The sequence below is a fragment of the Caloenas nicobarica genome, chromosome 4, assembly GCF_036013445.1.
Source record: "Caloenas nicobarica isolate bCalNic1 chromosome 4, bCalNic1.hap1, whole genome shotgun sequence".
NCBI classification, from domain to species: Eukaryota; Metazoa; Chordata; class Aves; order Columbiformes; family Columbidae; genus Caloenas; species Caloenas nicobarica.
Window position 1 is genome coordinate 18790692 of NC_088248.1, and position 72089 is coordinate 18862780.

Genomic DNA, 72089 nt, shown 5'->3' on the forward strand with positions numbered 1-72089 from the left:
ACCGCATTCTCCTCAAAAGCTGAATTCAGAATTCTCTGGTGATGTACCTGAGGAGGAAAAACAAACTGAACCCGAATAGCACTTCCATTTGCCTACAGTGCTACTTCAGAAACGACAGCTGCATAGCAGATTAATTAATCTTTGATTTAGCTGAAAGTAGGTTTATTTCTGCGGTCGATGTACTTTAAAGTCCATCTTGTTTCTCTGGGGAGTTTTACAGAGCTCTCAAGCATATATTTTCTTCTAAAAGTTACTGATCCCATAGATGCACAGTATATATGCAAAACTTAGGTGACAGAAAATTTTACTTTGAAGAGCTGTTTTGAGAAATAGTCCCTCTGCAGGGACAGGGGAGAAAGAAAATAAATTTCTTAACAATGACTGAAGCACAGTGAAATTAACACAGTGCCATTTGGTTCATTCCCCTTCCTGCACACACACGAAAATGAGGTTTTGTTCACTTTCAGTGTGATTTATTGCCTTATGTTGCATCATGTTACAAAATGTCATATACACCATGCTCCAGTGCACAAGACATAGCAAGACAAAATTTGATTTGACACCTATGTAATGAATGTGAAAGACCAGTCTTCCTAAGTCAGAAGTGTATTTTAAAACACCATTTCCATCACAATGAATGACAAAATTGGGGGGCTTCCTCTCTCCCTCCTCTTCTCTTTCTTCCGCCCTCTTTTTGTCTCTCCCTCTACCTCTCCATCCATCCCTCTTCAACAAGCCTGTTTCCCAGAGTAAAACTAAGGACAAAGCTTTCCCCAGTCTTTGTACTTAACATTTCCATCTGTTGCAGCACAAGTGCAACTTGAGTGAAGAGTATCCTTGTAGGCAAAGGAGTGTTACCATTTCATACTCACTTTTGGACCCACAAAAGAGCTGATCGAAGGTCAATATGCTGTTCAGTGGAGTGGGTGAAAGGAGGCTGACATTTCAGTCTGATTTTTTGCACAGACAAGCATATTATAGAGCTCATCACAAATTAATGCTGTATTTGTCCAGCCTACTAACTCTCTTATCAGTCATGTTTATACCCGATAGCTTTTTCAGAACTGAGGTGCATCAGAGGCTGGGTTACTTTGAGAGATGTAAAAGGCAGAATGGGCTACTGGATTATCAAATGTGACCCCTTCATCACAGTCTTCTTAATTAAGCCCAAATGCATTAGGTAGGGCATATATTTTAGTCGGTAGAATACTAAACAGCGTACCTCAATTGAGTATCAGTTATATGGTTCATCCGAAAAGGCAGTGAATTAATGATCTAAAATGGGGTCAGAGGACAGGAAAATCAGAAAAGCAAAAAATCCACTTGATAATATCAATCCTGACCTCCACAAAATCTATATCTTAACTATGTACACATATACCTATACCTTAAAGCAGTCCTGCTGAAGATACCTCACCTAACAAGTCTCTGTTCCCAGTCACTACCCCTTCTATGCAACATCCAACACAAACAGTCTCAAAGGCCAATCTCTGTCACCTCTGAGACACTTGGGAATCATTCGGTAAAGGTAATAGCTGTATCAGGAAAAAACTATCTTCCTGCCCCAACAAACAGCCAGTTGAAGCCCTGGAATAAAAGGCTACGTGTCCAGAAGTAGGAATAAACAGAAGGATTTAGTTTACACCCCAATCTATAATTTTAGCTTTTTCATGTTGCTTAAAAAAAAAAAAAATCTGATCATTCATTAAAATACATCAAACCACAAAATTCTATACACCTGCTGATGGGTGAGAAATTTTTTTTGATGAGTTCAAAATTAGATTTTACATTATCATCAATCATAGTGGCAAAGGGCAGGGGAGCAGATTTTCTGCTACGTGAGTAAATTTCCGTGGCAGTTTTGCAATGCAGCATTGTGTATATAAATAGCAAGTTGAACTCGTACATGTTCCATGCATGGTAAGTACTGTACATAGATATTCAGTCTCTGAGCCAATATAACATTTATCTCTCAAAGTTTTACCAAGTGCAAGAGAGAAAAATACTTGAGACTTATGGTTTACTAAATCTCTGTTAAAAACAAATGCCTGTAATATATCACCGGATGCTTTTGAGTTATTTTGAGACTTAGTTAATATGGCACAGTATATAATGGAAATTCCATTGTTTGATCACACTAATGCATTTCTAATTTTGTTTAGCTATTTCCTTGTAAAGCATGAAGTAGAATATCTCTATTTGATAGCTGTTTACCCAAAATTGCCTTTAAGAGCAATATATGCACCCCAGTAAAATGAGGTTTTGAATACTATGTATACACGGGATAAAAGGCACCTGGTCAGAACTATGGCACACTTCTTTCTCACCACCCCCTGAGGAAACAATGGTAACATTGTGTATCCCTGCTCCAGTTTTTCACAAGCCAACTGTGGATCCTGTTATGCACAACAGACATAACTGCCCATTTCGTAATACATCATTTTTCCCTCCTGTCCATTCCTATCACTGTGAATACAAATAATCAGGGAAGCCAGATGCTTCAGAGGACAGTGGCTATAACCTTCAGTGCATGCAAAGTGGAGCTCAAGGAACAGAGGTGCTCTGTCACCGCCTGTCTCCTGATGATGCAGCCACCATGGGGCTGGAGTGGTCACCAGGATGGAGACCCAAGACCTCTTCCTCCTGCCAGGGAAAGCACTGTCAGCACCTGTGCTGTTTGCCTGAGGAATGCTTACCGGTTTTCAGCCTGGCACACTGATGTGCTTGCATTGGATTTCCCATATCTGTTTTTATTCCAGAGGTTAATGCATTAATGTACTGAATGCACTACAATTTGAAATACTTTACATCCATGCATCTGAAAGGCTTTCTGTCTCTTACACTACTGCTATTCTGCTTTGACAAATGCCTTGCTCTTGTACCCTGCAACACACTAACTAGTCTGTGGTGATATTCCCAAGGCCACTCTTACTTTATACAGAGCAGAAGGAGCAGCTGCATTTATGCTACTACTTTTCTTCACAGGAGTGGGGTTTCTATAAAGCAAAGGTTTGAAGTTTGGTGCAGATGTGAATTTAGTCAGGGCTGCAATACATACTTGTCAAATTACCAGCTCAACTCAAGCTTTTTGAGGAGCTATAACTTTCTTTGTTGCCCTTGGGAGTTTAAAAAAGGAGCATAATTGCTGCTTCAAGTGTCTTCAGACCAGACAAAGCATGTGGTCAATCTTCCACTGACAGCCGAAGCCAAATGATCCAGATCTACCTACTGCCAGCAGCTGTTTGTGACCAACAGACTCTAAGGACACTGGACACTTATGATGAAGGGAAAGGGTCCATGACCTTCAGCAGAGCCAGAGCTTGGCTGCGTGCAGCCACGGTGGAGCCAGAGACCGCTTCAGCGTTTTTAGGACAACTTTATCTTCTTCTGACCCTGGGACTGGTGAGAACCAACCCAGTCCACCAAAAGATTTCGAACAGCTTCAGGGTCAGTTTAAATTGTCTTGAAGAGCGTGAGCCTCGCAGGAGTGCAAAGCTAGACACAAAGTCTTGTGGTGAGACAGGACACTTGACCAGACTTCTCCAGAAATAGATGTTCTTGGGGCAAATGTTTCCTGGAAGGATCTGAACCTCTCTCTACTGCAGCATTTAACAAGTTTGTGTTACAAAGGACTGTCATTAAGGGACCCTTAATGGCCTTCCTCTCTTCAAAACCTCAGGCACAATTCACCACCCAGCTTGCTTTGTGAATAAGGACCAAATATGTTGTTTAATTTATTCTACAGTAAATATTTATACAGCACTCCACATGCTATCTGCATTTTTTTATTCTTGATTTTTCTGGGAAAAAAGGGAAAAAAATGCTCTCTGCTTCAATGTCATGGGAAAACATGTGGAAATGTAAACCCGCTGTAGGAAGCAGGCACAGTGGGAGCTGTAATGGGAAAAAGGCAGGCATGGTTTATCAGCAGAATATGTATTATAACACATATTGAACATCCGGCTTCCCAAGTAAGTTGTTAACAGTGCTCAATACAAATGTTTCTCTTTAAAGAATCAGATGTTTCTCTTTTTTTTTTTTTTCAATAGCTGCAGTATCTTAAAACTGGTGCCATAAAGTCATTGCAAGAGACAGCAAACAACTTTGTTATCATAATAGGCTTTTTTTTTTCCTCCTCCTTTTTTTAAACAATGGCTTTAGCAGGTGGCATGTGGCTGAGCCCCGGTCTATCGCCATCTCCAGGGTGCCAAGACATCCCTCAAAGTTTCTGTGGGAGGAATTTGTTGGTGGGATTTGGATTGTAAAGGCACGTGAGCATCTGCTGCCTGCTCAGTCTCATTACCATTGACACAATTAGCTCCTGCAGCTCTTGGCCCCGGCAGCCAGAGCAAGGACTCAATTTTCTTGCCTCTCTGACAATGCTCATTACCATTCATCTGAACGTACGGGTTCCTCTGCCTCCGAGTCCAGGCCGAGGGGCTGTGAAAACAGATCACATGGAGAAACACTCAGGGAAGGAAGAGCAAATTGACATAATAGCTACTAACAGGCTAAAATCAACTGCCTTACATCCAGCACCGCCAAGAAACTTTCAGTATTCATAGTAATGGCTCTTTTTCCTTCTGTATACGTCATGTTATTCCTGAAAATCATATTCTTTGGTTTTATGCTTCCTGTAAGTAGCTGATAACCTTTTTCGGTGATTCAGGAGCTATTACACGGCAGTACCACTGTTCTTCTGTACCTCCAACCACTCTCAAAGTTCTGACAAACTTTCCAATTTTTTTTTATTATTTGCAGAAAAAGCCCATTTTCTACCTTCGAGTTAATTTGGAAACCAGACTAAAAAGTGAGATTTTTGCTCTTAGCAGGAACTAATTGACATCTTCCTCTGGCAGCCACAGCCTAAACAAAATGTTAACACTTATCTGCAGATAAAGATTTCACATTCCTCTATGTGTCCTCATCCCACATATAACTGCAAATATTTTACATTTTCTTACAAGAGATGCTGCATAATTCCTCCTTGCTGGCCTTATGTCCTTTTATTGCTACAAAGAACCCCTAGCCCCTAAATGTAAAATTAGAGATGTCACACATTTTTCAAATAAATCACTCAGCTAAAAGCAGAGAGGAGGGGAAGGAGAGAGAGAGAATTTAAACCAATCTGTCTCCTGAATATATGTCAAGGATCTTTGCCTTTGAACAAAGAAAACAGAAGGGCTTCAAGGCCTCAATCTGTGATAATCTTGCAGTTTTTGTATGTTGCATAGATAGTGATTTGTGACCTTACTGAAGAATATTAAAGTAGAAATACGTTTACCACAACATGTCTTTCCCAAGATTCAGCCTTTACGGGGGCTTTGTAACACAGGAGGATGGAAAATATCACATAGAGCTGGGGATGAGGCAGGGGCATGACATTTGCTTTCAGATGTTTTTAAAACTCAAGGAAGTGTTATTGTTTCCATAACTCATTACTACAGGTTTATTTTCATCAACCCTCTCACTGCCTTGTTAGTCAAAACATAAGCTGGGTATAGTCATCGCTCAGAGCTAAAAAGAAAGAAATGCTGGTGTTTTAGCGAGCTTCCCAAAACGATGACTGTCAGGGTTTTAATCTCAGATTGCAGGCAGCATGGTTGTTGTGCAAGCCCAGAGCAGAGGAGAGGAGGCATGAGAGCCATCTCCTGCTCTGATGTCCAGGGCCCACGCTTGTTTGCAGAACTGCCCCAGTTCCACTGGCTTTGTCATGGAAATGTGAACCCTGAAAGAGGAGTCTATTATGTCAAATTACAAATTATATTATAGGGTTTTAAGTAATTGTTTGACGACTGTTGTCATGCACATGTGGTTTGTTGAAAGTTGATGTAATCATTTTGGCAAATTTCCACCAGCAAGAATCAGCCAGGGTGAACTCTCTAAATCAGCTGCTGTAGGGGTTCACATCGTACAATTAATGGGTGGAAGACCAGCACAGACACCCTTCAAAGTTAATTTGCGTAGACCCATTTTAGAAGTAGTGCATTATGTCTTAACTGTATGGAATGTATTGTGTACATATTAGTATTCATAAAATTCATTAGAAACCTATTAGTTCAAATGAAAGTGTTCTGTTGCTATCATACCATAAACTACAACATTTTTACAGCCGACAAAAAGGTATAAACTGTATAGGAAATATATTTTAAAAAAATATGTGCTCTGGTTTTTATGAAGCCATTTAAGTAAAGTTTTCATCCATCAGAAAAATATTTGTTTTGATCAAATATCAATTAAAATAAATATGCAAGACTATTCCAAAACAACCTTAACTTACTGGAATGCATTCTCTCACCAGGCTACATAAATATGGGTACACCCACATTTTTTCCCTAATCCTGTGGTCCAAAACAGCTATGTCAGACCCTGGAACACTTCAACATGATGTAATGAGGCAGCTGGCATTTCTTTTTCATAAATTCACTAAAGCAGTAAATAGTAATACTACATTGACTGGAACTTAGAGCATAAACTGAAATACTTTCAAAATACAGCTGTGTCGACTTCTCATTGAAATAAGTTGTAGGGTTTACACAAAGACATGTGTATATATGTATTTGCATGTATATAAAATGTTTTTAGAGCAACAAAAAGTTCAATAAAAAGAACTTTGTAATGAATCTCTATAATCTACTTTTGCAGTTTTCAAATACTTAAAATTGTTGTTTGTGGGTGCCTTTTCTTAGGGCATCCGTGCTACTAAGATATTGGTCTTTTGCTTTGTTCTTCCACAGACTTCTGTCACAAAATGAATCTATTAAGTAAATGCAGGATAAATCAAGCACACACAGGATGGCATATAGATAATTTCCATTAAAACTTCAATATATAGATCAAAAGGAAAACTTGATACAAATAAGTGGCAGAGTCTATTTGAATTTGGTATATTGCTATCAGGATTCAGTGTTACACAAGTTAAGCGCCATGACAATGTTTAGTATTATTACTAGGAATTATCCTAGCCATCCTGCATTGTTTAAATGCTATTTTTTTATATAGCTTCTATAACATGTTCTATGGCATAGTTCAAATGTTTTTTCTGAGTACCTTGGTAAAGAAATGGTTCAACAGCTAGCAATAAAAATCCTTCACAATTTGTCACTTGAATTCTAAAAGCTATAAAAAACCAGTGATAAATCTACAAAGTGGTATTAAAAAAACCTCAGTGTTTTGACAAGTTTGATGGTTTTTTGTTGTTAGCTTTGTTTTATGATCGCTTTAGACAAAATACCTGCACTGGTTTTAAACCAGTTAAGTAATATGTAATCTGTCTTATGTGCTATGAAAGCTAACAGCATGTATTTCCCCAGGCCTATGGTGACTTGAAAATAAAACAGGGTGCTTTCTTTTTCAGTTGTAGAAGACTTTTTCTTAAGTTATTATTATTTTCATTAGGGATCACATCAGCTCATTTAGGGATGTTGAAGAACCTCTTCCTTAACAACTTTAACACCAGCTTTTGTTTACAGCTAATGAAGACTGACTCCAATTTGTTTGTTGATCTGAGCGTAAGAAGGATGAATGAAGTCTGTTGACCTGGATATCTACGTGCACGATTGAGTTCATGGTTTAATTTCAGCCAAAGTGTGTACCACTGAATCTAGATGAAGTTGAAAGGAAACTCCTAGATTGTATGGATGTCTCATATCTGCAGCCAACAACAGTTTAAGAATTTAATTTTGGAAGTTATATATCCTCTTAACTAAGTTCTGTTCATATTCTCTTTCTGATATCCACCCAGGTCAAACAGCACTCAATCATGAAAAGCAGATGATCCATTAGTAATTCAACATGGTTATGATCCAAAACTAGTACTTCAAGCAGATGTTATTCTCATAACTGTTCCTTAAGCTGCCTTTCTTTACACTACTATCTGATGGCTCAGGAAGGTTTGATTTGCTTGCACCATTAGGGAACTCTCTGGACTCCCTCTGGCTTTGGTGGATATAAAGGACCATCTCAGCATTCAGTTAACTGGAATAAGATGAAAACCCAGAGGCTGCAGAAGGAAGTACTGTGCTTCTGGGTTTACCTGGATTGTATATGTTAACTGACTTCATTGCCTCTGTAAAGCCCACCTTCCAAACTATCTGCTACTGGGCCAAATTCTGTGGTCACCAGTGAGTGCCCAGGCAGCACAAGTCCCTTATTTTAACAGGATTAAATGAATGAGAGAAACTCTCAGTGTATGACTCCTGATGTGGACCACATTCATGTCTCATTTGCCATAAAAGAGTGTAACTGAAGGGAACTCCATTTTTTATAAATTCATTTATTTCCTTTAAACACAAAATAGGTGTTTGCACTGTAACAGCAATAACTCACCTGAAAGAATATGTCTTTTTACAGAGAGATAAAAGGAAAAAAAAAAAGGAAAAAACCCTGAACCTATACAAGCTCCATTCAGGTGGAAATGAGCCCAAAACGATTGACTTCTGTTCTCAGCTGAGGTATAGTCTTATGATTCACACATTTATGAAATGAGAAGGACGCTTCAGAGATATTCCCCTTCAAAAACCACTAGGCCTGATCTCTGTTACTAGGTTTAATTTATGGTGCCCCAAAATCACAAGAGAGAAATGGTTACCTTTTTTTTAATAGATCTCCCACAACTGAAGAATTATGAAATTAGTTTCACGGAGCTGAGCACCTGGAGGGTTTGTCACTGTATGTACACACAAACAGCGAGAGAGAGAGGGAGAGAGAAGAGGGAAAGAGACAGAAGATGGAAAGAGAGAATTTCTCTGACATCTCATCATTAGAATTTTGCAGGGCAACCAATCTACTGTAAAATCTATTTGGAAAATACAATAATCTTACCATTTATGGATTTTATTATATGTGCTTTCTTCCTAGCATTGTTAAACCATTAAAGCCTGGCGTATTTTAAATCAAATGCATACACTGAGTATTTAAAGTAAGAATCATAACTACTGCAAGAGGAAAAAATATAATAAAAGGAAAGTCAGACTTGAATTAAAGACCTACATAGATTTTCATATGAATTCTATAAAGCCAGCCTGACTTTGCTAACAGAGAAGTGCTTTGTCCCATCCTTCCTAACAGGAATTCCCCCAGTAAGTTACCTGTTTAAAACTGAAAGCTCCTGACCATTCCCTTAGCTGACCTCATTTGCTAAATTACTTCATTGAATCACAGACTGTTGTGTGGCTTGTAGGGTTGTTATGGCACACAAATGCTACAAGCAATTAGTAAAAAGAATATCTACACAGCTCGGTACAAACATCTACCTTGATATGGAAAATCCTTATGAAAAAAATTACATACCAGTCTTGTCTTTGACATTTGAGGAACTTTTTTTCCCTTCTACCATGGTTGTCACTGTATTTGATCTAAATGCCTTACTCTATTGCTTTCTTTATCAAATATGAGTTGCTTTTGCTGCTTCGCCACTGTTCATTGTGATTTGTTTTCTGAGACAGCTTAAAAGTAGTTTATATATGTGTATACATAGATATATGCATGTAGACCTTTAAATAGATTCTTGATTGTTCCACGGAACCACTTCCATTCAGAATGGGTGTCACTCTTGGGGCTTTCTCCCTTGTGATTTTGTTAGGGCAAGGGAGAGACATTGTTTGGTAAAATGGGTAATTTCTGTGGGGGGCTTCATCAATTCTAAAACTTTGATCTCAGTATCGTATTTCATAGGAAGTGAAGAGAGAATGGAGTGCTGCGATGCTATTTTGTCTGCTGTCTTTCTAGCTACACAGGAAAGTTGCTGTGTTCTAAATTCAGTTACCTTTTTTAGGGCCACTTGACAGGCAAATACAATCCTCAGAGTATAAACAAGGAAAAAAAAAAAAAAAGACTTGCAGAGGTACTGAGAAATAATGCCATTTTTCATGACCCTGCATTGAGGAGCAGGGTGGTTCAGCTGACGCAGAGGAGCTTGTGCTGGGAGGCAAGACATGTGGGAATCATTAACTTCCAAACAAGTTATGAAAGTTTAAAACTGGAAAGAGCGAGACTTGAGGGGTGAAACATTTGGGAAGAGCCTACAAGTCAAGAGAATATTTTGTTCTAAAACTTTGTGTTTTGTCACTTTGTATTGCAATGAAAGGAAAAGCAAGTCAGGAAGTAAGTTTATGTAGTCTAAATGCGTTTTGGTAACAGCATGAAATTTGTCTTTGGAAGGCTAAAGAATCTGTGCTACTTGGAGGTGAAATCTATTAGAGCATGTGAATCGTGTCATATTTCTTCTACAGGGGTCTGCCCATGACAAAAAATTGTTGTAGAATGTATCAAGGTTCATCTCCCATTTGCATGGGAAAACATTTGTGTATAAGTATGTATGTATATGTTTGTATATATATACATATGTATTATTAATACATCCATAGACACAAATAAAATTTGTCTTTCAAGTGGAAGACACACATTTCAGGTCCTCGTCGCAGGAATGATAAGTAATGAAATTAAGATATTAATGGAAATACAGCTGCTTAAATGCTTTAGTATGGAGTCGAGTTTTGATAAGAAAACGTTTTCAGAACCAACACATGGGCACAAAACCAAAATCAGGCTTGATAAATCAGGTTTTTTTTAAAATATCATTTAACTATTTCTGAATCACTGCAGAAACCAGGGAACAAGCTTTAATTCGGGCAAGTTTAGATCTGAATGGAAACAAATGCCACAGTGTGGAAATAGGCTCAGTTCCAAAATGCCTCCCAGGCTGGTTACAGGCAAACAAGTACAAGTGACCAGGAGAAATGAAAGACAGTGAATGCTTTAGCAGCACTAGCCAGTTCCCATCTCTTCAGTCCACATAACAGTCAAATTTGGCTATGGACAGTTGTTTTATAAAGCTTATACTGCACAGGGAAAAATATCCTCAAGGTGGCCCAATGCCTTCTTGGCCAGCCTGATGTTTGTCTTTAGAGTGATCTGCTTCTGAAAACTCTCATTACTTAAATACCAGGTCAGCCTTAGCAGCTCAATTATGATAATTGACGCCTTATAAAGTTAAAACTGGAGTTTGGTTGGTTGGTTGGTTGGTTTCGTTTGTTTGTTTTTTCCTGCCATTTATAAAAGCTTTACTTTTGAAAAATCAATTACTTATAGTCCAGGTCAATTCCAAAAAAAACATTTTCATTGTCGTGATTCAAAACTAACTCCCACAACACAGCTGAATCTTGTTGATGCTGCCCATGTACTCCAAGTGACACTTTTATAGCCTTTTAGAAAGTCTACTTTTTGCTAATTATATTTATGTCAAAGCTAGTATTGTATGAACCAATTTATCTACATATGTAAGTGTATTTAACCTCAAAGAAAAAGTTGCCTGGAAGAAAAACACCCTGCACACCTCCTTGACAACAATGTGAATTCAGTATGACTTCATTTCCATCACTTGTACAGGAACGTACTTCGGTTCCAGTGGTGGCAAGAGAGTCAAGCATCTCTCAATATTGTACAGATTTAAGTACCTCATTTACATGGGAGTCACATACATATATTTTTACTATACTTTTCAAACTCAACTTCTCAACGACACCTTATTGATTTGTAAGAGAGGTATCTGACCTGAAAATCCACTTTGTTCCTGTGTGGATGAGATGAATGGCAGATTAAAAAGCAATAATTTCCTTGGAGAAAAACACAGTGAGTGGAGAACTTCTTGTAGGTTTGAAGAACTTTATTTTACTTCCTAGAAGAAAAAGATAGAATTTTTGAGCAAATAAAAAGATACAATAGATATGAACAAAAACTAGGACTTGAAATATATTTCTGGAATTGTTTGCATTTGAAGTTGTTACATTTGGTTGGAGCCACTCCGGAAAATCTGTTAGTAAACGTGATCTTAACTCTTTATGTTGTATTATAAAACATCTTCTTAGTGAAACCTTGATAGCTCAAATTTCATGATGAATTATATTCATTATTGTGGAAAATCAAAACAAATGCCAGTGATGATGATAACGATAATATATTTCAGTGGTTGCATTATATCAAAAAAATGTGATATTGAGTGACTTGAGAATTTCTGTTATACCCATGAAAAATTCAGACATAGTCATTTGATTGAACATAAACGTTATTTCTGAACATTGCATGTTCTCCCTCACCTAAACCACACTTATTTTTTGGTTCTGTGATTTTGCAAGTTTGGGAACAAAAAGTAATTGTAATTACCCTTTTTGTAGGTATGAATATATGTATACACATACACACATATAATCAGCACTATATTTAAATTAATCTAAAAAAATTACATTTATAAGTTACAATGAAGCCAATGAAATTACATTTGTTTTGCAAGCCATTTTTCACAGCTCTTTATGGAACTCCAGTTTTGTCATTGGCAAACAAAAGAAACTGTCATCTTTCTTTTCAAATACTTATGCCCAAATTTTGCTCAAAAATCTTATAATTTTCTTATAGCGGTCCCCAGCAATGGATACAGTTTCCAAACAATGATGAAAGGATGTGACCTCAACTGCAGATCAGATCCAAGGGCTATTATATTTTCTTAGTCATTATTGTGCCTATATTTGTACACGGAAAGGCTACGTTCATTCATGCAGACAGGTGCATGTTTGTGACAAAATCTGTCCTGAATGTAACCATTTTGACTATGTCAGGATCTTCTGCATATAGATATACATGTATATGTATATCTACATATATACACATACCCCACATATATGCATACCTATACATATGTATACATATATGTAGAAAATGTGGGTTTTGCACATTGAACTGTATTAGGGCCTTCTGGAAGGAGCCATTTTATATTCAGTTTGGACTCACTTTTATACAGGTAGATGAATATTGTGACATCTTACAGAATTTTTTTTCTTGTTATTTCTTTGCTGTTTACCAAAAGTTAAAAAAAAAAAAAAAAAAAAAAAGAGACTAGAAAGGTATACACTGCTCATGGGATTTGAAATTTTATAAAAGTATGAAAGAAATTACCTTTTTACATTCTGGACACAGTGGAAGAGCGAGGTAAAATGTTTCAGTGGTAGGGACATGTTTAGTATCCTAAGCCACAGAGGATGTGCTTCTTGTATACAGGTACAATTAGGTAGGAAAGGAATATTATCTTAAATCTACAAATCAAATCGAATACATGGCTTACTGCTATTAAACAGTATCTCTGAAATTTCATTAAATATAATCATGAAAATGGCATATAAAGTCTAGTTTGCAAATGGCCTTACCTCAGCCTAGAAAACTCGTGTTAGATTTATAAAAGCACATGTATATTTCAGTAATGAAACAATCTTTGAAACAGCAGTTTAGGACACTTAAGTATTGGAGCTCTCCTGGAAATTTCAGAAGTAAAAGCAAGATTGGGTATAAATTCAAAGCTTCTACAGCCTGTTCATACTGCTTTAGGGTGAAATTTGGATAAGATATGGAACCACCAAGCTGCAAAGCAGTGCAAGCTGTTGGTGCCGCTGGGCTTGGCTCCATTCAGCTCGCCAGTTGATGTGACATTTTTAATCATGAGCCATGAAGCGGCAGGATCTGGTGTGAGACTTTTGCCCCTTCCCCTTGGTCCTCCAGCTCGCAGAGCAGTTCCACGGTTGCAATGAGAGGAGGCAAAAGGACAAGTGGAAAAGGGAAGGAAGGAAGGAGGGAAGGAAGGAGGGAAGGAAGGAAGGAAATAAGAAAATAAGAGAGTGGGCAGGAGGTCCTTTCCAAGTACGTACAGCTCTCCTACAGCATTGAGCTTATCTCAGTGGAGTGTGCACTGTAGGAAAAAAAAGACATGTCACTGCTCTAAAACTGTCTTTTCTAATTCAGTACATCCATGTATTGTTATAAATCAGTTTCCCAGTCACTGAAAGATATGGAGACAAGACAACAGCTTTGACTGTTAGCTATCAAGTCAGATAATGAAAACTTACTTTCAGCATCAAGCCCCCAGCATATGAAAAAAAGACTAAAAATATAAATGAATGTCTGCATGTTTTGCCTGGGAAAGGCTTCCTTCTCATGTGTCTACATGTTCATAGGAGTCAGGTGTTTGCTTTCATCCCAGACCGGGGTTTTAAAGGGAGTTTTAAAACCATCAGGAATTCTGCGTTACAAATTGCAGCCACTTAACGTTTCCGTATTCTTAAATCCTAACTATAGTGTTGCTGAGTGGCAAAACTGTTCGACAGTCAAGGACCCAAGTTGCCCTGCTTAAGCATTAGTTAGGTTAATTCATTATGAATTTGTTAGAGGCTAACATAGAAGCATAATGGTAACACTGTATACCTTCCACTTGAGCTTCGTATTTCACAACCAAGTTCTTTAAAATATATGTGTACACAGATGCATTTCTGCAGGTATATTCGTAATTTTACTATAAACCTATGTTATGATGGACTAAAGATTGAGAACATATATAAGAAGTAGAAATAAAATAATACTTCAATCACAATATTGGAACGCTGTACTTATCCCAAGGTCAAACATATAAACCAAGGAAATTTTGATTGAGTAGTGTGGGTGTTTATTGACTGAGAAATGCTCCCTTCTTACATGTACCTCATCACTGTAGGTAGCCTGCTGTAAATTCTTGATCTTTCTGGATAAAGAGTTAGGAGCACTGAGAAGATATATGATGAACTAGCCTCACTTTGTTGTAATAAAGAAATCCTGCAATCCATGAGCACTGCATGAAAACAATAGATACTGTCCTCATATTAGCATCTCTGCATTTGACAGCAAAGATATATTTTGCCACATGACTAAGTCTCAGGGCAGACAGCTTATTTATATAGCTTTGGTTTACCAGTTTCCTTCATAAAGAATGAAACTTTTCTCTAAATGATAATCTTTTGACCTCTAACAGGCTAGTGATTTACAGAGCCACAAAGGCAACACACTATATTTGAAAAGCTTTAAGACACCATTTAAAGCTTTTATGGTGAAATTGTGTTTAATAATACACTGGCTGCTCTAAGTTCAGACAGTTTTCTGAATAAAGAAATACCTTCTATATGTTTTTAAATGAAGAATTTACTCATGCTATATATTTTACTCCAACCTGTGAAAAACAGCTCAGAAAAAAAAGCGCTACAATTTCATAGTATCTGGTAGTAAAACAATGAGCAGTGAGGGCAAAGCAGGAGGAGAGAGAGGCTGCACAAGAAGCCCCTGGATGTCTGATGGAAGAGAAAATGACATCTTTGATGTAAAAGCACTCTAACAATGTAAACTAGAAGGATGATGTACATAACCATTCTAGTGTAATGGACATGATTTTCACTTGGACAGATAAGATCTTATTTAGATTCTGTCATGAAATATAAGTCTTCATTTTCTTTATACATTCAAGTAACTAGATTTTCCACTCAGCAAAGCAGCAGAGTTAAGTAAGTTAAAGACATAGCGTCAGATGCTCAAAGTTTAAACATCCTCTCTAGTGGGTCGGTGTTATATTTACTCTACTTAGACAGCTGGTTGTAGTAAATTTATTTGTAGGTATGTCTTGAATGCATAACTTCTTTTTCTCGAGATCATTGCTGGGTTAAAACTGGTGTATGCTCCTATTCAATTGCCTTTTGTATTGGAATAGGGAGAAGAAAGCAGGACCTGATACAGACCAACCTCTTTATGAAGGCACTTTTTGTGGGTGTCTGTAAGGGAAGTTGTTTAAGAGTGGAACAGCATAAAGTCAAGAGTGGGTAAATTACTGCATGCAAATGTCAAGCTATCTTTTCTATATGGTTAAAAGCCTCACCCAAAGACCCTTAAAGACAGGGGAGGTCTTGTCTGGCATGAGTGTTATTCAGATCAGTCTAACAGAGAGACTATCAGAGTGTTTGTCATTACATAATGATCATCTAGAAAAGATTTCTTTCACTTGCCTTTTTTCCCTTCCAAGGGAAGATGTTATTTAGATTCTGTCAGGAAATGCAAGGTTTATATATTAAAGTAACTAGATTTTCTACTCGTTGTATCACGTTATGAATAACAGTCCTGGACATTTCCAGGACATGTTTTCCTCTCCAGCTGTCAAAATATTTAATGCTTTGAATGTTCACAATTAGGCATTTCAGTTGAAAGTGTTACTTTTTTTTTTTTCTGCAGCTTTGAGAAGAAATGATACCTTGATCCCACTGGGTCATGTAATATTAATAGCAGATTTCTGCAAGCTTCTCGGTTAAATTGTGGCTATATTCAGGGTACCCAAAGCCCTAAGTGCTGTGATTTTCAAAAACGTATTGAGGAGCTCTGGCTATTCATTTACCTTCTTCTGTTGGACATGTGGACTGAATTATCACTTTCAAGCTCCAGCTGTGTCTTTTGAGAACAGGATATAAACAGATGAAGAGAGGGAGAAATTCCTTGCCAGCTGGAAAGAAATGGTGGGTGCAGTCCTGGGGATTAGCAGTGACTGAGCTCAAAAACAAGAGAAGGTATGGGAAAGCGAAGAGCCTTCACTGAGCTGTTGGACGCTTGCAGAATGTCCATTTTGGATGAAGACAGTTGTGGGGCAAGGGGTGCAGGAGACACATGCAGTGGGTGCTTTAGGTAACTCGGAGAAAGGGGTCCTAGGATCAACGCTTGACACCAGTGAAGAGAGAGGAGCAGAAGCTGGGAGAAATGGTGCTCCTGGGAAGATCAATTAGCAGCTGGTGGTACAGGAAAGAGAGAGAGAAATCCCTGGAAGCAGCAGAACAGAGCCAGCCACCTGGCAGGACAGGGGAAGAAAGGACCTGATGAGAAGCTGCAGCTTCTTCCTTTCCTTTCCTGATGATCTGAGCTCCAAGCAGCAGCACAATTCTTGTGCAAATGCCTAAACAACTTAAAAGCATACTGAAGTCAGCCGGCTGCAAACCAGCCTAACAACACGGCTTAATTTCTCTCTTCCTGCTAGAGCTGGCCAGGACATTTTCAACTTATTATATTTTTAGCAAAACGTGCTATTTCACCTAAATTGAGACATTTACTGGAACCTTTTTCTCTCAACAAAATTTCAAATGAAAACTTGTCTGATAACCAAGGTCGTCTGGTAAATTTTGGCCAGAGAAAGACTATCTGCTTCTGTTCTGCCTCGTTTCTCAAAACATTTTAAATATTTTGTTTCGATTTCATTTGCTTACCAAATGGAAGTAAATCACAATTCTCAAAACTTTCACAACTAGGAATTTGTGAAGAAAACCAAAACAAATCCAGTTCCCAGATCATAAAGACTAACTTTAAAAATCCTGTTTTATTCTAATCTGTTTTCTCCATGCCAATGCCAGGAAAAGAGCGTCTGTGTAAATCAGCACTGTGTAGACATCAGTCAATACGTGGGTAAATGAGTCATAGAAAGTAGTGGTGAAAACAGGGCCACGCTCCTCTCTTCAGGTGAAAGACCTAAAAAAGTGTGCATAAATTTGAAGAAGACTTTTAAAAGACTTTACAATTATGGAAGAGCTTCTGTAATTCATTTTCATCTTGATTTATCAGTATGTAATATTCATTTGGCTATCACTAACCTCATTTCCCTCGACATGCACTTACATTCGGTAGTACTTTTTCTGCCGAAGCTGAAAAACAATTAACCTTTCTTAGAGGGGAAAGAGAAAAAAACTGTGGCCCTTACTCCTTCATCTGGTTTGTGGGGCTTTCTGCAGCTGTATTTTCATGTATAATTTTCTTCTTTTCATTCTGAGAATTTCACTGCTGTGCCTGCTATCATTTATTGCTTTGATGGTTGATTTCCTGATAACATTCAGTCAGAGAGGGTATTCTTGATATGAGCTGTATAACAATATGTGTGTTAGACTTTTTTTTTTTAAAATCTGAAAATACTGTACTCAGTATTAAGAAGAGAGGCATGGATCACAGGAAGATGCATTCAAAGGGAAATCTTTTAGGTAAAACCTGATGTTAAGTTGTACGGAATCGATAACATTTTATTTTTTACATGTTTTTTAAAAGAAATGGGAATTAATTAGGTTCCTTGGCAGAGGTAAATTAAGTAATTTTACTGTGCAGTGATTTCTCATTAATCAAAGAGAACTGGTAGAATCAGAAATGCTCTAGACAACTCTAAAATTCCAGCTTTCAAAGGCAAGATTTTTCAAAGATGATTAAATGTTCAATAATCTGAATGACCACTGCAGGAAATTTTGAAAGTACACTGAAATAATGAGTTGGACACCTAGACACAATCAAAATATAATACCAGTCCAGCTAAATATTTAGGTACTTAATACTTTTAAAAAACTCTGGACCTGACAAGTTCATCAGTTATGCAAATACAAATTAGACTCCTAAATCATGCACATGCTTTTGATTAAGTTTACGTACTGTGACAGAATCAGATTAATTTCTGAGTAATTTGATGAGTGTTGGACAGAAAGCACGTTATTGGTCTGCTGTGATGTACTATGTCAGAACTCCGGTCCTCCCAGTGGACTGCAGTATGGGGTCAAATTCTTTAAATATAAGGACAAAGTCAGGATGGCTAATGAAAATGAGTAGCTGGAAAACAAATATGACTGCATCCAAAAAGGATACACTCAGAATTGTACATGCTCAATTATAATAGGAGTAACTGGAAAACCCCAAGATACTTAAAGAATTGGTGCTAGAAAACCTTAGTATTACAGGAAAAACTACAAATGAATCAGTCCAGGCCATAGGAATAATGCATGAGTAAGAAACATAAAATTTATATAAGAGTTGGGGAAGCAAATCCAGCTGTGGATGATATTGTGGTGAAGTAGAGAAAGTGAGATTTTGATGACAGACATTATCCTGGAATTTATATTCTTTAACAAAGTGAATTCAAAACAGAGAAGACAGTTACGTTCTCCTTAGCATCTCTTTCTGAAGATAACTTGTATTATTAATAAAAGACTAGATTATATTCCTCTGAAGAGAATGAAAGACTACTGTATCCCAAGCAAATGTGTTATTAGACCCGACACTTTGCCATATTACAGCAACTTTTGAGGCTTTTATTTCAGGAAAATGTAAAAGTAGGATTAAAGGATGATTCTGGAGACAGGAAAAAGGGGTAAGAAGCATAAGGGAGAAGTTATGAGGAACTTCTCTTTTACAGAGCGTATTTTCTTTAACAATATTTCGTATAATGGGTTTGTTTCTTTGTTTGTTTTTAATTTGTGTAATCAGCTGGTCAGCTATTTTCTTTCTAGAAAATCAGTATGTAAAGAATGAACAAGTGAGCCAGAAAACCTTGAAAATTTATATGTTAGGGATTTTTTTATCAGGATATAATATATAAAAGAAATTATAAGCTGAATTTAGTAATAAAGAAGTGAATTTTAGAAGAACTACAGTTATGTTTCATTAAGTGTTACATTAAAGAGGACACTTGTGATGTCTGCATTTTTAACTTATGAACATTATCAAACTCTAAATCTTAGCCCGAAGAACTTTAATTCAAGGAATAAGGGTGAGATTCAAACACTGAATTACGTTTAGATTTGGTTCAGTATTGGCACTATTCTTTTCTTACAGTTGAAAAGGAAGATCTGAAGGTGACAGTCCCAAGCTAATGGGAAAAATGTAGATGAAACAAATTCAAGACATTAGTCAAGGGGCATTGCAAGAATGGCTGATTGGCGTCACTTTCATGCTTAGTAACAAAACCCCAAATGATGATGTATACCATGCAACAGAGACATGTTGCATTTATATGAATAGCAGAAGTGTGCAAAACCTTGCCTATGCACCATGGGTTACATAGTGGATCTTGTACTGTTAGACCTGAATGCATATGTGGAGTTGTTTCCAAGTCCTCTTATACACTCTGAGATTCTGCATGTAGATAAGCAAACTATCAAGAAAGACATTAATAGGACCGTTATGGAACAAAAGTAGGATGCTGGTGACAGAGAAATTTGATATTATTGTAGAGGCAGAATTAATTTTTGTCTTAGTACTTCCAGAGAAAGCGAAATGTCACATCCTGAAGAATGCAAAGGTGAAATGTTAAAAAGTTTTATGATAACGCTAAAGCAGACAGGCCATTAAAAGTGTCTGAAGTTTGTAAGGCTTTATAAATTCAAGTAAATTACAAGCCAGGATTGAGGAGAAAAGAACACAAGAACTTTTGAATGCTTGTTTAAATCCTCAATAGTCTGAATAACAGTAAGTGCCCAAACAGGGTTAGTAATTTAGAACTGATATTTATGAAAAAAATCCTGAACGAGTAGCACAGACCTATGCACTCAGTAACATTAAAGGAGAAATATCAATAAGAAATGAGATACTCACACGTAATTTAGAGCTATTTGAAATTGCTGAAGGCAGCATGGTTGCAGGAAATAAATTTTTCCTTTACTGGCATGCATTCTGGCCAGAGGGAAGAAGAATTGGGTTAGCCTGTGGGTAAAAGCAAAAGAGAATTTTAAGGAGGCTTTGAATTAGTCCTAATCCACAGCACAGCTTCTCCTGGAAGTTGAAGCTCACAAATCATCGTGTTCTAGGCCAGGTTTGAGATAATTTCTCAGTAGATAAAGTATTCGATGGAAATTTGTTCTGAAGTCAGCCATACTGGCATGCTAGTAATTCAGCCAGCACTTCATCCTTACCAAAGACTTTTATTTTACCTGTTTTATGGACCCATGAAAATTATCTGAAACTGTACGAGTAAACATAAAAGTAGATGAGTTTTACCAGTGATGAGCTTTGCATGGACTCGTGACAGTCACTGTCCTATACTATCCAGCTTTTGAGGTAAGCTCTGAATTTCTGCAAAGAAGAACTACTAGCCATCACTGGGATAGCAGATCTTCTACTATGTCTTGGGTAATTCCCACTGTTTTAGGACACTTTATGACTTGCAAGCCCAGTAACCTGGAAAAAAGAAACACAAACGGAAAAATGGATTAGAGTAGGAATACTTTATCATCATAAGGATGGTTGCTGAGGAGGAACTGAAGGCAGGGTAGCTCAAGATATTCAGGAGCTGTTTGTGTTTGGAACAACAGATCACGCAGATGTTCATGTTATCAAAGATCTTTTTTGGTTGTTCATTTTCTCAAGAACAGTGAGATAAACTCAACTGGGAATCAGACAGACACAAGTACATAAAATACATTATTGCTTTGAACTAGAACAGATGCAAACAGAAGAGCATTGCAAAAGCCCTAGCTCAAACCACCAGAAAAACGAGCTTCATGCCTCCTGCTATTCAGTTTCTTCTTCCAAATGCTATGTTTTCCCATCTTAACTCGTCTGACACCTGCGTTACCAGATCTGGTAATGTGTCCAGCATTACCCGTCTCCCCTGACTTACAGATAATTGAAACAGTGCACAAAAAGATTATTAGAATAGCAGAGCTAACACCTAAATTTAGAAGAAACTACCAGATTTTCATTGAAAAACTATTTTTTCTAACTAATAAAGCTTTAAATGACATTGTAAATCTGTGTGTTTCCAGACAGCCTAAACATCTTGTGGACAAAACAAGTGAGAACAGTACTGCCAAGAAAAGTTTGTCCATGCTGTAATATTGTGAAAGAGGAGACAGTGAAATAAATATATTAGATTTAGAGAAAGTTTCTACAACAGTCAGCACCAGGAAAGCACTTCCCATCAATTTCTGAAAAAGAATGAATTAGAATATTACAGTTCCCATCCAAACCTAAGAAGCAACTGTCTATGGTAATTTTGACTAGTCTGTCCTTATTTTAGTGGGCTGTGAGATCTGAATGAGAACAAGGAGGTGTCTCACTGGTGCAGACCCTGAGTCTGGACAGATTTACTGTTTGCCATAGACACTGGTATGACAAAGATGTAGAGTGGGCACATTGCAGTCAAAGTTTCAACAGGACTTTAAAAAGCGGTATGCCTAGAGTGACTGTTGAATTCACAACCTGGATGTTACCCTAGAAGAACAGATGCCTTTGGTCACGATTCCTATCTGGAAGAAGGTGGCAGTCTTGTATATGGCACACTGCATAAGCCAACAGTTCCCTTTACCTGTGTAGAGTTTAGATTTCTTTTAACAAAACATTCTTTATTTCAGTCATAGAGCTGTTAACCTGGTGTGAAAATACAAGGTACTCCTGTTGTGATTTCAGCTCACGGAGAAAAAACAAGGAAGAGACCTACACAACCATTTCTGCTGAGAGTGCCATGAGTGCAGCCTGCCCACTTGATGACTCTTTCTTTCATATTAATAGCATAAACGTTAGTTTGTGCTTTATCCATTTTCAGCCATCTGGATTTTCTTATCCAGGTTTTTGAAAATGCATTAAGAACAAACTCAACCCCTTGTTGGATTTGACGTGTTTTACTTTCAATGTTAATTACATTAGGTCTTGAGCACTAGCTTAAAAGAGTTTAATTGTTTGTATTCTCAGAACACTTCATCTCTTGAGAGCCAGAGGTCTTGCTTGTTAAAAGTATCTGCATGTCTTAAGTAGATGATGGGCTTCAAAGGAGCTGGAACTAGTGAAATACCCTCATAATACAGAGTGTGTAGATATCCCTGAAACAGCGTTATTTAGAAGATGTATTGTGTTTCCAAATATATTAGAGCGGTTATGCTTCTCCTAGAGTTAGGTGTCATGTTTTTGTCTATAAAATATGGAAATTGCTTTCAGATCTGGAGCTGAAAATAATTCCTGGGTGATATATTCAAGAGAGTGTCTGTACTTGTGTCTCAGCTAGTAATCATGTTTATAAGGCTGTCATTATTGCTCGTGGTTTGAGCCCTGTTAATATATATGTATTCTTCAAAAGAGAAGTACGACACAACATTTTCAAGTCTTGCAAAGTAAACTATCATCTGATGCCTTAGTATGAAGAGAGAGAAAGCAAGCAACAAAAAGACAGGGAGCTGTTTCTCATTAACTATTGTAAGATGTCAGGAAGATTGAGGTGTCAGGGTATAGAAAGATGAAGAAGAAAAGAATTACTTAGCAAATAGGCATAAATGAATATAAAATGTGAACAGAGGGTTCTAGCTTCTTCTAAGGGTAAAAATAGGCCAGTAGACATTACATTGTGCTACAATCAACTCATCCACTCGATCCTGACCTTCATCTTTATAGGTGAGACTAGGGGGAGCAAAACGTTACCATATAACCAATGCTGGGAACTTTCAGAACCATTATTTCTGAAAAGAAATGAATATTCAAAGACCCCTTTGACATAATGAAGGTTAGATCCTATATAGAGTTTTGCAGACCCATGTGAGTGCTGCCTGACTGGGCTCTGAAATAGCTTGAGTTCAGCCTGTCTGGGAGCTGCACGGCCATGGTCAGTGTGGGGCTGATCCCATGTTCAAACTGGTGAGAAATGGAGTATTGCATTGCATCTTGCAAATGCAACTGCACAAGGTGGGCAGAAAAATGGGTCTATCCCAAAGAAAATATCATATAGACATATATACATACAGAGAAGTCACTGGCATGCAAATTATTTAACAACCACTTTGGGTATTGCCAGCTAATACCTGCAAATTGCCGGCTTGTACCGTTCTACATACCTGTGATCTTGCCTGGACAACATTTTAGTTTAGTTAGCGAACAGTGGTTGCAGCTGTATCTGCTAAGGAGAGAAAGACACCATTTTGTTTAAAGGACAAGTAATTCCAGGCAGAAACCACCATTAAAAACCTGCTTTTTTAGGAAGGGAAGAAAAAAAAAAAAGCAACAAAATATTTGCTGTCTGGCAACAAACAGTTTAGTAGGAACATGGTACCACTTCAGAAAAAATGGACAGCATTTTTAAGTTGTTTTCACTTGAGTTTATTTCACAATGGTCACTTATAAGTATAGCGGCCTGCCATACCTAGACTACTGCTCCGCAGCCATGAGCAAGCATTGTAAGAAAACTTTGTTTCTGAAACCTAGGACCACTTCTATCATCTTGCATTGATTTAAATTATGAATCAATTTAGCTAAGCTGATGTAAACCCCTATATAATTACTTTTAATCAGATTTATGCAGATAGAAAAAGATACATGTGTTCCCTCAGCAACAGTTTCAGTCCAGAAATTGTGGAGGCAGAGCATATTAGCTTGTGCTCAGCCTTCAGTGATAATAATTATCTAGTTTTGAGACTGAAGCTGCAAAGAGGCAGCTATATACGCATTGCTCAGAGGTGACTCTAAATCACACCTTTTAACATGGATAAGTTCAATTTACCTCCCACATAATCTTAGAAAAAGGAATATATCAATACCTCAAACCTGGTGTTTTTACCTCACACTCATTAAATTGATTAAAAAAAAAATCTTATTTCTTGTTCTACCAATGTACTTGCAGTTAATGTGCAGATCTTTGCATTTAGTGAGGTGCTGTCTGGCTGACAAAAATCCTGGTGATTGCAAAAAGATAGAAAAAGCAAGCTTTGTTTTGATAGCTAAGTTCGTATCCCTTTGTTACCAACATTTATAAAGGTGCTCTTTGCTATGCTTTCATCTTTTTATTTACTTGGTTTGGAAATGTCCCTCTCTGTTCCACTGTATTAGAAAAACTTTGCTCTATTTCCCATCTGCTGTATTTGAGAGATCTGTTGTAGAGCATTCATCAGTGGAAACATGAGACTTTTGCCACAGTTTCTCTAAAATTCATCTTGCCAGTCACATGCAAAATGAAATGGGTCAGTTTTCATCAGCCTTGGCATTAAGCCTCTGTGCTCTCCCATGAGTCCTGTCCAATAATTTAAGAGGGGTGGGAGTGGGAAACAAATTATGTGACTATTAATTCCAGTTTTCTTGTTCAGATGCCAGTACATCAAAAATAGATCTCCCTGGGACAGAGCGCTTTGTCATGTTATCTGGAGTAATACTAGCTTGTGAGTTATGTCTGGTCAGTTTAGTGTCTCAGTTTGGTGACATTAATCTCTTTGACCACGGCCTTAATCACTGAACTCTGCCATCTCATTTTTCATCTTGCAGAAAGAAGCTGTCTGACTTTTTGTCTAGTGCCTGGCACAGGGATTGCTCTGTTGACCCCATAGTAGCCAGAGGAACCTGAAGGTCTCACAGGCAGCGGCAGGACCAGCCACAGAGGGCACCGTCTCATCAAGCTCGACTATGTCATCCATCCCTTAATGACTGTGCCAATAACACAGTAACCCCAGATGATGTAAGATATCCTATTTCACATATCTTAGGAGGTTAACAACTCTCTGCCTGTCCCAAGATTGATGAACACAAAAAGATCATGACTTCATAGACAAAAATTAATTTTGAATTACTGGAGAATGCTGTATTTATACATGGGATTTACATCAGCCACGAGGTGCTTGTGTCCTTGTATTGACAAAATAGCCAGCTAAGCACAGGGCATTTACTCTGTGTATGTAATCTTGATAAGCTCATGTTGTAGACATAATTTTGAAATCTTATTTTTATGTATCTATGTTCATTTGCCTTAGATGTTCAAATGATCTATAGATTAGGAAATATAATGAATAATGTCAGTAAACACCTTTGAAAAATCCATACAGAAGTTTCAGAACACATTTGCAAGTGGAATCTGTCATCCTGCCAAAGGATTAATTTTGACTTTGTAGTTAGTAAAAATAAATAGTTAAATATGCTTCTTATTAAACTAATAAGTGTTAAAATATCTTGGTTTGTTGGTTTTGTTTGTTTTTACATTGCAAGCTGTATTTAAAATGAAGCTTTTTTTTCTATTAAATATGTACAATTAAGTAAAAAAAAGTCTTTCTACTATGAAAACCTATAAAAAGTATGGACTGGAGACTAACCTATCTGCTACTGCTACAGAAGTCTATAGTAAACATAATCACCTAAATACTGTAGTACAGTATCAATGCTCAAGATATTTTAGACTATAATAGTTTAGTTGGATGAGACCTATAATGATCATCTAGTCCATTTAGAAACTACCTTGCACACAATACAATAAATATTAGGTCGCTTATAATATCTATTTCCCTTGAGACCTTTAGAATGTACCTTTTAATCTTTTTCTTAGAGAAGAACTCAGATAACTGGGTTTTATTTCTGCCATAAAGGAACAAGAGAATGTAGTGCGCCATGAAAACATGGCTAGTAGTTTTGGGGTGAAATGAGGACTAACTGTTACTAAAGACAGGAAAAAGCCTAGCACATTCCTTTCCCTCCAGTCCCACTTCGTCATCCCTTTCCATTATATTTCTTTTACAGTTGTCTCTGATTTCTTAGCTTCTCTGATAAAAACAAGTGTTGTGATTTTTTTTTTAATTTTCTCAGAAACTAAACAATAGATAAACTAAATTCCCATGAGAAAGCAGTCCAAGTTTATGAATATATTCCTATTGCTATGAATTCTCTTGAGTTTTTGAAAACTGGTTTATAAACCTGAGATTTTTGAGAGAGAAACTTACTATGAACTGAACAGTGTAGTTAGGCAACAGTCTCCCAGAGATATGTCACAATTTTGAGAAATGTGTCAGGATTTGATTTCTCCTTATACGGAAGTGATAAGTTGTCCTAAAAATAGAACCATATTTATATGTTGTAGAAGGATGACATTCCAGGACACTACATGATGAATTAGATGCACTCATAGTGCTGGTAAGGGTGCTTCACAATTAAAGCAGCTATATCTGAAGAATCTACCCATCTATATGAGAGGGACTGAAAGGGAAGAAAAGTTGTCCAAAGGACAGCAGCTGCTAATAGCACACTTTTTCAAAAACTCATACGTGATCAAGATTCCCAGCAAATCAGAGGATTTGCTAATAATGCAATATGACCCACTACTGGCTGCTTTTGAATCTGTTACAGAGGTTGCTACATTGCTCAAAATAGGATAAAGTTGTAAGAACACTAAACTCAGCTTTCTAGTAAGCAAATTTTTCCTAACAGGATCTTCTTCAGTTGACAGTGAAATAGATAGAGGATCAGGAGAATGAAACAGATAGTGAAATATGAGACCTAGTATTTCCAAGGAAAATCATATTTGATTGAACATGGCAGAAAGATTTTGAACATTACGAGCTGACTAAAGCAATCAGTAAAAGCTGGGTTTCCTCACACACTGGGCATGCATGTTGCTTTGGGTATGCTAACAACTTTGTAGTATAAAATTCAGTCTATTTCACCATGAGGTGACACCTAAAACAGATATTAAAGGAAGCTGAAATGTAGATTGGTGTCTACTTTTGGGGGAAGAACTCAGAAGAGCTAAGATGTGAATTAAAACCAATATTTCATTGACTAAAGGTCAACTGTGTTAAAAATGGTGAGAAATTTAGAGGAAAAGCTAACTTTGAAGGAATTGCCCCCTCAAGCCAGTAGCCCATTAGAACAGTAAACCTCCAATTGCCCTGAAAGACCTTTTTAGCTACAAAAGTTTATTTCCTCAAGGCAAGTTGTCAGCAAGTATTCTGTTCAAACACTTCTGAGTTTCTTGTGAAAAGATATACCATAGATTTAGAGACAGAAATGCCAAAGGTCAGTTCAAGAATGGAAGAATCTCTCTGAATATCTTGAGCTTTCTAGCTTTGCTTAGTGCAGTCAGGGAAGGGAATACCTCTCTACATAAAAGGAGGTCATAACAACCACTGTGTTAGTGCCCTGCTCTATCAAAACCACAATGTTGACAGCATCCCCATGTCGATAGAAATGCGAGGAATAACTGCATTTCTGAAAGGGCTCTATTTGTCACTGCTTGGGCCACTTGGCTCTGACAGTGAAATACTGGTGGAGAAAATATTGCTGTTGAGACTTGATGTCAGTGCCTGTAACCTCTCTGGCCAGTGACAGAATAAAAGTGGGAAAGTTTTAGGAAATTGCGTTATAACCTAGTCTTTGCTTTGAGGAATTCCTTCAGAGATCAGGTGCAGTAGAAATGGGGAACTGCTACTCTACTTAAAAACTATTCTCCAGAAGGGCAGACTTGATCCCAGAGCCCACGCAGCATGTGGTAGATATTTCCGTTATTTGAAGAAAGAAGATTTGTCTCTTTATACAGATGCCTTATCTCGCAGACAAAGGAGTAATCGATGTTCAAAGCAAGACTGACATGGACAAATCAGGGTTTTCGTGTTTACTCAGCATGCAGGGACCTAAGCTGCACGTATCTACAGACATAACTAGGTTACACTGCAGGTATCTGTACTCTTACACTCCTAAGTTCTTTGCCTATGCCAGGCAGATTGTCCAGACTTGTCACCCACGTGTAAAGGTTAAGCAGCCTTCTGAATGGAAGGCTGTGATTGATCAGAAACAAGGCTGAATTTAGCAGGATTTGTACTAAAGAGAAAGATTAAAGTATCCTGTTGAGGTATGCATTCAGGACAGAAGGTAGCCCTCCAAGATCCCAAACCAGCAGCAACTCCCTAACTCTGTCCTAGAGTAAACTCCATGTAGTCTGGGCAGTCCAACAGTGGAGATTGACTTCCCACCCTCTTAACTGTAGCTTTCTTATTTATGAAATGGATGGGATTTCCCCCTCTCTCTTGCTAAACTAATTATGGTTTAGTCGTTGGATATTGACCAAACTGTCAAATCAGACAACACTGTAAAGAACTTCTGTTTCATTGCTGAAGCTGTAATAGGGAGAACTTTAGGGTGAGCTAGAAGCATCACGTATCAGCCACATTGGGAAGAAATAAATCTGATATTTGTGCCTGGTTCAAAGGGCTCAGAGAAGTCCAAACTGTTCCAAAAGAATGATGTACTATGAAGTAATGACAAGTGAACAAGTGGACACTCTACCTATTGCACTGTATGGGGAAAAAAACTACACTCCTCAGGATCGTCAGGGCTGAGCAGAATTTAACAGAATTAAGACAATTTTGCAAAGCATATTTGGGTTGCACAGATAAAATTTAAAGAGCAAAGAGCAGACTGATTACATATATCCCAGAATTTACTTCTAAGAACAGACATCTCAGCTTAGCAATCACTATGTGTTTACTTTAACTACCACAAGAAGGATATAAGGAATGTAATATAGTTACTGAGATGGCTATCTCACATTATTTATTGCAAAAAAATCCTATGAGAAAAAAAAATTAATAATGGGCAGAAGGACCAGCAGAAAATACGGAAGAAGTGCTTTATGGAGTTAGGTGAATTTTGCAATACAGATTGCAAATGAACTATGCAGAGTGTTGGTCTTTTCCTCAGAATTTCATATTAAAGATTTAAATAATAGCTTGGAAGATGGGAACCCGAGAATGAAAGTTGTTGCTGAGGAGAATGCTGCAGCTAAAGGACATATTAACAGTAAAATGATTAATGCTTAATCTCCAATTTAACACATTTAACAGCAGAGAACAAATTGTTCACAAAATTGAAACGATTGGCCACCATACCTTTCAGTTAGATCGACTGATATGGGTTGGAGTGGCTGGGAAATAGCATCCTCAATAAGGGGAATAAGTCAATGAATAGCTTCTTTGCTGATCCCCAAATGCTCTACCCCAAATTTAGTCACATTAGGGGTCAGTCCAAGTAATGTTTTCCTTCTCTACTTTACTTTACCACATGTACAATCCCAGGGGCCCTGTCAAACCCAGATGAAGAAAAAACTGAAATGGTATTAATACTGAATTCACACTTCACAAAGAAAAACTTGTGGGTAGACCAAATGTATGTAAACTCTGATTTTCTTTATTTTGAAAGAAAGATATATTAGCAAAAATTTATACATCTCTATCTCTTTTTTCCACGTGCCCCCCCCAGTAAAATCATAGCTCATTGATTAAAGTCACTGATACCTCTCTGCAAGAGGGAAATGAATGATTTTAAGGAGTACATTTTAAGGATTGCTAGGAAGATACGGTAGAAATATGTGTGGGCAAGGGACTATGACAGTTATTGTGGAGCAATAAATCACATAATGAACATGGTCTAGGCCTGATGAATGACAGCCATCTGCACCCTGGTGGTGTTCTCTGTTTATTCCATGCATATTATGATTTCGCAGTAGTAGGTACAACTTGTATTGTAATACTAGATGCTGTAAAACACCTGCTAGTTAGAGAGGAATTTTCTAAACTAAGAATGGCTCAAGCCTAAACTAAGTATTGTGAGGATTAGATCATGTTACTCAAACCCCAGACAAATGGTACTCTGATATGTTCAGAAAACCTTCAGGTGAATATGTCCAGAAGGCAGAACATATAGATTAAATAATAAAGTCAGAACTTTCACCTGAACTTGTCTTGTCCTTGTGCTCTCTTTGAGAGAGACCATTATACCTGTTTTCAAAGGCTGTTCCAGTAATGAATGACATTGGTATTTGACTTACAGCACATGCAAAGGGTTTACATCAAGAATTATTACTACTTAAACTGGGTCATCTGATAACTCACAAGTTAAAAGTCCTTCTCACGGCAAGGATTATGGCAGTAGGAGCTGAGGATCTAAGCTCACAGTCACGCACAAGGGCTGGACTGCTTTGCCCATTCCTGTTCAGCAGCATAACTGTGGCACTCAGGGTTTCGGCTGAGCTCTCTCATCGGCATTGTAGTTTCTATGGAACAAGGATGCTTAAGTACCCTCTGATGTACAGCACCCAGTCCTGTGATGTGTGCTGAAAGCGTGCAGTACAAATAATATATTGTCATGGTAATGACTTCCAAGCTGAAGTCCTAAGACAAACATGTCACAAGTAATGAAAGTAGATTGGAGAATGACCAATAATCTAATCATTGCAGATATGATAGATCTGAGAGTGTTGAGAACGTACGTGGTTACTGCTGTTTCTGGAAATAGTGACTTTGAGAACTGCCTTTTTTCTCTGTTAATCTCACTGGTTGATTAATGTTGGCTCTATCATTCTGACAGTTTAAATCAAGTAGTGAAGTCAATTAGCCTTTTTAACATCTCCAAAGCAACTTTAATTTTGATATGACAACTGTGGTGCCTGCTTCATTTAGCAGAAGTTATGGCAATGAGTCCTAGAAGATTTCAAGTGTGTTTATTAATTTGATATAAAATGCATGAAAGAAGCACACAGAGTTAGTGCTTTGTTTCTTCCTCTCAAAATTGCAACTGGGCCAGTAACTCTTAATACAAAGTTAATTTAGTCAAGATACTTGAGAGCCACTTGGCTCTGATTCTAAATTCCTCCCTTTGTCCTTCATAAAGCTCTTTGAAGTGTTACTCTGCGAGGTGGATGTTGTAATGAGCCTATTTCTAAGAGGATCAAAGTAGCAGAGCTGCCCAAAGCAGCATCAAAGATACACAACAGAGAGCCTTTTAATGAGCAAGAGGGACATGACTGTCTTTTCCCCAAAATAAAACCCTAAAACAGGATTTAGATTAAATATTTAAAATGGAAAACTATTTTATTTTGTCTGGAGCTTGCTAGCAGAAAGCAAAAAAGCCTCAAAGAGGAGGGATTTCTCCAGCTGACTGTGCTAAAATTTAATGACTGTCACTTGCTCAACGCTTCACTGCCGCTTAACGAAGTCCAAATACCTGTGGCCTAAGCTGAAGGTGGCAGTGGCAGCCAGAACCGGCAGGATAGAAGCCTTTTGCTACAGCAGATTCCTTTCCCATGGATATGAAAATAGAAAGCAAACATACGGCAGGAAGCTGTGGCGAACACTGCGAGGGAGAAGACAGTTTGGAGGAGGAATATGGGGGAAGGGTGGGAGAAAAAAAAGGAGTGGGAGGGAGGACTGGGCACGTAAATTATGTGCCCGGAAATGAATTCCTTATAATGTCTCTTGCCAGAAGCTAAATCCCAACAAATGTAAGTCATCTTTTTTTTCCCTTTCTTTCACTCTTTCCACAGTTCCTTTGAGGGTCATGGAGGAAGGAACAGGGACAGGAAGAGGGGCGATTCAGTGTGTACTTACTTATTGTGTGACTAAAGTGCTCTATGATCCAGCTTTAACATTAGAAGGCATGTGACCCCATAAAAGTGGCGAACAGGATAATATCCTGCTTCTCATGACACATGTTTTTTCAACTTACTTTATTTGGCCACGGGGATCCTTCGATGTGTTCTAGGGCTGAAATACCAGAAGAAATGTGTTTCTGTTCAGAGGCTGGATGTGCTTATTGCACTGTGTTCAGTAATGAAATGGGGGCTTATTTTGTTTGACTTGAAAGCTGTCTGTGCAAATATTGCCTCTACTTAGGTTTGTGTTTGTTTAAGGAATCACCCACTGCATCTGTCAAGGCTGCAGAAATGTATGCCACTGACCTGTGCTTAACTTGGGGATAAAATAAGGTGACTTGTGTTTAATGTTAAACCTGTATGTAGGGTTTTGGTTTTGTTTGTTTGTTTTTTTTTTTTTTCCTCCAGAATTTAGCAGAAACCATCTGGCAGAAAGTTAAAAATCCTTAGTAGCAAACCTGTGGCTGCTGAGCAAAGTACACTTATAGCTTAAGAAAAACCAACCATATATGATGCAGAGAGCAGAATAACTAAGGAAACTGGACAAAAAGCAATTCTATAACATAAACATTTACTGGGCACTAAGCATCAAAAGCAGGCCAGGCTTCTTTTTTCCTTCTCAATCCACACAGTTTGTTATACCATATATCCCAGCATATGCAATGCCATGGACAAAACCACTACCAGTTTCCTTGAAGAATTACATGGGTAAAATCGTTGGACACTTCAATATCTAAGGAACACGGATCTTCTTCTTTTTTAATTAACTGCAACACCAATGTAGTTATGGAAGTTTGTACATAGCAAATTTTTGTAACTTAAGTAAACAAACTTAAGTAACAAGCTGGTTTTCAGCAAAAGATTCTGGCTTCTCAGCAGTTTCCAGTGAAGGAAATTGGCTGGGAAGCACAGCTCCTAATTTCCTTCCTTTACAGGGTACAAAGCACACAGCTCTTCCTAGAGTGCTGTTATCTCTGGAAATATAAATATCTATGAATGCTTGTATCATAATGAAATCAGTAAAAATCAGTAAATCTTCAGAGCTTTTAAAAATTAACTAACTTCCTGCATTTCCCTTTCTAATCAGGATTTGGGAACCTAACAACAATTTGGGAAAATCTTGACTATTGCGGCTCCTTTTTAATGGCGAATACAACTTCTAAGACATCGAAGGCACCTACACCTTCTAAAGTTACCATCTATAGAAATAGTACATGTATAAGTATGATATGTGTTTCATAATCCGTATTTTCTGGGTTCACCACCACTGAATTTCTTGAAAATATTTTGATGCTACCAGAGTAAACACAGGATTCTTAGGCTCCATATGCTTCTTTTATGTTCCCATTTCTAGCTCCTAGTATTTAAACCCCTAAAGAATATCGACTGTATAAAGAATACAGCAACAGCAAAAGATAGTCTGTAATTTCAGGTAGATGTGAGAAAACATATAAACAAAACATATAAACAAAAAAAGAACAAAATGAAAAAGGACATTGAAAAGGTATCAAGCTTTTGAATTTACTTGGATTGTTGAAGGCTAATCTCCACAAAAAGCATCAGTCAAGGCTTTGATTCACAGGAATTTGTATGCAAAAGAGATGCAGGGCCTATTTCATTCCACTTTCTTCATATGGTATAAAATATGTTCGAATTAAAGTGATTGAAACTGTCCCATATCCATGTCAGTTCTACATAGTGTCTTAAAAGAAAATTTATTTTTAAGAATTACTTATTCCTTGGATGTTAAACCATTTTTGAGTACCATAATTTCTACTGATTTCTTCTGCTTCAATACTACGTATAACCTACACTACTCGGTTCTGTTAACGCCGTAACTTGGGAATAATAACTTTTGCATAAGAATGTTTTCTTTCCCACATGTGCTGAAAGAATCCATGAGATTCTTTTAAACAGTCAGCTTATATTTTGTTGATCTATTTTGATTACTAACGCAGGTTAATTATATTTAAAATGATAACAATTTGTTTTACAGGAAAGCAGGGTTCCACTCAGCCTTTACAAGCAATAATTTCTTGCAATTATTTGCGGTACCTCTAAGTTGGCTACTGCTTGCTATTGGAGATTTTGAGTGAAACGAAAAGGATGTTTGCCTGATAACCATATGATTAGCTAGTGTCAAGTACTGGCATATTGCTCTCCCAGGAATTTACCGTATCGGTTTAGATAGACTGTATCTGAGCTATTTGCTGTAGCCTTGCTGATTTAATGCAGCTAAAATGAAGAGGACAACATGTAGTAATAGGTGCTACACTGAGTGCTCCATAAAAATCTTCCTTGGAATATAAAACCAACTTGCAACTTTGTCATCTATGTGCCTCTAAACGTAAATTTTCAGTATTGTTACTCATAGCTTTCAAAGGTTTTTCTGACAAATTAGTAGTTGTCTGCTCCGTTCTGAACAGCAATTTTCTGAGAGTATAGTCAATGAGAAACCTTCCTCTAAAAATCTCCTTATGCCAGGCAAGACTCAAGAACAGTTCAGTTGTGAAACTACAGCAAGGACCTACCTGGAGTCTGCAGGACAGTCATGGTACAATGAAGGCTGTCAGTTACTTCCCTTAAAAAAAAAAGCATAACAGTAATTACTACAGTCTGTAAATATATCAGATTATGTTTAAACATCAGATACGCATATTTTTCTACAGATATCCCATCTGAAATCCTACTGTCATTAAAGCTATAGGACATAATTATTGTAAAGTGATGAGGCACCCAATTAAGATACTCGAATGAATCTGATACAATAATGCCTTCATTGTCAAAACCTTATATGAGTAACAGCATCTGAAAACCAATGCATTTTGGCACTTCTGTGCTACCCAGAATCATGAACTGAGATGTCTGAGTAGAGCAGTTATTGTCTAATGTCCTGTCAAATTATCTTCCAAAACTCTATATTCAATGAAAATTAAGATGGCTGCCATATCTGTATGAAGTGACAAATATTAGTTCAGATGCCATGGCCTTGGAGACTCTCTCTAGCTGCAGTACCTGAAGCAAGCTATCCTCGTTGCTTTAGCACCCTCTTTGAAAAACAGGGCAGAACTACCCACATGTAATATAATTGCCATGGCTTTGTAATAGGGATTCACAAGCAAGCCATACTGGAAATACTGTGGGGGCTGCTGAAGTGTTTCTTGCGTTAATGTGTTTTACCTACCTTTGAAGCAGTGAGTATCTAGCGCTCACTCTGCCTTTAAGAATAAGGACATTTTACTGGGTAGCTCAAAAATAATACTGGGAAAGCAATTTTCAGAAAACAAAGATATCTGCCAAAAGGTGTTGTAATTTCTTTTCATGCTTCTGACCTATACTAAGACCGAGTCCTTACAAAAATCAGATTGTTAAATAATTTAACTTCACTTGCGAGTCACAGTTGTTGACCATATGAAACTGCATAAACAGTTTACTTAAAATAAGGCAAGGTGCTAAGAACTTCCACCCTCTTCAGTTAAGATTATAAACAGTTAATTTTAAGACTGTTTTCTCATACCTGGTACTTTTGAGAGGATTAAACTCATAGCTATAGCTGTTATATTTTAAAATAAATTGTAAATCTGTAAATCTGAGTATTGCAAACTAAGCCACAGTCAGTTTAGATCTTATGTGTAAATAAATAGTTATTTGGTCAAATTCTATGAAATATTCTAAAATTGTTTAAATGCTGTGTTTTACTAAAGAATTTCCATAACATTATGAAGCATTGATTTAAAACATACAATAAGAATACACTCTCTCACATTAGTTGTTATTTATATTTCCAATTTCCTGTCTGGAGGTATCATCAGGTTAAGGATTAGACAAGCTCACGGTCAACAGGTCATGAAGTGAACTAAAAGGGGAAACATTCCTGCCTAGTCCTAAAACAGCTAATACCACAATTCTGGACATCAAGAAGCTGAGGGGACGGGACTCACAGAAGTGCGGAGTGTCAAGTGCCATTCACTATCACACTTCCAAGAAATAGTCCTGAGATAGATGGGCCACTGGTCTGGCCCAGCAGGGCATTTCTTCCTTTCTTAAGTGTAAATAATAATAGCAACAACAATAATAATAAAAAAACAAACAAAAACCAAACACAATAAAACCCCAAACCAAAACAACAAACAACCCAACAAAACACAACAACAACAACAACAACAACACAACAACCACAAAAAAACAAAACCCACAAACCCTTACCTGTCTGTTGTTTGGTGTAAACTTGCCTTTCTCTTTCTACTGTAATAATAGGTAGAGAAGAATACTGAGTAAGTGTGCTTGTGACTAATAGAGATTTATAATGCAAGGTCAAAATTTAGCCCAAGTGCTGCTTTTCTATTTTCAAAAAGCAGCAGCATTTTTTAAGGCAATTAGTAATTGCAGCGTCTTTTCACTTGACAATATGAATTGTTCCTACTGTGTACAAATAAAGAGGAAAAATGCAACAACAAGCAACACAATAGTTCTTTTGTGACCACCACCAACTCACAAAAATATTATTTTCCTTTCCTTCTTTCATGTATTTGTTTGCAGAAAGCACAACATGACTATATGGATCATTTAAATTCTGAAAGATATGAAACTTGGAAGACTCAGCGGAAAATTCTCAGAAATAATCTTGATGAAGTGGTTTTATTCATCTCATTCTACTTTTCTCAAGGGCTGACATATGCATAAAAGGGGAACATGATCTCTTGCACATGTTCTCCATGAGGACTGCGTGTAGCACAATCATTAACTTAAAACAAGCTTTGCTGACTCTTACTCAAAGGCATTGCTGAATGCAAGCCAAAGGAATTCAGACTGGCATTTCTCCATCTACTCTGATCAGCGAACAGGCTGAAAGGACGATCCCGTTTCACTGCACCAACTATTACAGGGTTTCAGTGGGCCTACGTGATCTGTCCCAACACTTCTGCTCTGCAGCGTGGGACGTTTTAAAAGTGACCTTCCTTTCTTGTGCTGCTGCCAGCTGAGGATGCTCAAAGAGAGAGAGAGGGATGGAAGAGATGGTGGACAGCTGGGACTGTGCTTCCATAGCTCTGCTAGCACAGCAACATCCTACCAACACTTCAGCAAGTCTCTTCTTTTTTTTTTGTCAGTCCCTCACATGGGGCACAACACTGCAGTTACACCATATAAAACCTGTGCTATGTACATGTGAAAGGGATTTGATTTTCTTCCGGGAGAAACAGAAACCACAGGGTGGTCACATCAGCTCCCAGAGTGACAGCATTAGCCAAGGGCATGGAAATGTGTCTGTGGGGACAGCAGCTCTTTCTCCAGTAAGGAGTGGCAGCAGAAGCCCTTGTCCCTCACAGTCATTCAGATTTGCTCTGTGCCCTCTCTGCAACTTCTGGGTTTTCCAAGGGCTCTGCCTCCTATTCTTCCTTCGACTGTTTTCCTCCTTTGTCAGTTCTACCATATGGTCCTAAACCTTGACAGGGAAGATCCACCTCCAGGTTGAAACAAGCCAAACATATGGAATGCTGTTTCAGAAGTAGGGGGTGAGAATCATCTTTAGATGATTAGTAACCTAGGTTACTGTTTAGCATTCCTAGAGAAAGCCATTTGCAATGATCAATAAAGTGAACTACCCAGCATGTTTTGGGAAACGGAAAATCCAATCTCTATATAAGAGCCTTTTCTGTTACAAAACCTGTAATTTTTTGATTCCGAACTAATCTGTCTGTTATAAAAAGCATGTTGGGTCAAATCCAGGCCACACAGTTGATTTTTCAGAAAAGTATTTTGTTTTGAGTCAGTTCAATTTCTTTCAGTAGCCACTTGAGTTTCCCACACTGTCTCATGGGAAGTGGGCTGGAGTTTTCCCCTTTGAGCTAGCTTTCCCTGTCTGATATACCTCCCAAATGCTTCAATATCTTCCCTCCAGTTAAACCTCAAAAGTGAACTATAGAAGTAAATATATGAATAGTACCTGCAGGACAAATGGAGTAAGGACAGAGCCCAGCTTACTAGAAGTGATAAATATTTTATAAGAACAAAATAATAATTATACAGGGGCAGATAAAACAAGTCTCTAGTATACAGTTGCATTTTTACAGTGGTCAGTAGAAGAGGTATGAAGAAACAAACAAATTAGTAATGAATTGCTTCTTCTCACGTATTGTCCTCACTTCAAAAATGCACCATTTTAGGGACTTCCTAAGCAAGAGACTGCATCCAAAGCACCATGTGTAATAATCTGCTTTATGCTTCTTCAAATGAATATTTCAATCTGGTTTTTTAAATCCATTTATAATTTTGAACTTCATAACTTCCTGCAGGAATGAGGACTTCAAATTAATTATGCATAGCATGAAGAAAAGATTGCCTTGATTAATTTTACAACTTTTATTTTAAGTTAGTATTGAGTGTCGTCCTGTCTTTTCACTGAGAAAGAGTGAAAAGTGGTTCCCTATCTACCATGCTAATAGTGATTTTTCAAACTTCTACCACATCCTTCTCATCGTCTCTTGTCTTTGTATCTTCTCTTCCTATGGAAATGGTCCATATCTTTGATCTGCCCAGTCCTCTCAACACATCCCTTAAACCTCAATTCCCCTAAGTCTCTTGAAGCAGTTCAGGGGACACAAAACACCACCAAATGAACTGAAAACAATACATTTAAAAATTTCTAAATAATATTATTGATTGCCTTCCTATGCATTTCGCACACCTTAGTTCAGTCCCAGAGAAGTATGAAAATAGTTACACAGATTTAATATTATTCTTTCTGGGAATAAGAATTGCAATTTCAGTCTTATCAGAATTTTTTCCTAACTGGAGTTGACGAATTTGTCCTTGTATATATTTTTCTGATCCATATTGATATCAAGATTGAAGTTCAATTTGCCACAAAATTTAAATAATCTACATAAGAAACTCTCTTAATTAAGACACATACACACTATTTTCCTTTTTCTTTTTTTTTGAGTTGTAATATTTTGCCACCAAATCTGGAAGTCAAACTGACTGCCAGAAGATGTGAAACAGGCTTCCTTTTGAAGCTGAATGAAGTATAAGGCAGGGAAAATAACAAGTAAATCTGACTTGGTTTTAATATTCTGTTTAAATAAAGTAGGTCACTTTGGTAAAACAAGGTAATGACCTGTAAGTATAAACAAACTGAATTGATTTTAGTGGATTTGCACTCATTCAACAGAGAGAAGAATTTATCACCTGACGTTTTCCTTTAAACAGTCACTCTCTATATGTCATGCTGGAGACAGATATTTTTTGGAAACTTCTAACATTGCCAGACTAATACTTGACAGTTACACACACATGGTAGGGCAGAGAGATTTTGTTCTCCAAAAACCAGTAAAATTTCAAGCCAAAATGAAGTTGCTGAGGGCCAGCGCTGAGGCACCAGGGCCATAAGTCTTTCTCAGATAGCATTACTAAGATAACAAAAATGCATATGCTTATTTTCAAGCACTGCGCCTGGAGAGCAAGCCCAGCACGGCTGTCAGCCGGACAGCCTGGCTGCCTGCTCCGGAGACGGTTTTATATTCCAAAGCATCCCCCTCTCTCCACCAGTCGTAGTCGCTTGCCCCTTTTGCTCCGAAAATAAATCAATTTCATCTGCTGCAGCTCCATTTCTTTCTTCACCCTGCCTCAGCGCCTCTGTCCCGCTCTCCCTTTGAAAGCCTCTTTCCACTGCACCATATGGCAGCTGGGAGAAGGGCAGAGCTGTGATCGAGCTCCTCACAAAAGAGACTGCGGTGTCTAAAAGCCTCATGAATGCATGAGACACATTCACGTATAGAAAAATGCCTCCAGCTCTGTCGGGGAGGACTAAAGAGAAGGCTGATAGGCCTGACATCACTTTCGAGTTGAGAAAGGCAGCAGCTCTCTCCGCAGCTCATCCCCTCCTCCCTCCCCCTCTGGTTTCACGCCGAAATCCTATTAGATCTATTAATGACATGAGACACAAAGTCAGAGTGTGTGGCAGAACAAGAAATTAAATCAGGCCACCTAATTTACTCCCTATCACTGTTTTTGAGATAGATTCATACTACTAAAAGAAAAAAATATAAAACAGGCTTTAATAACACACCTAAGAATAAATAAACAAGTCCTATTCCCCCTTTAGGGGATTGTGCACACTCCCGTACATGGCTCATGGCTGCAGATTTGCAGCAGAACTGCAAACTGAATGCTTGCAGGGTGACCCTGAGATACAATTTAAAATATGCTGTTGGGTTTATTTTGCTTTCTCAACTTCCGCAAGCTGCTGTTGATACAAACAAAGGACTTTGAGGATGGAAAATTAACACGACCTATTATCACGTGTGCACATTTAGCTGTTGCAGAAGAGCTACACTGTATTTTTGAATATGAGAGAAATGCAGACTGGCACTTACAAAGTGTGCATTCCTTTGCCCTCCTTTCCCTTCTGATCTGCTTCCTTTTTTTCTGTCTTGGTGATATTTGGCATGCTTCAGTCCCCAGAATTGTCTACAAAATACGTTCATGACCTTTACACACAAAGTTAACAAATTGATAAAATATACGCATCTGAAATACATTCATTACAAACTTTTTTTCACTACTAGGGGAGAGGAAAAACCACCACTCCTGTGCAGCAGAATGCAACAGCGTGCATTTTATGAATAAATTTGTGACTGAACTTAAATGGAGAAAATGGTGCCGGTTTACTTCAGTAAAATGAAGTGCTAGTTACACTGTTAAACTACAACTGCATTACTATTGCTGTTTCTTCCCCAGAAAGACCTCAGAAATCACAAAACTCTCTGTCCCTGGGGTTATCTAAAGGAACCTGGGCAGGCTTCCAAATGCTGGTATATGCAACCTTTACAAGTATTCAACAATAACAGTTCCCTATGAAATAAATCAATGAACATGTGTATAGTAACTCAGCAGTGGCATGGAAGTTTCAAGGCAAATTTGTATCAACACTGTTGAATCATGCCCCTACTATCAATCAGTTCATAAGATTTTACTGAAGGCATGGCATATGTAATTGTATAAAATATGTTTATAGTATCTCATGAGTCTTCCTTCTTGGAATGTGTTTAATGTAAAGCTATTGAATAGTGTATATATGTATGCATATATTAAAGCTACTATTCATAGGTTCATCGTGAGTCACAGACAACTGAAGATGAGTTAGTTTGGAAAATAAACTACAATTAATTTAGAAATGTAAAAGTTCTGCTCAAAATCATTTGACAGTATCTTTTTCAAATGAACCACATTGAAAAAAAATACATTGTAAACACCTCTTGGGAAGCCTCTAAAATGGCTCTGGGAAGGTAAACTAACCTTCATGCTGTTTGACAGACTTAATCAAATCAGTGCAGTTGGGGTTTCTTAAAATGTAACAGGCAGAATTTAAGCTCTCCTCAGCCAGTGTGGCTTGTGCCGGGTCCCTGCTTGGCAGGAGGGAAGGAGGGAGGGAAGGAGGGAGGCTGGGGAAGGCGAGGAACAAAGCCGCCATTCAGGCTGGCCCATTCAGCACAGCCACATCTGTTTACATGGCCTGTGCCCACCTCTGAAAAGGGTGGTCCTCCCACCTCCATTTGATCTCGCATGGTTTTGAATGGCCAGCGGTCTGAAAGCTTTTCGGCTGGAAAGCTGCAGTTTCAAATTTATTTTAGGAGACCAGAGCTGAAAGACAGACTAACAATAACGTTTGCACGTTTCTATAGTCTGGTTTGGATTTTACTGTAATCTGAGAACAACTGTAAAATTGTCCCAAACTACTTGGTTTCAAAATAAGTCTAGCACATGGGACATTGACACTGAACTTGTGGGGCTGTATTTTGCACGTAGTCTTTTAGCTATGTATGTTTTTAAGGACTTTTTCCTGTGAAAATAACTTTATGGCTCAAATATTTTTGAAATGACACTAACAGCACTCAGAGAAGGACTAGAAAGTAGATTTTACCAAGAAGCATTTTTGTCTTACGTACAACCATGGTTAGAGTCCATAGCTTTAAATTCTGTGCTTTGTTGAATAGTTTATGTAGAAATACTGTGGCTGTTATAAATGTCGATGTGTTTAGATACCAGTCCTACAACTTTCAGACTGAGAGGGATCTAGACAGATTGAAGTATTGGACTATTATGAATGGGTGAAATTTAACAAGTCAAAGATCCTCGAATGCATCCAGAGGAGGGCAACAAAGCTGGTGAAAGGGGTGGAAGGCATGTCCTGTGAGGAGCAGCTAAGGACTTTGGGCTAAGGAGCAACCTCATTGCTCTCCACAGCTTCCTGAGGAGGGGAAGGGGAGAGGGACGTGCTGAGAGCTTCTCCCTGGTAGCCAGCGATAGACACATCAGAATGGTTCAAAGCTGCACCAGGGAGGTTTAGACTGGATATTAGGAAGCATTTCTTTACTGAGAGGGTGGTAAAACACTGGAACAGGGTTCCTAGAGAGGTGGTCGATGCCCCAAGCCTGTTGGTGTTGGAAAGGCATTTGGACAATGCCCTTAATAACATGCTTTGACTTGGTCAGACCTGAACTGGTCAGGCAGTTGGACTAGTTGATCATCGTAGGTCACTTCCAACTGAAATATTCTATTCTTTCTATTCTATTTTTGTAATCGGGTGGCTTAAAAGTAAATGAGTAAAGGACAGATAGATCCCCTTGCTTGTTCCTCATGTTCCTATATGGTACAGGAAAAGAGAAGCTCCTCGACTCTAGAGAACATGCACCATGGTTAAGTAGGGAGGGTCTGTCAAAGGGCCCTAGGGGCTTGTCAGACTGTGCCCATTTCAAACCAATATTTGTCTGCTCCATAATCTGCAACCACATCACTTATATCATTGGAAGTAAGAAAAAAGCGTGCTGGATGGCACCAAGCCGTCAACTGAACTATATAATTTGTGACTCAAACAGTCAATATAGATGTACATCGCAAACTTCATCCTTCACATGTACCATTGTATCCAAACATCACAGCATGGCTGGTGAATATGTACTGTTACCTGAGATCTCATTCAGGAGAATAACAGCAGGTATTAGGTCAGACAAGAAAACATACAGAGTGAAATCATAGTAAGAATCTACCCTGAATATAGGAGTTCCCTATGAGCGTTACAGCCTTGCCGGAATGACATCCTTGATGGTAACCTCCCCTCTGTTTCAGTCCCAAAGCGCTTTGCCTGTGATTTCAGTGGGGCCAATATATTACCTTGAAAGGTCAAGATTTACAATAGAAACTTTGATATAATATTAAGAGCTTGCCTGAATATATAAGTAAATATTTTAGCATCTCAAGTATAAATCATGCACTGTACTGTAGCTGCCTGATTTAGAAGGCAAATAATGGAGCAAAAGGAAGAAAGTAGATCTTTATCAAAGCTGTAGCATAAAATCAAGTCATTAAACTCAACTAGCTTTTTTTTCTTCTTCTGCATTTATCTTGCACAGAGGTTAAAATGTTACTTCTGTTGAAGAAAAAAAGAGAGTAATTTAAGTCTATAGCTAAAAATCAGCAGAGTATGACCAGCTGAAAATCCAAACTATGCTTATATTTTCTGAACTAAAGAAGTAACACACAAGAATAAATGGCACAGTATTATGAATTATAGTTATACACAGGCTTCGTTGGCTTTTTGCCTTACCTTTTTTTGCCCTCTAGTATTTTTTACTATAATCAGTATTGTTAAGTGTAGAATATGATTTATGATTTTAGTTATTGATTTTCATGCTGTGAAAACATAGCCAACAGCACTCACGACAAGGATTAAAGTCATTTATTTATCTGCTAGTCAAGCACTACAAATATTGAGCAAAAGATAACTCCTCAACACCTTTTACCCCACATTTCCTCGTAAGGTGACTTAAAAAGTTGTCTTAAGTAGTATGTAGTCTAGTAAGATTTCCTAAATTATTTTCACTTACTAACAGTCATGATCATATTTTGATGGTATGTGCATGTGTTCCCCTAAGAAAATAGTGTGACCAGAAGCAAACTTCAGGAAAAAGTCTCTGACAGAACATTCTGTGTACTGAAAATTAAGAATAAGATCCCCTCTGCAAATTCAAAATTATGTTTTACATCTAACCATTTCCTCCTAATTGGAGTAAACAAGTGTGAGATTTGTAACAGCTTTTAAACCACACTGCTTTCACTTCAGAATGGTATTTGTTTCAAAGTTTACAACAGGAACATAAACATTACGTCCTTTAAAAGAACCTGAAAATAAACTGAAACTTTTCAAAGGGAAGATTTCCATTTAACCCAAATGAATGTCTTTTCATCAACGAAGAAACATTCGCACAACTCCAGCATATAATTCTTCTCACAGAGATAGCACTACTAGTTAGTGACACCTTTTACATGCTGCCTGTTGCAGATAAAGACCCTCTAAGCTGTGTCTGTCTGGATGCTTATGTTACTTACTTGAACATTTGAACCTGTTACTTGAAGGGGAGAGGACAGAGGAGGAAGGTGAAAGACAGCTAATCCCTTAAGCCATCTGGTGACTTGAGGCCATGCTTTAGATTATACTTATACTGAAAACCTATTCCTTTCACTCAGTTCCCTTCCCTGTGTCAATTTATCATTGGCTTTTTTTTGCTGTGTTAGGATTTCTTGTAGTTAATCATGGCAAGAATCAATTGTCTTTTCATGCCACAGTAAATATTCACGCTGGAAAGATATTATATTTTACTCATTTCTTCCCCTTCTTTACTACTTACAGTGATTTGTAAAAGCTCTTGATACATTTTCACCAAACTGCGCTGAAAACAGGGATAACTTTGTCTTTAGCAAAGAGAGAAATAACTCATTCCAGTAGCATTTCTGTGTGATCAGGAAAAGTTCTGTGAGATGACAGGTACACTGAAATATCCATGTTATGCAGGGTTCAAAAGAAATGCACCTAGAGACTACCTTATAATTCAGCTATCACATAACTGAAAATGCAAATGCTACCTGTAAGAACCAATCTGTATCACACTTGTACATCCCAAGCGTCTCAAACCTGATAAATTTGCATCCATATAAATACAGCATATTGCACATTAAGCCGGTCCAAAAGGCTGATGATTTTCTAGGAACCTACATGAATTTTTGATCTATTTACATGTGTGATTCTATATGAAGCCAAATCAATCGTGTGTCTGCCGTGAAGCAGCAGTGAGACTTCACAGCTATTTGATTTCATTAGCTTTCCTACACACTTGACAAAATTACTCTTCAGGACTTTGCAGTTAACTTTTGATAACATGCAGTCTTTTCCACTATTGCTCATCCTGCACATAAGATTATTTTTAAAATTGTGTTCCCGAGGCAGCTGCAAAGCAATTCTGTCATAAATGTGCTGGTTCTGTGCACTCTAAGTGAAACAATGTTCTGGTGCATGCTCCTTCCATATATTAATTAATTCTTTGCAGTCCTTTTCTGGCTAGATGGCAGATCTGATTTGTCAACCTTTCTCCGATAACCTTCTTAAAAAAAAAAAACCTGTCCTTTTCACAGCCACTTGTTCACTACCCCCTAAGCAGGATGGGAGAAGGAATGAGAAGAGCAAAAAGGAGGAAATTTGTGGGTCAAGATAAAGAAAGTTCAACAGGTAAAGCAAAAGCTACATATGCAAATAAAGCACAATAAGGAATTAATTCACTATTTCCCATTGGCAGGCATGTGTTTAGCCATTTTCATCATATGTAATGGTTACTTGGGAAGACAGAAGCCATAACTCCAAACGTCCCTTGTTCCTCCTTCTTTTATCACTGAGCACATCATATGGTCTGGGCTACCTCTCTGGTCACTCAGGGTCAGCTGTTCCAGCTGTGTCCCCTCCCAGCTTCTTGTGCACCCCCAGCCCACTCGCTGGTGTGGCAGCATGAGAAACAGAACAGTCCTCGACCCTCTGCAAGAACTGTTCTGTCATAGCTGAAACATCATCGTGTTACCAAAACAGTTTTGGTCACAAATCCAACACACAGCACCATAAGAGCTGCTATGAAGACAATCAGCTGTATCCCAGCCAAAACCAGTGAAACATTGTCTCCATTTCTGATCATTGAACCTCATTCACATGCAGCTTGGTTAGAAAGGTGGAGGTGCACAGCTCTGCCCACCATACGCGCATGATACAGAGACTCTGATCTAAAGTTCTGGCTCATTCTTTCAGGTCTGAGACAATCAGTATATCAAATTTCATCTCATGAGATAGAAAAGTTCACTATTCTGCCACGAAAATAAAAACAAAAGATCAGTGATATGATTAAAAAACTAAAAATAGCAAGATAAAATACATAAACCATTACTGACCAAGAACATCCCACTGCCTGGCCAACAACAGTGCGTTGTAAGACATTAGTTGGAAGTAACAGCCTAAAATATACTCAATTTGTGCTTCTTATTATTTATTCCTGAAAAAAAACCTGGAAACTAAAAATTATTATTAAATAGTTTGTACTGCAATGGTACCAAGAGCTACTAATGAAGGTAGCACTTTGTTGTGACAAAGGTTGCAGGAACATGCACTAATGAATCAGCAAAGCTTTGGGGATCTGAGATACTAATTGAGCTCAATAATCCTGAACTTTAACTTAGGCTTCAAAATTCTTATGTCTGGCCCGCATCAAAACAAGGCCCACTCAACCATGGTCCTCTTGTACATCCGGATGTGGTATTTATTAAGATTTGTTCCAGTTTCTACTCTAATCATTACAAAAACAAATTCCTACCGAACTAGGGTGAAACAACAAGTCCAAGGTGAAGAACAGGATGGCCAATGGAACGAATAATGAATTAACTGTATCTCTACTAATGTATCTGGAATAGCTATGCTGTGTTGAAAATTGCCTTTATGTCATAAAATGTAAAATCCTGTGATCATCTCTATTGTCAACTGGAAAAATGAAATGGACTCCTGAAAAAGGTGAAGGCAGATAATAAATATATTTCCATCATCAGTATTTCCAGAATCCAAAACCAAAATAGTATCGAACAATTATAAGATTAAGATTATTGGATAACATAAAAAATACAAGAAATAAAAATTACTCATTTTATAAGGCATCAACGAGTCACTAATTGACACGAGCTGAAAAAAACCTCCTCTTGTTTGCTGGTTATTCGGCAGTGGATTCTGCTGCTCTGTCCTCTGAAGCATCTGGTACTGGCCATTACCAGAGATCAAATACAGGACCAGATGGTCTGTTGGTTTCACTCACTACAATGGTATGACCGCTGAAATGTAAAAGCTCTTCACAGGACCAGAAGGAGAGCATTTACCTCTGAATGCCCGACCTCTTAAAAAAAAAAAAAAAAAAAAAAAAAAAAAAGACTTGTCATACCTTTGTGTATCCCAGAGAATAGCAATCCAATTTAACTCAATGATTCTTCAGTGTATAAGAAGTCAAATTACTTGAGAACTTTTCTCACTGAGGAGGATCTGGTCTTAGCAAAAGAAAGCCTTTGTGGCTTCAGACTTATCACAAAATAGTGTACTGAGGATGATTCAGTAAGCTAAAGCTGAGTATGTGGTACTGTTTCCTCTTGGTTGGCTTCCAGTCTTTCTAATGTTCCAGGTATGTGGACTCATCATTTTATTTCTCCTTCCTAAAATTATAGCCACAATTTAAAAAAAAATGGACTTGACAGAAGCGGGATAGCTGAAATGAAGCAAAGTAACCTCATATTTGGGCTTGCTTTGTGATAATCAGCTGCCAGAACCGCATTTCCTCCTCTCTTCTTCTATGTCTCTGTAGAGGTGGTTCTAAAGGAGCCTGGTATTGAAAGAACCACTCACCTCAGTAGTCGTGGCCTATGACCACTCCGGCTTCTGCATATAGGAGTTTGAAGACACTTCTTTTCTGAGGCTTCTGTTTTTCATCCCTTATTAACCTCTATCTAAGAATTATTTATATTTTGGCTGTTGTTTTCTAAATTCAAATAAGAAGAGTTTTAAACGTTTGAAAATTGAGATTAGTCAGGATCCATTTCTGTTTATATTACGCAGCCAGAGAATATGTATGCGGAAAGATGCTTAGGGAAGAAAAAGAAATGTAGGCTTTTCTTCCTTGGCTTCAGGAACAGGATGTGTATTTTCTTGATCATCACAGTGGTTTATAAAGGGTGGCTGTCATCCAATGATATAAACCTTCAATATGCCAAACCTGCATAACAACTGGCTTATCTCTTAACACATTCTCTGGAGAGACAAGATGTCACCCTTGTCTTACCTTATTCACCCCTTACGCTACTTTCCTTGCTAACCCTAAACCCTTTGAGACAATTTTGTGTGCAAAAACAAAACCTGAAAGCTACTGCATTGACTTATAATGTAACTTGCATTGTGGGCTCCACAGACATCATCTTGTCTGCCTTGAGTCTTTTAGAAAGAGCTACATGCTAAAATAATTATTGAAAAATAATGATTCTTAATAATAGAAAAACAAAATCACATCCTATCGACACATAAGCAAAGAGAAATATACTATCACATACGAAATGAACACTGATACTCCTAAATTCAAAATAATCAGTATTATAAAGAAAATACAAAGGTTTCAGCAGCTGGGGTTTTTTGTTTGTTTTGCCCTTTTTTTTTTTTTTTTTAATCCCTGTGTAAGAGAAGCTTTTCTGAACAGCAAGGATGTTATTTAAATGGGAGGCAATGAGAACAGAGCTGTGAGGCTTGCCAGCCCTCTTGGAAAGTTACAGTGATCACATGGCACGGCTGGGGCCAACTGTACCACGATGCATCCCATTTTCTTCAGGCAACAGGCGGTGTAAATAGTCATATAAGGACACTGGAGATTCACACTCAAATTCTCTTACTTCACAATATGAATTTAGGTGCCTAGTTTTCCATGTGACCCAAGAAAATACTTAACAGAAAACACAGAAAATTAGATTTGTTCTGAGAATTTTCCTATGGCTTCCCCTTCCTTTCTTTGTTCATTTACTAAATGGATCACATTTCTAGTGTGTGATTTTCGGAAATAACCAGGACCAATTTGTGGAGTTCAAGGCAGACAAAGGTGATAGAGGCAGTGAAATATGAAATAATACATCTTAAAATAGCTGGTACCCTAGGTGGTAATGTTATCAAACTACTTCATGCTGAATTCTTTCTCACTGCATCGTGTTTCACATTCAGAAGAGATGAACAGAGAAGAAAATGAGTTTAAGGAAAGGTCACAGAGGAAAAAATATTTAGAAAATCCCTACTAAATTATAATTCATTACCATGGCTTCTCCAATACACTAAGGGTAGTATAATAACTTGCATATTGGTGGGAAGACAGAAGGCTATTTTGGAAACCTATGGCCAAATAAGGGTTTTCCAATAAATGAAAAATAAATCCCAAGAACTGTAGCTGGGCATGACAAGGAATTCAGATGTATTGTTGTATTGTTTAGATAGAAAATTGAATCAGCAAAAAGAAAAGAGAGAACAGATAACACCTGCTTTTTCCAGGTAGCATTGAAAAGGAGACATGATTCTGCTTTTCTTCATCACAGTTTTCCATTTGAGGCTATGCCAATGTATTATACTAGCAAGCAGTCTGAGTGGCAATCTATTTAGTCTACGTACATGATCCTGGCTTTTGCATTATATAAATAATAGGGGAACGGTATGAATTTCTGCACTTCACATTCCATATCAGCTCCCAAGGCTCCTTCTTCACTAATTTAGCAAGTCTAACAGCAAACATATGAGGATACTTGGTACCATCCCAGTTACCCAGAGACAGTATTTTAAGAAGGAAAATGAGCTGTGGAGGTGACTCTTTCACCTCCTCAAATTCAGGAAGCTTGCTTTCCCACCCACGTAATAACGAAAGGGAGTATCTATCCCCAAAGTTACTGTTTAGCTCTACAGCAAAGCCACTGTGTAAAAATGTCATCTGAGAAATAACATTCCTGGCATAGGAGTGCAAAGACCAAAAGGTGTTTATGTTCTTAACAAGATTTATTTATTTTCACTGAGAAAATTAGTTCCTTTCTATGTTTTATAACATTTGCTGCATTCTTGTAAGTATCCTTTTCTGATGAGATCATAATTACTTAATTAGAGGTGATTAAAAACTCATATTCTTTGTGTATTCCTACTAACCTGTGCTGTAACTGAATATACAGCACTTCTGTTTGTGCCACTACCAGGAAAACAAAACAGTCACCAAAGGTGGCTCTCAAACCAACCTTGGAAAATATTTTCGCTGCCAAATTTATCCATCAGTGCTTGCTAGATTAAATAACAAAGCAAACCAAAATAATCCCTACCCTTAACCAATCCCTCTCTGACACATGGAGTGACAACTTTTCCCATAGTCCTTCTGAGAAATGAACTTTTTGATTTACCAGAGGCCTCAAACTCCCAATCCAAAATGACCACAATGGCTGCAAAAGGTAGCACCTTCCCCTACTTACAGGGATGCAGTTTTGGTATGTTCTCTTACTCCCAAGAAGCTGGATGTGGTGGTGGGGACCTCTGTGTCAGGGAAGTAGAGTGGAACCCCTTCATAGGTGGGCTTGGGGCATTTTGCATCTGGAGGGGGTCTCTTGTTGATCATAAACAGGAGGCAGACACCAGCAACAGCAGCAACCAAATGGGTGCATGAGCCCTCTGCAGCACCCACGGCACCGGTTCCCACATCTGGGCACAGGAGAATACAAAGGAGACAGCTTTCGAGCTGATGTAGAAAAAGTTCATAACCACCCAAGTGACAATAGGTATTTCCAAAAATCCAGAACGTGCCAGAACAGCAGATCCATTTGTAGCAGAGAAACTCGCTGTGCTGGCCTTTCAAGTCCAGTCCATGTAGAAAGCATACCTTTTAAAATGGGATATCAGAGCCACATGCACCGTTCCTGTAAATCATAATCAGATCTAAATGCATGAAGTCTCATGTGCAAAAAACGTATGTTTTAAGGTGCCCAGTTTTCCATGTGACCTAACACAACTATAAAAGGATAGCGGTTGTCTAAAGAAATCCTGGGATCTTTCACAGGCGGATCCCTTCCGCCTGTGTGTGCGCTTCTGGAAAATGCCATGTTACTTGGACTGTGCCTTTCAAAGGCAGTCAGTCAGATCATCTTGTGAAATCCAGGGTGATAAGAGCATGAAGAAAGGAAGAAAGCTGAAGTTAAAGAAAAAATATAGCTGCTCCTATATCATTGAACTGCTTTATGTAGAGTTCTCCCAGTCATTCAGGGTAATGAATTCAGAAGGAAGGAGGGAGTCGTACATCAAGCTCTTTTAAAAAAGACTTCTGTTTTAATTATTAAAGCAGTGCTATCATACAGAATGTCTATAGGGAATTGTTTAATTTTATGCTTTTTCTTTGGTGATTGGGGACTACATTATAAAATATAAATGTGTTCTTTTATTTCTTGAGAATGCCTTCTGAAGGACACTCACATTTCACATTTATTTCATTCTGCCCTCTTTTCTGTCTGTTTTTGTCCATGGTGGTAGGGCTTTGGTGGAGAAGAAATATTTTAATTTTTTAGTGAGGCTTTTCTGGCATCTTTTTCCTCAGAACTGTGCCAAATGTGTTATTAGAAGGGATCTCTCCTATTTGAGTTCTCACAGGAGGATTCATAAATAAGAAGCAAAAGTGCTATTACCTGCCCTAATTATGGGGGGTACAACAACCAGAGTTTGATAAAACCACATGCAATTTCCAGTTAAACATTCTAATGGGATACATCTGCAAGTGGCAATATTTTCTGCACAACCTTTCAGAACCAGGAAATTTATAAGATAACACATACACATATTACAGCGTTCCTAGCTTTCCTATTTTATAACCATTTTAAAATAGAGCTTATATAGTAGAAGCAATACAACAATTTTACAGTTTTCCCTGCCTAAACCAGCGTTTCATCGTTCATCCATCTACAGCAATTCTTCCAGATTTGGGCAAAAGTCAGTAGGCTGAGATCATAAAGTTACTAATGCTCTGACATCACTTAGTAACTGAAGGCCCCTTTTCAAAGGGGGTCTGTGACATGCCTGGACTATAGCATAAACTCGGGTAATTGACACTGGGGCCTGAGCATCTGGGTTAGCTTAGCAACAGATGTTCACAGTCCCTTTCTAAAGCCATCCTCGTGCTTCTGTGTTCTGGTGCTGCACTCCTGAGGGTATGTCACTAAATTTCTGAGGACATCTCTCCTGCATGTTGTAAAGCTCAGCTGCATTCTGCTTCGTCCCCCAGCTATCCTTCTGGGGACATAGCAGGAAAGGGAGGATTTGTGGGAAGCGACTAGAGGATTACTAATAACTTGCTATTTTAACATGCCTCAGTGCTACAATGTGAGAAAGCACAAACAGGAGCAGAATCAAGACAAGCTTGTCAGACCTGATGACATTATTAATATTATTTGTTGCTGACATGTATTTGGGTGTATCAGAGGCAATGGGGGAAGACAGAAAAGAGGAGTCGGCTAATACAGTAGTGAATAGGTGTCCCTAAGGGTTCCTGTCTTGTTGAAAGTCAAAGCACTTTGGCTGCCTAATTCTCTGAGATAACATCACCAATTACATTAAATTTGTCTAAAATTTAGAGGAGATAGAAGCACTATTTATAGATTTGAGCAAACAGAGCCGATAAGGTATCAGAATGCTAAAAATGAGGAGATATAGCTAATCACCTCTAGATTTTTGTTTTAAATCAGAAGTGGGGACAGATGTATATTTCCTTCTTACCCACCTCTTTTATCTATGTGTATTTCATTGTAGTAATTTTGCAGTGTCTCGCTTCTGACCATATCAGAAATATAACAAGGACAGGGAACTGAATCTACTCACATTGTAAAATTTCACATCTGCTGACAACTTGTTTCCTCAGCCTCTGTGTTATCACTGTTCGAGGGATCGTCAAGACAAAGATGCTCATACAGTAAAAATGCAGCTTCTGTAATGCATCCATCATGAAAATAACTCAAAGGGAAACCACAATTAAAAAACTAGAAATACTTTAAAGACAGTGACATTAAATGGAAATGACACCCAAAGAATAAGGTGCAGATCGGTTGTGATTATTGACAAGGAAAAACATACTATAGCTTATGGACGACAGCACAGAAATATCTAGTTTATAAAAACAACTGGATTTCTCATGGAAGTCGCCAACTATCAGGCCCAGCAATGCAGGCATGCCAGCTTACAAATGAACACAGCTGCCACCGGTTATAAAAGCATCCAGCTAGATGAGCCTGTGTAAGCTTCGAGTTGTGTGCAGAGCCTGTAAGATATCACACGCTACCAAAAGTGATCAAGACAATTGTAAAAAAAAAAAAAAAAAAAAGGAAACTCAAAAAAGGATGCAATTAAGGTACCATATTCTTATTCAAAAGATTTAGTTATAACTTGACACACAGTTCCTCCATGTGATAGGATAGATATGTTTTGACAGCACAATGTTTAGAGGAAAAATAAAATATGCAGCCACATACAAGTTACTTGCTAGACTGCACATTTCTGTATGCACAGCAAGGACAAGGAGAACCCCCTTGGGTGACTGTATAATGTAACTTTGCTGGATTCATTACTTTGCACAGTGTTCAGCAAAAATGAAATAGCCTCTGTCAGCATTGAAGACAGTGTGATTTTGTAACAAACTTACTTCAGAACAATGTGTTTGTCGTGAGACTTTTGAGCCTACTAACTCTGCTATGCCTGGAATAATGCCTCTGTAGCTGAACACAGCACCAAGACCAAAGGCTTGAAAAAGCCAGACCTAAGTATTTGGTGTGTTTTGGACATGCTCACAGGAAAAAACTGGATATAGATCATGTGTGACATTTCTTAACCATGTGGGAGACTATTATCCTCAGCAATTAGGTAACTTTCTTTCCTCAGGCTGGAAAAAAATGGTATAGAAAATCTTAGACAAGATCCCACATTTGCGTTGCTCCATGTGAAAGGAAAAAGGAGAGCATCTGCTTGTGAAATAATCACTATTTAAACATAGGAAATGAGTTAAATATTCAGTTTTCACAACAGAGAAAACATTTTTTTCTGTCACAAATCCTACAAGGATCTGTTTTGAGACCCATAGTGCTCAACACTGTCGTAAGTTAACAAAAAAGTCAGTTAATAATGGCAAGACAAAACTTGTTGATAAATCAAAACTACTCAAGGCAGTCAATCTAAAAGCAAGCTGCAGAAGAGTCTCATGATTTCAAGCAGCTAGATCATTAAAAAAAAAATCCACACCAAAACCAACCAGTGAACAAACAAAAAAATTCCCACCATCCCCCCTCCTCCAAACCACATAACAGCTCATAAACATATCGACTTTGCAGTTTGCCTGACAAATTAGCTTCTGGACAGGTGTATCAGAGAAGGGAAAACCATTTCTCTGCTCTGTCATTATAGCTTCTGAAAGCATGCAATACTGGCTGTTGTCAGTGGCAGAAGATTGGTGCAGGATGGATCAAGATTAAAAAAAAGAGTGAGGGGCATATGGTGGATGCCTTAAAGAAAGTGATAACTTTCCTTATAAGTTTTTGCAACCTTCTATAATCTGCAGTGGAGCCTGATTGCAGAAGGGACTGTCAAAATCAAAGTCCTTTTCTCTTCTAAATGGACACAACATCACTTCACACTTGTCTTACTGTCATATTTGGCCCTTTGCAAGGTTTGATTCATCTTATGTTGTGGTACTCAGCTGCCATCGCTCCACTTAAATGTGCCTACCTTTGAGTGCTGCTCTTCTAGATTATAAGCTACAGTGGTTCAGCACTTTGAGGTCCTGTAGAATATGCAGTGTGACATGAAACATTTAATAAATGCATTTAAAATTAAGTTCGTTGTGCTAAAGATGATGATTTCAGATTCTGCTACTCAGCCCACTCTATTCAGCTGTGTAGGAAGTATTAGCTGTTTAAAATTTTTCTGTATTGCTATGGCAACCCTCATTCTCCAGCAGCCTCTTACAACAGCACACAGAAATGCATTCACTTTTCCCGCAAGCTGCACCCCACTCTTGAGAGTTGGGGCTCTGCCCCCCAGTGAAATGCACACCTAACTCCCCTAACATTTAATTTGACTTGTAAGCATGTATCAGTTTACTCTGCAAAATTTATTTAGCTCATTACCTGGCTAATTGTGCAAGTCCAAATCTCACAGACACGTATGCTCAAATCACTTGGGCTAAGTGCAATTACAGACTGAGAAGCAACTCTAGTAAGCACAGCACTATCTGGCTTTACATAGGTGACAGAGTGGTTCCCACATCTGATTTTACTCAGTAGCATTAAAAATAATTTCCTCCTGCATCACGACCTTGCAGCAAGGGGCAGGGAGAAGAAGGGAGAGGAGAAACATCACACGTGTGCTGGTTTCACCAGTCACATGAGGAGCACTGGGAGATGGAAGTGGAGAGAATGCACCACCTTGGCCCTGTCTTGCCACATTGATGGAGAGCAGAACAACCTACACCCTTGAAATACTTGGATATTTGTAGGTGTGAACCCTTGTGCAGAAGTAGGGTACTTCAGGATCTCCCAAACTGGCCAATGGCTAAATATAACAAACTGCAAAGTGGTACCTTAAAAGTCAACAAATGATTTTCCTTACTGCCAGGTCTGCACCTCATCTGGGATCTGCAGCAAGCAGACTCCTTGATGGCTGATGGTAAAGTATAAGACCAAATGTTTCTGCAAACCAAAATTTGCCCCTCCATTAAATCTGTACCACTGCATCAAGTGCTATGTAATAAATAGACAAAGATAAAACTCCCGTCTACATTCTTGAGAATTTATTTCCCTAAAGAGCATAATTCTTTTTAATTCCAGATATATGAAAAAGAGCTTGTGAAGACTGTTCTCATCAGCACTTCCTATATTAATGAGGAAAAACTCGACAAAAGTAAGAATGTAATCTGTCTTGCAAAGAAGGAACAATCAAAGTTATTTGCCAGTCACAGAAGAATGAAACTATTCCCCTACCGTTACCGTAATCATCTCTCTGAGGTGAGGACACAAGAAATGTTACTACTCTGTGGACGAAAGCAGTGTCTGTTTATCCACTCACTGCAACCGCTTTCTTAGGGACCTCATATATGCGATGAATTACAAATTTGGTGTTCTCTTCCCCACACTGAAGCATTCCCCAGGATTTTTTCTTCTAATAACCCTAGCCCAAAAGAAATATTATCGTAGGTTCTTTTTCCTGTAATTCAAAGAGGAATGGCATAATCAGCCCATCATAAGGTTAGCTATTACAGATTCCTCTCTCTCAGCCGGAAATGTTTCAGTAGCTGTTTGAACTCAGTTTAAGCTCAGAACAAGAAAGCAGAAGCTAAAAAGCACTGCAAAAAGGTGTTGTTTGCCTATGGCATTGGGAAATTGTCATCAATGAGTGTAGGCAGATGTGAGAATGTATTGATCAGATCACTCCCAGATAATGCTGTGTTAGAAAAAATAAAACCCTCGATTTATATGGAACAAGCTGCTTAAAAAGACATCATCAAAATAGTTCTCAGAGATTAATAAAGTTAAATAGCCTTCCCAGCCCAGATCTTCATGTACATGAAAAACTTTTGCATCCAGGGGTCTTACTTGCCCTGATGAACAGCCAATCTCTGTCCTAACAGAGCTGTCTGTACAGTTTATTTCATTTTTCTGTTTGTTGTTTTGTTCATAGTCATTTGAAAATGATCTAGCTTCAACATTGGGGAAACATTGCAAGAAAAATGTGTTTTTTCTTTCAAGCTTTTCATCATTGGCTATTCTGTGATGTAAAAAAATGCTCACAAACATGCTTTTGAAAGTATTAGCTATCGCAATAACCACTTCAATAAAAAATTGCTTAAACAAAGAGCACCCCAGGACTACTATTTCAATAAATGACAAATGTGTCCCTTCATACCTTGCTAAATACAAACATATTTGAAATTCTGACTTGTTCTTTCTTAACACTTGAGCATTTCAGTGGCTGCAGTTCGGCACCCAGGAAATCTCTGCCAGCTGTGCTCCCTGAACATGCTGCCTTCATCTTCTCTCTCCTAGGGTGAGATGCAAGACTACCTATTATCTTGGCCAATACACCTGCCTTGGGCAAGCCTCCCACAGGTGACTGCAGTGCGACTGAGCAGGAACTTGACTGCAAGACAGTTGGCAAACTTCTTGTAGCCTGAGGCCTCTGTGACCAGCAGCCTGCAAGGGGCCCAGCTCACTCATGGACCTCGTTTCCTGCAAGAAACATGCCAGGAAATGCCAATCAATAGCAACAGATACAACAGCGAGGAAGAGGCATGAGGAAGGTTTAGCACCACCCTTACTCAGTGCTAATCTGCCTTTCCAGAGACCCTGATTTTCCCCTATAGCGATCACGTAACTAACACCTTTTCAACATATGGCTGTAAATACCCACCACGTTCTCACCTGCATTTAATTGTCTCTAGTCACATATTCCAGTGTCTTGCCAATAGGCTGATGGGGTTCGATCAAAGCAAATTGTTAGAAATTATTATGCAAATTCACTCATCAGCAAATGTGCCTTGAATGACACTAAAAATTACACCAACCGTGACAGCCAAGCCACCTTGAACCCCGGCTAATGATCTGCAACCCTGTTCACATTTCTCAAGTGAATGCACCCATTTTGAGTTTGAAAAGCTAGAATGGAACAAGAAGTTGGCACCAGGCTTACAGGGGGAGGTTACAAATTGCATGACTCATAGGAAGCACTGAAGGAGAGACTGCCTCCCACTCAGAGAGAGGGATCTGATTCCCATTACCAAGAAGTTGCATTTACTTCTTTTTGAACTGCAAAGATCCTGCTTAAGTTACCCCATCCCCCTGCAGGAGTGATGTAAGGAGTTTAATACAGCACAAAGAGTTTTGCTGCTCAGATTTATTGGAGACGCGGGAGCAGACAGGCAGACTCAAGATAGGAAATAGCATGCATCACCCGCTCTCCAGTTTCCTCTCTACTGCTCCACTAAGTGTGGTTTTTGGCACACACGCTGGAAAAAAATATTTTCCATTAATAGTCTGGACTAGTGTATTAGACCAGTGCACTGCCTTCCAAGAAGCGTGAGATCCAAAACATGTTTAATTTAGTCTAAATAAGGTCCCTCTGATCTGCAGTACTTCCTGGATATTTGTATATGCATGTCATTTTACAGAGACAGGTACAGACATATGGTTCACATTTTCCTTTAGCTAATTATTTTTTCAGAGATTCAGCACTAGAACTGATCAGAAAAACATTGAAAGAACCATGTTCTATTGGGAAACGAAAGTGCCTTCACAAATGGAGAAAAGTATTAAATTCATCATCAGAAAAATTTGCATCAAAATCTTCTTTCAGATCTAACAATGGATCAGACACATTACATGACCTGCGTTTCCAAAGGAAACAGCTCGCATGTCAAATACTTGTGACTGGTGAAATGCTTGTGAAAAAGCAAGAAGCTGCGGATTATTCACAGAAGTTATTCAGCAAATATGAATGAAGACATTGCCCAGCCCTGCGATGTGATTGCAAGCCTCTTGTGAGCCAAAAGAGAGGGGAAAGTCCTTACTAATTATTATCCCAGCCTATGAATTTGGACTAAAGGAATCCACTGAGATTTGTATGCATCTCTGTCTCTCTTTATGTTAGATGAATATTGCCATAAGATGTATTTTCCTCTTTAGAGATTTAGCCAGGTCTCACAGCGTGCTTTTAGACTACACATGAAACACAGCATGAAATAATCTGTCACCTTTCTTTAACAGGCCATTACTTGCAGTCTTCTGGGCCAGCTTTGAATCAGATCTGCCACTCTTGGCAAGCTGAAATGTTAATATCCTTTTGATATTCAGCTGTGTTTTTGCCAGGCTGGATGAAATAACTTAGGCTGGAAGCCCTGATAACAACTGTCTGCTGAGTATTATGAGGATCTCCACATAAGACAGGAAAAAAGCTATGTCTGAAGAAATTTCAGATAATCGTAATTTCTAAATGGAAAAAATATAAAATTAAATATTGTGCAGCTTTGTAATTTATCTGACAACAAAGTAAAGCAGTTCTTTAAACAGATGGGAAGAAAAAAGTCTTAGGATGCAATCACTGAAATACAGCAGAAAACTGAGTTGCAAAGTGAAAATGCATTTTATAATCGAAAAGTGGGAATGGTAAGTCTAGTCACATCCTCACAAAAAGCAAGCTCATATACAAGGGACTTTGCATTTATAATAACAAAGTAGTTACATAAGCTCTCAAGATTGTTATCTAAAAAAATCTTTTTAGTCTGGTTGTGTACGGCTAGAAGATGCCAAACACAGCATCCTACAATTAACATTCAGACAAATTGTCTTTAATATACATGCACTGGTTTTAAAATTTCAACTATTTTTTTTAATAGATATCTTTTCTGTCTCAATTGAAATACCTTTAAATAAAAAGTAATTTTACTTTTTTTTTATTATTTCTTGGCAGTATTGAATACTTCTAAGGTGTGGAGATTTACAGTTTGGGTTAGATGGTGGATTTTAAAGCATAGCAACTATGTGGTTCACAATAAGGCCAAAGCATCAGGCAAACTTAACTCTTAAGTTATGAATCTTCAGAACAAGGACATCACACAGATCACACCTATTTCTGTATTCTCAGCTGAGCCACAGCCATTGGTCCTGAAGGGTGGAGTAACATTCTTCAAAATGGTAGCAGAATGGCTTGAAGTATCTGATTTATTACTTATTGTTTGAATTAACTGGGCTGTAGTAAGGCGTTAGCATAAAGTGACTTGGGAGCCTGCAGAAGGTTTGCTTTTGGATCTCCTAACAGTCCCACATGAGCCATCTGTAAGTGATCAAAAGGCGTCAAGTAGCCGAGAGCAAGAGAAACCCTTCAGGAATTTATTTAGAACTTTGGCTAAACAAAACTTCATCAAACTTACAGTTCTCTCTTTATTTGACTCTTCAAGACATTTCTTCCTGTAACAAACCATTCGCATTCCAGATCTGACTATATGGACAACTGTAAACATCCTTCATGTCCAGCCTGGCTCTGAATATGCTGCTAAATTCTAAAAATGTGTTTATAAACAAATATTTGCAGATATTCTCTAGACGTTTAGAACTGGATGCTTTCTGAGCAGGAAATGCTGGGAGGTCGGTCCCTCTGCTTTCAAGATACTAATAAGAAACACATGGAAAGGATGTAAAATAATTCCTGCATTGTTTGAAGTAAAAGATTAAATACTGATGTGTGCTAGCATAGAAGCTATACATACGGTTAATGTCAACTCCAGGGGTAAAGTAATATGTGTAAAGGTAGACGAACAAACAGTTTGATTCGGGATAGGCTAAAAAATTCTGATGCTTTTTAAAAGATTATTCAAATGTGTCTGAATTTCCTGATGTCCTTCTGCTTTCCTCCATGCCAAACCCCTCTCTACTCATATTCAAGGTACTATTTGCTCTCCACTAATTCCTGTTATGTTCTTTACAACAAATGCCATACCCAGTGCACACAAGACTATGATGCCCATGTCTTGTGCCTCCCTCATAGTTAGAAATGTACACATTCACTCAAACACAGTGGAGAGATTGTAACATGGAAGTATCTACTTGTATTTTTGGTTTCTAATCTGTCCCACTTGAAAATCTATGAGAATGTCCAACTTATTGGTGAATTATTGCATGACTGAATGAAGATCTTGACATGAAGGTTTGAGGTAAAAATGCGAGGCTGGAAAAGGCAGAAAGTATACATTTGACCACACAGAGTCTTTTCAACATCCATGAACATTTCTTCGAAGCCTAAACGTGTCAATAGATGTGCAGACAGCATGCAAAGGAGTAGTAGGAGGGAGTGCATGAAAAGGGTAAAGTCGGTGTGAAATAGCAAAATTTATCTAAACAAGCTCATTCCTCTTACTTTCCCCTTAGGTTAAGCTTATTACTTATCATGAGAGCCCAGCATAAGCTGAACTCGCCTGAGGAAACATTCATTTAGTGGTCACTTCTGCAAGACCATGGATGCTTGCCTCAGGAAGTTGAGCATTCAGTGGTAGAAGGCATTAATCATCCTACAGGATCAGTGTAACTCTAATCTCTCTGATCCAACGTGAATTCACCTATTTTCTACTCCTAAAAAAAAAATCAAATGAAAACATCCTTACAAATATTAATACTGGTCCCTTTTAGCTCCCTCCTAGTATTGCCACATCACTTTAACTACTTTGAAATATAAGATATATAGTTAAAACACCTTATAATTATGGAAGTTTCATAAATTACCTATAATTATCATCTAATTGGCATTTTTTCCCAATTATTTCCTTTGAGATTCACTAATTGGTATTGTGTTATTGCATCACAGAGCCCTAGTAATGCTTTATAACAGCACTTACTGAGTTCATCTCAAGAAATTTTGCCTAAGATCACAACAATGCACTCTCAGAGTTTTTAAAGCACAGTTTAGAGAAAAAAGAAAGCCTTCTTTCCATAAGCTCTTGGTAGGTGTTCAGAGATATTGCAGTTAGTGTCTGTTTTGCTGTGGAAATAAATATTTAAGCCCCTTTTTCACTTTAGCTTTCCAAAAGCAGCAATTAAGAGTAGAAAAGCAGAAGAAGGAAGGAAATCAGAAGAGAAGCTGAAGGCAAGAAGGAAGGGGGAACAAATAGAGAGGCATAACACAAAAGAAGAGCAATAAAAGTGTAAAATTAAATGCAAGGTTTTTAAATTTTAAGAAAATCAAAGTCTCTCAGAGCACAAAAGAAATTTATAACAATCTATAACAAGGAAATCACAAAACCTAATCCCTCCACCCCAAACATAAATAAGAAAAAATGCTTGGACTAAGAAACAGGTGTCCAACCACGGAGAAGCATTTGTGCTTACAGACCTAATCCGTGAAACAAGTTAGCACTATCTTTGGAAGAGTAGTTCCTTTCTGATTTTTTTTTTTTTTTTTTTTTGGTCTGGGTTTTCCTTGATTATCAGCAGCAAATAAGATAGATACACAGATCTGGGAAGTATTGCACTGAAGACGACTTAAATCTATCCTGACAATTTCAGTCCTTAATTCTTTTCTATTCTGGGCTATTCTTGAGTTTGTGCACTCCTTATAACATTCATAAGCAAGGGTCATCAGGCCCATATAGCAAATGTCAAATTCTTCCATGCTAAAGAAATGGAAATATAGTATTCTGCTTCTGAAAGAATAGGGCTGAGGGCTAAATACCATAATTTTATTTCAGATACTGACGTTTTCCCAGAAAGTCAGACGTCTGAAAGAGTCATCAGTTCTGGCTGGTTGCTGAAGAGGCAGTTGTGAAGACATTCAGAGCCTTTCAATAATAAGGCACTCCTTTTCTGTCATCAAGTAAGCTTCAGAAGCAATTTGGTCTAGATAGATACTTCGGTCCATTGACCTCTTGGGATAAGACAGCCCCTAGTTCCTCTCAGAAATATGTTTGAAATGTGAATTCCTCACTGAAAAAAAGCATATACAGACTTACAATTGAAACAGTTCTTGAGAGTCTGAAAGGCCTTTTGAAAGACTTGAAACATTGTAAAGGGAAATGCATTCTTGGTTAGGTCTATGTATAAGGCTTCTACAAAGAAACCTGATGTAAAAATTTCCTGTTGAGAAGTCTCAGAAGAACTACAAATTGAGTAGACTATTTCTACTCCAGGGATAAGGACAGGACTGATCTGTGAAGTCTATCAAGTGATTAAGGTCCTGTTATTTGGTTTTGTTATTAATAAAACTGGGAATTCACTGTCAAAACAAACTCTCCTAACATGTAGGCCTCTCACATGACAACAGTCCGGTTCTAAGGAAGAGTATTTCTGTGAATGCCAGACCCTGCCCAATCCTGTTTATAGAAATATATTGATTCTAGAACAAAGAAAAACTTATTTTTTCCTGTAAGTCTATCACAGCCAGGCAAGCTTTTCTATACATCGAAAACTGGTGAGTCAACTCAAACCTAAGGAGCAAGGTGCATATCAGAGATAGAAGAGTAGGAGCCAGAATGCCAAGAACAAGACAGACATCTTACCGTTCTGACATACCTGCTTTTCTTAGCTTGCTAATTAACTCAAGCAAACTAATTTCACTCTCCTCCTTGGCTCTGGAGCTCACTTGCTCAGAAATAATTTGTGCCCCTCTGTAAACAACTGCAGCTTATGGTCAGATATATATTTTTTCTGGAAGTTGAGGTAAAACTCTGCACGATTTCATTCAGAGACACAGACAATAGGGCCTTGCTCTGCACTTTGAGTCCCTACTTTTGGGTTTGCTCTTTCACACTTTGCTTTTTCTCAAGAACCAGTGGTATTTCTAGGTTTTCTGTCTGTCTCACAGCTTTAAACCTCTTATGCTGTAGCTTCAAAACGTCTCCAGAGGACAAATAGCGCAAATTCTGCCTTACTGTCAGAGCACACTTAGGCGCTCACAGAGCAAGCCAAACTCAAAAGTGTGGAAATAAAGCCTGGAGGTGCTTTGAACTGTGAAGTGTTGAGCAGTTCCTGAGCTGCAATGTGGGTGGTGAGAGATTACTTCATGGAGACTGCCTGTTCTCAGCACAGCATGATGTGAGCATTGCCAGTGTCATTGCAAACCATTGGAATTAATGCAAGGAAAACTGAAATGATAACAAAAAGTTGTTTTTCCTCCCTTAATGACTCGAACACTTAGGTGGTGAAGTATAATCCTCCACAAAATCGCAGACCTGTACTTCCACAGCACAGGAGTGTGCTTGTCAGAGTTGGTTATCTGTCAAAGTACTGGCTGAGCAAAGGAAAGGGGGGAAAAAAGCTGAACAGAGGCATCTTACTTGAGAAGTGCCCTGGTTTCCACCAAAGCTGTTTACAAGGTAGTGCTACTGCTCTGCTAAGGGAAAAATAGCTGACTTTTCAACATGCAATCTATATGATCATCACTTTCTCATGTGTTTCATGCCTTTAATTAAAAAAATTTAAAAAGTATTGTCAGAAAATTTAGACTTCCTAAACCATTATTTTTCTCTCCTATAAATGTATTATGCTTAAATCATGTTCAGTAGCAAGACTTCAAGTCAGCACTGGCAGAGTCCCCGGTAAACAGCGAACTGTTGGACAGAGAGGAAGACACCGTCTATGCGCTAGTTTGCACGTAGCCCTGTTAGACCCAATTACACGTTTATTAAAAGCTGTGAATTGATTTCCTTGAACCATACAGTAGGCTCTGTGTCACAAACGTAAAATAGATATATAGCATACATATTCATATAATCTCTCCAAGGTATCTCAACCCTTAAAGTCCTCAGGGCAAGTGGAACTGAAATTCTGTATCAGTTTAAGCCTTACCTACTGGACTCCTCAATTCAGCATATTTTTGTCTCTCTTTGGAAACCAATTCAGAGAAGTAGGAGTCCCTCCAAGAACTTCAATTGTGTATCAAAAACTCCAGTGATCCTCTCTGCTTCTTTTATGAAATCAAACATTCAATAAATGTGTGTAGAAGACAATGCAATATTGGAATGCTTTCTATGATGCCAGATAATAGTATATGGTTGCAGTTAATTTACCAGATTTAGATTGTATAAGACATTTCTCAGCACACATGAAAGGAAAACTCCTGTTGAAATCAGTGTAAGTTTTATTTCAGAAAGACTTACTGGGATCCAAAATCCCTTATGAGACTGACTCCATAGGACTTGGCTTAAAAACCCCCTTTTCCCCTCAGAACAAAATTCCACTCTTTTAGAGTAGGTTGAGATAGTTAATATTCAACACACAGCACCTGACTATGCTGAAAGATAACTAATATGATGGAGAAAATAAATAGCTGGAGCAAAAGGATGTATGGGCTAAGTAGAAAAAGAGCTACTGAAGTATGTTCTAATGGTGTGATTCTGAATAAAGTACTCTCTGCAGAGTATTAAAAAACCAAAACAAACAAACAAACAAAAACCTTCACCAAAAAAAAGAAAGAAAGAAAAAAAGCAACAAGCAAAACCAAACCAAGAGGTGTTCAATATTTTTTTTTTCAGAAATGATTGACAAATTTTAGATCACATTTCATTTTTTTCTCATCCATCACTCAGTAACCCTGCAAACCAAACCAATTATTTCCTACCCCCTGGTCCAGTTCTCAGAGCCCCAAAGCTATGTTTTTTACTAGAGACGAGTTTCGGGTCGGCCTCAAATCACCATATCTTCTTTTCTACGTTTCATTCTCAGGAGAAACAAAAGACCTTCCAAGGTTCTCAATTTAATAACAGCATATCCTTAACTAAACATAAAGCAGAGAACACCACTTGGATCTGCTAGCACATACATCCAAATTTCATCTTCTTCAGGTCTGTATCAGCTTTGGTTGCTCATTAAATGGTATATGTTGTCTGACCTTGTGTAATACCAGAAACGTCAGTATTGTAAAAATAAGAACAATGCAACAGAGACGGCAAAAATACTGAGATCAGATTTAGATTTTGGAAATCAACATGTGCTGGTACGAAAACTTGGATACTGGCCAAATTAAAGGCTTACAAGGTTAGCTGTTCTATAGCTTTTTAAATCCAGCCTTCATTTCCTTGCAAGAAAGGCTCATATTTACTGGTTACCAATAACATGTCATAGGATCACAGAAGCTGGACAGGACCTACTGAAGTCCTCTAGTCCAACACCCCTGCTCAAGCAGGGTCAGCTAGAACAGCTTGCCCAGGACTGTGTCCAGGTTTTTAATAACTCTGCAGACAGAGACTCCACAACCTCTCTGGCTGTCATCTTCCATCTTTTTTCCAGCAAATTACTTTACACAGATGCACAGTGAGCAACATGTAGCAACCCAGTAGCATCCCAATAGCTTTAATTATTGCTATGATTATCCCTGAAGATTGTTGTACAATCAGTTCCTGCTTCCAGAGCGTTTCTTGAAGAACAAAGCTCAAATGTGTATGATATCTCACAATGTCTACAACCTCTCTGATGTCAGGCTTTTGGTTTTGATGTGACTCTGAGAATAAAGTGTAAAAACCTTTAAAAAAACCATATTTTGACCCTTCTTTCCCTTCTCCCTTCCCTGTAGCATTTTTCCCCAGTCCCCAGGTGAACACTTCTAGATCAGATGCAGTTTTTCATATAAATTTTGAGGAAGCGTTAGTAGACTAGAGAGTGTGAAGAGAGGGAATGATTTGAGCTGCCCTGAAGGATATGATGATAACTTCCAGTATGATCCCCTACAATACCAAATTCCTTGCATTCCAGTAACTTCTCACAGAAAGAAAGGGAAACGGTGAAAGAAAGGACACACTCTGGATTTTGCTGTCTTCATGGGGATAGTAACTAACTGTTCTTGAAGCTTACTTCCTCAACTCTACAAATAGTAAAACTAACAAAAGATACCCAGATTTTGAAGCAGGAGTACCAACTCATAAAATGGAAGAATTTATCCAAGCAATGGGAGACCTTCTTTTTGGTTTGGACTTGGCAAAAGGAACTCTTTTATTTATGACAGAGGATGGTTTATATCTATAACTGAGAAAAATGTGAAAACAATAAATAAATTTGCTACTGCAAACATCATATAATTCAATCTTGGTCCTAGTTGAAGTCAATTGGAGTTTTGTCATTGAAAGCAAGATCAAGTCATTTCCAAATAAGTGACACAAGTCCTTCCTTACTATCCATTCGGTAGGAGAAATCTTGCAAATAGGTACTTTTGTGCCTGAAAACCATTTACGAATATATGTTTTGGACTACTGGCCAGTAAATTTGAGGATCTCAGTGCAAGTCGTTTTTCGTTGTTGAAAAGAAACTGCTGTCAGAGAGGCAAGATACCTGCGATTCAATCACTTAATACAATGTAGGTATTCTAACCTATGCCATGTACATTTCTTATTAAACTAATCTATATTCAACTGGGAACACGTAATTCTGGAAAGTATTAAATCCTCCTGCATAGGTTTCAGGAATAGTTGTCCTGGCACTCTGGCTAGAAGACCTTCAAGTGACTCATCTTGGTGGATTCATCCCAATATGATTTTATTATGCAACTACAAAACCAGGTGTGTATGCTGTTGTTTTGACAATGAACAAATATGGGTGCGGTAAAAAAAATTTCTTTTAAATTACAGATTGGTCAGAATAAGTTTTTATAAAACTTATTTTCTAGGAAAAGGAAATAGTATTGGATTACAGTGCAGAATTAAGCACTAGTGCACATGGGAAAGTGTGAGGAGTTAGAAAAGTAGTAAGATGAGTAAGGAACTGGTTAAAGTGGAGATAACAAATGTTGCATTAAAACCAGGGGCTAGAGGGATGTTTCTGATATGGTTCTTCAAGGATCACTCTTGTGAACAATCTTATGCATTATTTTCATTAATCATCTGGACAGAAAAAGTAGGAGTATGCTGATAAATTTTCTGATACAAACGCAAAATGCACTGTAAATTCAAGAAGAAGGATTATACAAGGGAAAAGGAGCATTTTGAGATGTGAAGTTATAAAAAAGGGATGAAATGCTACAGTAAACAGTAAAAGGTTATGCCATCAGGGACTAGTCATAGTTGCTGCTTTATACTGTGATTTTTTCAGCTAGCAATAACAGAAAGATACAGATGTTTATCAACAAGCCACCAATGTGGGGAAGCTATAAAAAAAGCTAAATGTAGTTCTGCTGCCTCAAGAAAGATACTTCCACAAAAATTGGGAAGTGTTTATGTTGTGTATGAAACACTGCTGAGTCCCTTACTGCAATGCTCTGTTTCTTGTCACAAATGTTGAAGAAGAGCTCTTCTTGAAACAGAAACCTTTCCTCAGAAAGGCATCTTACTCTCTAACAAAGGTAAGACCTCTAGGATAGTTTTGGTGGTGAATATACCTGTGAATACTAAGTAAAATATCTTGTTTATGCATAGGTACAAGGCTCAGCAATAGCCTTTGTCCTCAGGAAAGTCCCTATGTACGTAAACATCCTAGACAAAGAGATATTTACTATATGGCATTGATATTTACTGGCCATCAATACAAATGAGGTTAGGGATAAGACAAAAGTTTTCTAGGAAGAGAACAGTATGATTTTGAAGCAGCATTCCCATATCAGCAGTGGAAGATAATCCTCCTGTTTGAAGGTGGAGTTTGATCAAAATATGAAAAAGGAGCTAGAACAAATTATCTTGCAATTACAGGAACCAGGAATTACATCTGCAAATCAATGTCCAATGTACCTCTATAGTCCATACTGTTACTCTAAACACACACATCTTTTTACTCGTGAATGCATATTACTTCCTAATATTGTCTATGATTTAGTGCTTATTAATTCTAATTTAAGGTTACAAAGAAAAATACAACTTTCTTCTCCTTTTGTTAGGAGAATCATCCAAATAAATCACAAAGACAACGTTTATAGAGCAGCTTTGGTTCTGAAGAGCAGAAGAGTCCTACATTGTAACACCTGTGAAAGTAGTTATTGCTCAGCTGTGAAGCACCAACTGGATAGCATTACCTGCACTGTAAAAAAAGAAAGAAAAATAAACCAAAACAAAACAAATTTTAAAAAAAAGGAAGAATGAGGTCTTATTCCATTTTATTAGGGTGCCTAAGGAAAATAATTTTTATGGAACTTCTAATTTCTCCACAGGGTGACAGGAGTTCCAGTTTTTAAGAAACCTAACAAAACTTTCTGCATTGCATGTAACCTTAAGACATATTTTTTTTCCCAAATATTTGTAGCTCAGAAAAATTAATAAGTTGCATTGACACTTTTAGGATACAGTTCTGTGGTTCTTGGTATTCTAGATAATTTGAATCCAATCTAAAGACATTATATCTGAGCCATCTATTACTTTGCATTTTTAATTACTTCATTGTTCATGTTAAAACAAATAGCACTTTAGAGACTATTAAAATTAGCCACCCCATTTGTAATGTATGGTAGAACAACACCTTTTAAAAGCCTATTAGTATGTTCAGGCCCAGTCATACACAGATTATACATTTAAATATCAGGTATATTTTTATGAAAAAAAATCAATCTCTGTCCCACAGCTCAATGTTAAAAATGGGTAATTAATAATTAACTTTTTTTTTTAATGTCAGATTTTATTCAGTATATTTCTCTAGCTCAGATATTGGCTGAAAGTAATAACAGAACTAATACTACTGTGCCTATCAGAGCAAGAGCTGATAACATTTTCAGGAACAGACATTAGTCATTAATGAGAAGCAGCTCATAACAGTTTTAATCTTTGAAGTCTAAAGATTCTGTGAGGTTCAAAAGCTGAAAAGAACTTCCAAAAATCATTAGATGGGAATGAAAGTTTTGACCTTGCAATGGTCAAGCACTTGGTGCACTGTTAAGTATTACTATGAGAGCACTGCTAACAAGTCCAGCAGAAGCTATTGGTGTGCATGTAGTTAAGCATATGCTTAAAAACTCTACTGAATCACGGCCCAGATGTGAAGCCCATCTATGAAGTGCTACTTCGGAAATTATACTGTCAACATTTCAAGAAGATTTTTTTAAATTGTTTTCAGCAGAAAATAAAACAAACAAACAAAAAATGCTATTTTTTTGAGAAGTCTGAATTTCTTTATCTCCCATATTCTACTGGACTACATGGCTACAAGTTTTCTACACATGGTAGAACAGGAAACATCTAATAGGATCCATACTTATTCTGATCTCCTTTGCTATAAACTATCACTGTTCTCTATATATTAAAGTGCATCTAAAAGTGTTTTTCTTCTTTTTGGTATGTTGTTGTACCTGTAAGTATTTCAGCAACGGAAATTGTTCGAAATTACAAAAACTCTGACACTTTAACCTTCTTGATCAACATTCCTTTCTAAATATTTTTAATAGATTAAGTGAAATAAATTAAATTGTGTTGAAATAAATGCACTTTGAGAAATCTTATCAAGCGTTCTTTAACACAAGATGGCATTATTATCTGAAGATACTTTTCCCTATTTTTGCCTCTGCTACTTAGTTTCTGCTCTCCATCCTGTTTAATTATTTCAGAGTTTGAATATGTGTGTCCGAAGAAAAATGGAGTCTCTTTATCCTTTCTGGGGCAGCTCATTGTTTCAAAACTTTTTATAAATGCTACACTTTAAGAATCTCTGTGAGAGCCAAGAATTTTCTGAGCTTTGCCAAAATGAGTATTATGAAAAAGGAAGAAAGAAGAGATGGCTGAGACTCAGCCAAAAGTAATATTATTAAAGAAATCCTTATAGACCCAACTGGCCAATTCATCCTGTTCTGGAGACTATAGCCTTATTCCACTCTGGCAGAGCCTCCTACCTGACCGCATGTTGTTTCTTGGTCCACATCCAAACCCTGCTGATGGGCACAGGAGCCTCTCCGGAGCTGAGTGCACTGTGGATCACAGCATAAAAACACCCATCAGACACTTTCAAAGGCTTGCTGAATAAGGCATTACTCTCAGAAACGAATTTGTGACTGAAGTTTTCAGATGCTAATGATCCATTCTTATATACTTTAGACAGTGAGAATATGGTTTGTCCCATCCTGCATTTAATGTTTGAAGTATTTTGTCACTTATTTATGGGAAGAACTGAGGCCCAAGATTAAGATGCTTCTGAAATATGGGAACAGTTGAATCCAAAATAGATTCAGCAAATAGATTGCATTTGTGAAATAGACAGCAGTAAGGGATGAGAAATAGTGATTTGTAAAATACCCAAGTGAATTAAGAGGAAAAGACTAATTTTTTTAATGGAAGAGGGATAGCAAGAGACAGAGTTTTAAAGCCATTGCCAATACTTATGGAAATGAAAATAGTCAAAACCATATAGGTGTGGAAAAACAGTTACTAAATTAACTCATAGCAAAAGTAAGAGAAAGTAAATGAATACAAAATTTAAGTCACATTCTGGATTATACTGGAGAATAAGTGGAATTTCCAAACCCATTCAGCACAACTTGATTGCACTGGCTTAAACCAACAACAAATACTTACTGTCTGTGGTAGAAATAAAGCTGACCATCACTAAGATCTTCTGAAAAACCCATCCTTAAAAGCCAGAAGTGTAACTAACTTTGTTACTTTGCCTTAAAATGCAGATCATATGCCTAAAAAGATTTGCTTTTCTTATCATTATTAAATATAACTTCTCTGTGAATAAACTTGATGACAGTGAGAAGCTATCTTTGATACCAGTAAATTGAAAATATATTCTCTATGTTAGTGATCTGTTTCTGAACTTGGAAGCATACAGTGATATCTGTTTGTGTTATTTATAATACTGGAAGTGTTGCTGCTTTAGTGTTTTGAAATATGGAACAGAGAACCCAGGAGATTATTAAACACTTGAATTTGAGACATTCCTGTGAACTCCAGGCAGCCAGCCAGAACTAGTGCAAGCAAATGGTAAAATGTTAGGCATTTTTTAATTGCCTTAAAAAACATTTGTAACGACATTGTTAAAGGACAATCAATGTTCTCTCTCTTGTGTTATTACAGAAGAACTTTTTGTAGCAGGAGCATCTTGATGCAGAGCTGCACTGGAAGATATACAAAGGTCTTTTGTATAACCTTTTTTTTTTTCTTTTTTAAGCAACTTACTTGTCACATAGTAGCTTCACTTGATATTGCACAAAATGCTGCCATCAACCTATTTTATGTAACAAAAATCCCCTCATACTCACAAAGCCTAACACGTGTTTTCACAGTGGTTCAGCTAGCCTCTGCCTCAGGGCAAGACCATCTCAGTCCAATTCCTGAACAAGATTTCTACCCCAGTGAGCGGCAAGTCACCAGGCTCACTGCTTTCCTCAGACAGCCTGTCTGAAGTGGAGAGTGAAAAGAAGCAGTCACATCCTGTTGCAAGAGAGAAAATGAAGCTTGTATAGTATGTTATTTTCTTCTAACAAAAAAGCCTCCCACAATCTGGCTAGTGTAACCTGCTCAGGCAGTACATAAGAGTCCAGACCTCTTGTCTTAGCTGATAAAGCCAAATTAGACATCAACAGGTGAGTAGTTCCACCAAAAGAAATAGTAAAATATTCTGTAAAGCATAAATATTGTTAAAATAGCAGTACGTTTACTTGCAGATGTAGTTTTTTATCTTATCTCAAAATACCAGAAAATGATTATTTTACAGGCTCTTGTAAGCTTTGTTTCTTCCATCACATTGTGATTTACTGGGTTTTTCCAAGTTATGAAACTGAAAGGCTTTGACTGCGACCATATCTGCACTGACAAGGTCCCATCTCCACAGTACCCCAGGGAGAACATTCAGATCTCGGCAATTTCTGAGGCTGTGACCTCTTCATCTTTATGGGCTGAGGTGTCCTGGCCAGAGCCACTGATAATGCTAAATCATACGCATTATTTGTACTTAGATAAATGATAAGAAATTATTTGGAAAAATACTTTGAGCATTGGCTCAAAGAAGA